Below are 69,110 nucleotides of genomic sequence, written 5' to 3'. Positions count from 1 at the left end.
ACAAACTGAATAAAAATTAACATAGCTGCATATACACTTGATGGTGGATGCCATCAAGTGTAACAGCTTAAGTGTATGAGACTCCCAGAAAGAAAGGAGTTAAAGAAAGGGGAAGAAAATAAAAACTGAAAAAATAATGACTGAAATCTCCCATTTGATGAAAAACATTAATATACAGAACCAAGAAGTTCAACAGCCTACAAATATGACAAACAGAAAAGGATCCATACCGCGACACACCATAGTCAAACTGCTGAAAGCCATAGACAAAAAAATCTTAAAAGCAGAAAAACAATCCATCGTGTACAAGGGAACAACAATTCACTTAATGGCTGACACCTCAGCAGACTCGATGGAAAGCCAGAATGCAATAGATGACATTTTCAAAGCGTTGAGAGAAAAAAACTGTCAACCAGTAATGCCATTTCCAGGAAAACTAGACTTGAAAATTGTCGTAGACTCTGGGTCTAAAGTTCTCTCTGGTCCAGCAAGAGAGCAGACGCAGGATTAAAATGCGAGAGAGGCTAATGTCTGGGAGAGGACGAGATCCCCGAGTAAGGGTCCTTGCTCTGTTTTTATTAAGATCAGAAGGCTTACAAGCGTGATGGGAGTGCACAGAGAGACAATGAAACCATGTACATTAATTAACTCATAGACATGAAGGAAAAGGGGGGTTTCAAAGATATGCGGTGTTAGGGGTTTGGGTCAATACAAAACAAAGTCCTGGTGCCAGGAAAATGGTTGTTTACAGCAGGCATGAGGCTCCATTTCTGTTTATCTTAGCTAGCTTAGGGCACAAGACAGAGCATGCTACCTCAGGGCCAACAAGGCACTTTTATTTTGCTAATTAGCTCCACTCTGGGCAACCTTGCCAGCTGTGGTCTATAGCCCTGTTTACCTGTTTACCTATTGTCGTTCTTCCTTCCTGTGCAAGCAGCTTTCTGCTATTATACTAAATTGGGGGGCGTTTCTGCCCTGAATACCTAATCTTGTTTACCTCATTTTTGATGCTTTCATCCTGTGGCTTTCTATTTCTTTACGCCTTGTTAACCCATCGGTGCAAGATCAGCGAATTCCTAAGCTTATTTCCCACAGAAAATAAAATTAAAATAAAGACATTCTTGCGCGTATTTACCTCTTAGTTTCTTCAAACATGGGTGTATTTTAAAGAACTTCAGGGCTAGAGTAAGAATAATGAAAAAGAATGTTCCAGAAAAATAAGCAAGACCACATAGAGATCTGGAGGGCACTTTGACCAAAGAATTTCTTTCTTTTTACAATATATTGTGTTCACATTGTAGATACTTCCTCACTGTGACATTTTATTTTATTTTATTTTTTAGTTTATTTACTTATTTTGAGGGAGAGAGAGAGCACTGTAAGGGTTAAATTGTAGTGTAGGGCTAACCTGTAGCCCTGAGAAATAACAGCTTTGTTTTGACACTGTAGGCTGAGATAACAGCCTTGTTTTAAATTAGGCTTCATCAATCAAGGGAACAAAAGTTCAAGGACAAAGTGGCACCAGAGGCAGGGTCAAGGAGGTCAACTGGTTGTGGCTTAACGGCAGAACTGTTTCCACCCCCATCTGGGAACTATTTCTTTGTTCTGTTCCCAGGTGATGATAAGACGATGTGGTCAGCTATAAAAACTCTGTACCCCGGCTGTTCGAGGCCGCGCTCAGATCAAGAGTGTCGGTCCCAATCGGTCAGCCTTGCCTCTAGTTGCAATAAACTTTGCTGTGACTGTCACTGGTGCCCATAGCATTCTGTTTCAGGAGTCGTGTGGGTGCAACAAGCACGAGTAGGGGAAGGACAGAGAGAGAAGGAGAGAGAATCCCAAGGAGGCCCAGAATCACCAGTGTGCAGCCCAATGCAGGGCTCAAACCCACAAACCATGAGATCACCACCTGAGCTGAAACCAAGAATCGGATGCTTAACCAACTGAGCCACCAAGGCGCCCCTACATTGTGACATTTAAGACTCATTGAGTTCCTTGGGCACTCCCAAGGTTGTGGGGGTGGTAAAGGGAATGTAACTCTATGGATTGTGAGTGTATTTATTTTCAAGTTAGAAAAAAATAAAAACAATCTCAGATAAAGAGTGAGAGAATTTGTTCCTAGTGGACCTGAAATACAAGAAATACTAATGGAAAACTTTTAGGCTAAAAGGAAATAACTCAAAACCATATAAAGAAATGAAGAACAAAGGAAATTATAATACAAAAAGGGGTTTAGAGGCTCCACTTTAAACAATGGATAATTATCTAGACATAAAAAATCAGTAAGGAAACATTGGACTTGAATTTTACTTTAGACAAAATGGACCTAACAGACATATACAAAACATTTTACCCAACAGCAGCAAAACACACATTCTTCTCAAGCACACATGGAACATTCTCCAGGATAGAGCATATGTTGGATACAAAACAAATCTTAACAAATTTAAGAAGACTGAAATTATATCAAGTATCTTTTCCAACCACGGTGGTATGAAACTAGAAATCAATAACAGGAAGATAATTGGAAATTAAGCAACACACTCCTGAACAACCAATGGGTCAAAGAATAAATCAAAAAATATCTTGAGGATCGTGTGGCTGGCTCAGTCAGTGGAGCATGTCATTTGATCTTGGGGTTGTAAGTTCAAGCCCCATGTTGGGTGTAGAGATTACTTTAAAATATATTTTTTTAGAGAGAGAGCACACATGAAAGGTGGAAAGGGGCAGAGTCAGGAGGAGAATCTCAAGCAGGCACCACGCTCAGTGCAGAGCCTGATGCAGGGCTCGAACTCACAAACTGTGAGATCATGACCTGAGCCGAAATCGAGAGTTGGATGCTCAACCAGCTGAGCCACCCAGGCACCCCTAAAAATAAAATATTCTTTAAAAATATCTTGAGATAAACAAAACTGGAAATAGTATTAAAAACCTTATTATATGCAACAAAAGCAGTTGTAAGAAGGAAGCTTTTAGCAATAAACACCTACGTTAAGAAAAAAGATCGCAAATAAACAACCTAACTGTATCTCTAGGAATTATAAAAATAAGTCCAAAGTTAGTAGAAGGAAGGAAATAATAAAGATTAGAACAGCGGTGCCTGGGTGGCTCAGTCGGCTGAGCGTCTGACTTCAGTTCAGGTCATGATCTCTCAGTTTGTGAGTTCAAGCCCTGCGTTGGGCTCTGTGTTGACAGCTCAGAGCCTGGAGCCTGTTTTGGATTCTGTGTCTCCCTCTCTCTCTGCCCCTCCCCTGCTCATGCTCTGTCTCTCCCTCTCTCTCAAAAATAAATAAACATAAAAAAATTTTTTAAAAGATTAGAACAGAAATAAATATGGGGCACTTGGGTGGTTCAGTCAGTTAACCATTCGACTCTTACTCTCGGCTCAGGTCATGATCTCATGGTTTGGGAGTTCGAGCCATGTATTGGGCTCCGTGCTGGAGGCACAGAGCCTGCTTGGAATTCTCTCTCCCTCCATTTATTTCTTCCCCTTCCCTGTGCTCTCTCTCTCCCTCTCTCTCTCAAAATAAATAAACTTCAAAATATATATTTAAAAAGAAGAAATAAATGAAATAAAGACTAGAAAAACTACAGAAAAGATCAACAAAACTAAGAGCTGTTTTTTGAAGAGATAAACAAAATTGACAAACATTTAGCTAAGACTCAGAAAAAAAAGAAGACTCAAAAGCAGAAATGAAAGAGGGGACATTATAACTGATATTACAGAAATACAAAGGATCATTAAGAGACCACTATAAACAATTATATACCAACAAATTGGATAACCTAGAACAAAGGGACAAATTCCTAAACATGCACAACCTACCAAGACTGAATCAGGAAGAAATAGAAAGTCTGAACAGATCAATAAGTAAAGAGATTAAATCTGTAATCAAAAACCTCCCAACACAGAAAAGCCCTGAACCAGATAGTTTCACTAGTGAATTTACCAAACACTTAAAGAAGAATTAACGTCAATCCTACTTAAACTCTTCCAAAAATTTAATAAGAAGGAACAATGTTTTAGGATGTCAGCATTTCCCTGATACCAAAGCCAGGTAAGAACACTATAAAAAAAAAAAAAGAAAATTACAGGCCAATATCTCTAATGAACATAGATGCAAAAATCCTCGACAAAATGCTAACAAACTAAATTCAACAGCACATTAAATGGATCATTCACCATGATCAAGTGGGATTTATCCCTGGGATGCAAGGATAGTTCAACATCTGCAAATCAATCAGTGTGATACACCATACCCACAGAATGAAAGATTAAAATCATATGATAATCTCAATAGATGCATAAAAATCATTTGACAAAATTCAACATCCTTTCATGATGAAAAAAAATCTCAATAAAATATGTGTAGAAGGAATGTACCTCAACATAATAAAGGTGATCTATGACAAGCCCACAGCTAGTATCATGCTTAATGGTGAAAGGTTGAAAGCTTTTCTCTAAGATCAGAAACAAACAACAAGATGAAGATGCCCACTCTTACCATTTCTTTCAACATAATACTGAAAGTCCAGAGCAATTAGGCAAGAAAAAGAAACAAAAGGCATCCAAATCATAAAGGAAGCAGTAAAATTATCCCCTAAAGACTCCCCCAAAAAACTGTTAGAACTAATAAATGAATTCAGTAATACTGCAAGATACAAAATCAACACTAAAAAATTTGTTGCATTTCTACACACTAACAATACACCATCCAAAAAAGAAATTAAATAAATAATCCCCACTTACAATCACATCAAAACAACAAAATACTTAGGATTAAATTTAATAAAGGAGGTGAAAGATGTACAGTAAAAACTATAGAACATTAATGAAAGAAGTTGAAGACAACACAAATAAATGGAAAGATAACCCATGTTCGTGGATTAGAAGAATTAATATTGTTAAAATGTCCATACCACCCAAAGCAATGTACAGATTTAAAGCAATCACTATCAAAATTCCAATGGCATTTTTTCACATAATTAGAAAAAACACTCTTAGGGGAGCCTGGGTGACTCAGTCAGTTGGGTGTCCAACTTAGGCTCGGGTCATGATCTAACAGTCTGTGAGTTCAAGCCCTGCATTGGGTTCTGTGCTGACAGCTCAGAGCCTGGAGCCTGCTTTGGATTCTGTGTCTCCCTCTCTCTCCATCCCTCCCCTGCTTTCACTCTCTCTTTCTCAAAAATAAAAATAAACATTAAAAAAGTAATTTTTAGAAAAAGAAAAAACACTTTTTTTAAAAGAAAAAACACTCTTAAAATTCATATGAAACCAAAAAAGACCCCAAATAGACAAAGCAATCTGGAGCAAGAAGAACAAAACTGGAGGCATCATACTTCCTGATTTCAAATTATATTACAAAGCTATAACAATGAAAATAGTATGTAGTTCTGACATAAAAATAAACATATAGACCAATGGAACAGAATAGAGTCCAGAAATAAATTCACACATATATGGTCAATTGATCTTTGACAAGGGTACCAAGAATATACAACAGAGAAAGAATGGTCTCTTCACTAAATGATGTTGGGAACTGGAGATCTACAATCAGAAGAATGAATTGGACCCTTATCTTACACCATACACAAAAATCAACTCAAAATGGATTAAAGGCTTAATCATAAGACCTGAAATCATAAAACTCTGAGAAGGAAACATAGGGGCAATGTTCCTTGACATTGATCTTGGAAACAATTTTTTTAATACGACACTAAAAGCACAGGCAACAAAAGCAGAAATAGACAAGTGGGACTACATCAAACTAAAGCACTTCTGCACAGCAAAGGAAACAATCACTGAAATGAAAAGGCAACCTACAGAATGGTAGAAAATGATTGCAAACCATATATCTGATAAAGGGCTAATATCCAAAATATGTAAGGAACTCTTACAAGTCAGTAACTAACAAATAAATAAACCAACGTTAAAATTGGCAAAGGACCTGAATAGACATTTCTCCAAAGAAGACATACATACGGCCAATAGGTACGTGAAAAGGTGCTCAACATCACTAACCATCAGGGAAATGCAAATAAAAATCATAATTAGATATCACCTCACACCTGTTAGGATGGTTATTATTTGGGGAGAATGTAAATTGATGCAGCCAATACAGGGAAAAGTATGAGGTTCCTCAAAAAATTAAAACTAGCACTACAATGTGATCTATGAATCTCACTTCTGGTTATTTATCCAAAGGAATTGAAATCAGGATTCCAAAGAGATATCTGCACTCCCCTGTTCACTCCAGCAGCATTATTCGCAATAGCCAAGATACATAAATAACCTAAATGTCCATCAACAGATGAATGGATAAAGAAAATATGGCATATACATACGAAGGGATATTATTCAGCCTAAAAAAGATGGAAATCCTGCCACGTGCAACAACATGGGTGAGCCTGTGGGACATTATGCTAAGGGAATGAAATAAGCCACAATACAGAAAGACTAATACTGTATGATTTCATATGTTTAAACTAGTCAAACTCATAGAAGCAGAAAATAGAATGGTGGTTGCCAAGGCCTGGTGGAAGGGGGAAATGGGGAAAAGATGGTTAAAGGATACAAAGTTTTAGTTACAAAATAAATTTATAACATAAATTCTAGAGATCTATACAGCATAGTACCTATAGTTAACAATAATATATTATATACTTAAAATTTGTTCAGAGGGTAGATCTTATGTTAAGTGTTCTCAACACAAACACTAATAATAATAACAATAATAATAACAATAATGGCAGGAGGAAACTTTATGGCGTAGATTGCAGTGATGTTTCATGAATGTATACTTATCCCCAAACTCATCGAGTTGTATACATTAAATATGTACAGCTTTTTATATGTAAGTCATACCTCTATAAGTGAAAAAGACAACAATGAAGAATTATTACACAGCAATAGATAACTAAAACAGTAGCAAAGCTATAAAGAAAAGAAAAAAGAACAGTAACATAAAACACAGGGTGGTGGTTACCTCTAGGAAGGAAGTAGAGTCATGATTTGGAAAAGGTACAGGGCTTTCTGGAGTTATGGTAGTGTTTTATATCTTGCCTTGAGCAATGGTTACACTAATGTTATAGTAATGTATTAAACTGTACATTTATATTGTGTGTCCTTGGCTATATGTGTGTTATATTTCACAATAAAAGGCTTAAGAGGGGTGCCTGGGTGGCTCAGTAGTTTCAGCATCCAACACTTGAACTGTGATCCTCTCTCCTTCTCTCTCTGCCTCTCTCTTTCTCAAAATAAATAAATAAACAAACTTCTAAAAAAAATTTTAAAGGCTTAAGAAAGATTCAACCAAGCCGGTGTGTATATCTCTAGTTCATTATTTTCACTGCTATATAATACTCCGATAAATGATAGCACAAGAATATAAACAGATAACACAACCTGATAACACAATTAGACCTGGAATAGCTGAATATCAGACATTGCCTCCCCTCCCCTGCCCAGCCCCCGTTCTCAAACAGATGCAGTCTAAAGTTTTTACTTTCACCAGGAGGTCATGGAAGGGAGGGTAAAGCCAGGAAGGAAAGAAACACATAGCTTTGTCTCAGGAAGCAAGATGGAGGGAGGGTCTCCCCAGTATTCTCCCAACCCAATATCCCCAGACCAAGTAGATAAAACAAGGCCCAACTGAGTGGGAGATTCCTATAGCTACTGTCCCTCTCCTGGAAGTCCCAGCCCTTGGACCCAGAATCTTCATCAATGCTTATGCCAGGGCAACACCTGCCAGTAGATGGCACCAAACTCTAGCCAGGGTCAGGACAGATTTGGATGGTCTAATAGGCTTGCCCCATTCATTTCATTAATCCCACAATGACAAAATTTCACATTTTATATGATTAAATTTCTTGTAAGCTATCTATCACATTATGGCAGGGGTTGATATTACTCCAATTTATCCATTCTACTGTTGATGGGCACTTGGGTAGTTTCCAGTCCTTGGCTATTATAAACAAAGATGCTATTTAATTATTTAATTACATCGCCTTTAATTTCTTTCAGCAATGTTTTGTTGTTTTCGGCACACAAGTTTGTACTCCTTGGATAAATTTATTCCTAAGTACTTTGCTCTATTTGGTGCTATTTTAAATGTTTTAAAATATTTTTTTGAAGAAAGAGGGTGCGAGCAGGAGAGAGGCAGAGAGAGAGGGAGACGCAGAATCTGAAGTAGGCTCCAGGCTCCGTGCCGTCAGTGCAGAGCCCAACTCGGGGCTTGAACTCATGAACCATGAGATCATGACCTGAGCCAAAGTCAGATGCTCAACTGACTGAGCCACCCAGATGACCCTATTTGGTGCTATTTTAAATAGAATTGTTCCTTAATTTTGTTTCAAATTGTTCACTGCTTGTGTATAAAAACACAACTAATTTTTGCATGTTGATCTTATATCTGCAACTGTGCTGAATTCATTTGTTACCTTTAACGGTTTTTTTTGTGGATTCCTTAGAAATTTCTATATATGGGGTGCCTGGGTGGCTCAATCGGTTAAGTAACCGGCTTCAGCTCAGTCAAGTTCTCATGGTCCATGAGTTTGAGCCCCATGTCGGGCTCTGTGCTGTCAGTTCAGAGCCTGGAGCCTGCATCAGATTCTGTGTCTCCCTCTCTCTCTCTGCCCCTCCCCCACTCACGCTCTGTCTCTCTCTGTCTCTCAAAAAATGAATAAACATTAAAAAATTATAAGAAATTTCTACATATAACATTACGTCATCTGCAAATAGAGATAGCTTCACCTCTTTCTGTCCAATATAGATGTCTTTTAATTCTTTTTGCTGCCTAATTGGATTGTCTTTTTTTATTATTAACTTGTTTTATTTTTTGTTTTTTAAGTTTACATCCAAATTAACTAGCATATAGTGCAACAATGATTTCAGGAGTAGATTCCTTAGTGCCCCTTACCCATTTAGCCCATTCCCCCTCCCACAACCCCTCCAGTAACCCTCAGTTTGTTCTCCATATTTATGAGTCTCTTCTGTTTTGTCCCCCTCCCTGTTTTTATTTTATTTTTGTTTCCCTTATGTTCATCTCTTTTGTCTCTTAAAGTCCTCATATGAGTGAAGTCATATGATTTTTGTCTTTCTCTGACTAATTTCACTTAGCATAATACCCTCCAGTTCCATCCACGTAGTTGGAAATGGCAAGATTTCATTCTTTTTGATTGCCGAGTAATACTCCATTGTATATATATACCACTTCTTCTTTATCCATTCATCCATTGATGGACATTTGGGCTCTTTCCATACTTTGGCTATTGTCGATAGTGCTGCTATAAACATGGGGGTGCCTGTGTCCCCTCAAAACAGCACACCTGTATCCCTTGGATAAATGCTTAGCAGTGCCATTGCTGGGTCGTAGGGTAGTTCTATTTTTAGTTTTTTGAGGAACCTCCATACTGTTTTCCAGAATGGCTGCACCAGCTTGCATTCCCACCAGCAATGCAAAAGAAATCCTCTTTCTCCGCATCCTCGCCAACATCTGTTGTTGCCTGAGTTGATAATGTTAGCCATTCTGACAGGTGTCGGGTGGTATCTCCTGGTGGTTTTGATGTGTATCTCCCTGATGATGAGTGATGTTGAGCATTTTTTCATGTGTTGGTTGGCCATCTGGATGTCTTCTTTGGAGAAGTGTCTATTCATGTCTTTTGCCCATTTCTTCACTGGATTATTTGTTTTTTGGGTGTTGAGTTTGGTAAGTTTTTTATAGATTTTGGATACTAACCCTTTACCTGATATGTCGTTTGCAAATATCTTCTCCCATTCCATAGGTTGCCTTTTAGTTTTTCTGATTGTTTCCTTCACTGTGCAGAAGCTTTTTATTTTAATGAGGTCCCAGTAGTTCATTTTTGCTTTTGTTTCCCTTGCCTCCGGAGACGTGTTGAGTAAGATCAACACGTGAGTAAGACGTTGAGTAAGACGTGCTGCGGCCAAGATCAAAGAGGTTTTTGCCTGCTTTCTGCTCGAGGATTTTGATGGCTTCCTGTCTTACATTGAGGTCTTTCATCCATTTTGAGTTTATTTTTGTGTATAGGGTATGAAAGTGGTCCAGGTTCATTCTTCTGCATGTTGCTGCCCAGTTTTCCCAGCACCACTTGCTCAAGAGACTGTCTTTATTCCATTGGATATTCTTCCTGCTTTGTCAAAGATTAGTTGGCCATATATTTGTGGGTCCATTTCTGGGTTCTCTATTCTGTTCCATTGATCTGAGTGTCTGTTTTTGTGCCAGTACCATACTGTCTTGATGATTACAGCTTTGTAGTACGTCTTGAAGTCCGGGACTGTGATGCCTCCAGCTTTGGTTTTCTTTTTCAAGATTGCTTTGGCTATCTGGGGTCTTTTCTGGTTCCATACAAATTTTAGGATTATTTGTTCTAGCTCTGTGAAGAACGCTGGTGTTATTTTGATAGGGATTGCATTGAGTATGTAGATTGCTTTGCGTAGTATCGACATTTTAACAATATTTGTTCTTCCTATACAGGAGCATGGAATCTTTTTACATTTCTTTGTGTCTTCTTCAATTTCTTTCATAAGCTTTCTATAGTTTTCAGCATATAGATTTTTCACCTCTTTGGTTAGATATATTCCTAGGTATTTTATGGTTTTAATTGGATGTCTTTTATTTCTTTTTCTTGTCTCATTGCTGTGGCTAGAACTTTCAGTACAATGCCAAAAAGAAGTGGTAAGGGGCACCTGGGTGGCTCAGTCGGTTAATAACACGTCCAACTCTTGATTTTAACTCAGCTCATGATCTCACAATTCATGAGTTCAAGCCCCATGTCAGGCTCTGTGCTGATGGTGCAGAGCCTGCTCAGGGGTGTCTCTCTCTCTCCCTCTCTCTCTGTCCCATGCTCTCTCTCTCTCTCTCTCAAAATAAACAAACTTTAAAAAAAAAAAAGAAGTGGTAAAAGTGGACATCTTTATCTTATTCTTGATCTAGGGAGAAAGTCATTGAATATTATGTTAGTCATGGGTTTTTCATGAATGCCCTTGATCATGTTGAGAAAGTTCCCTTCCATTCCTAGCTTTCTAAGCATTCTATCATGAAGGGGTGTTGGATTTTGTCAAATGCTTTCTCTGTGAAGGATTTTTGGACCCATATTCATAAGGGGTAGTGGTCTAGTTTTCTTATATCTTTGTCTTGCTCTGGTATCAAGGTAATGCTCATGGAATGAAGGGAAGGGAAGGCCCCACACAATGGATTGGGAAGTATTTCCTCCTCTTCATTATTTTAATGAGTTTAAGAAGGATTGCTGCTAATTCTTTAAATGAAGCTATCTGGTCCAGGACTTTTCTTTTAGGAGTTTTTTTTTTCTTAAGTTTATTTATTTTGAGAAAGAGAGTGCACACACATGGAAGAGAGTGAGTGGAGGAGGGGGAGAGAGAGAGAGGGAGAGAGATAGAGTCCCAAGCAGGCTCCACTGCCAGCATGGAACCCGACTCGGGGCTCAATCTCACAAACCACAAGATCATGACCTGAGCCAAAACCAAGAAGCTTAACAGACTGAGCCACCCAGGCACCCCAGGAGGTTTTTGATTACTGATTTCCTTGGTCCATATGGGTTGCTTTAACAAAATGCATGGATGGGTGACTGATTAACAACAGAAATTTGTTTCTCATTTGTTCTGGAGGCTAGAAATCTGAGATCACAGTGCCAGCATGGTCAGGTGAGAGCTCTCTTACTGGCTGCAGACTTCTTGTGATGTCCTTACATGGTGGAAGGGGCAAGCAAGTCCTCTGGGGCCTCTTTTATAAAGATGGGTCCCATCTCAATCATCTCCCAAATGCCCTATCTCCTCATACCATCCTTTGGGGGTTAGGATGTCAACATATGAATTTAGGGGGAACACATTCAGATCACAGCAATGATTCAGTCTCTTTACACATGATAGGCCTGTTGAAATTTTCTATTTCTTTTTTTTTTATTTTTTGTAATGTTTATTTCTGAGAGAGGGACAGAGCACGACTGGGGGAGGGGCAGAGAGAGAGTGAGACATAAAATCTGAAGCAGGCTCCAGGCTCCAGGCTCCAGGCTCCGAGCTGTCAGCACAGAGCCCGATGCAGGGCTCGAACTCACAAACTACAAGATCATGACCTGAGCCGAAGTCGGACACTCAACTGACTGAGCCACCCAGGCGCCCGCCCCCCCCCCCATTTTTCTAATGTTTTGAAAATTTCTATTTCTTCTTGAATCAGTTTTGGTAGTTTGTGTTTCTAGGAATTTGTCTATTTCATCTAAGTTACCTAATTTGTTGGCATATAATTAATTATTCATAGTATTCTCTTAGGATCCTTTTTAATGGGGGAATTCAAGCTAACTTTATTAATAATCACATTGTTCATATCTTACCAATAAACATACTTCTAAAAAAAATTTACCGTTTATTTTTGAGAGAAAGAGACAGAGCATGAGTGGGAGAGGAGCAGAGAGAGAGGGAGACACAGAATCTGAAGTAGGCTCCAGGCTCTTAGCTGTCAGCAGAGTCTGATGCGGGGCTCAAACTCACAAGCAGTGAGATCATGACCTGAGCTGAAGTCAGACAACCAACCGACTGAGCCACCCAGGGGCCCCCTTTTTTTTTAATTTTTTTTTTTTTTACCAATAGACATATTTTAATGATGACAATTTAATACCACCCCAGATATAAATAAAAATACATACTCTCAAGGGGCACCTGGGTGGCTCAGTCGGTTGAGTGTCTGACTCTTGGTTTCAGTTCAGGTCATGGTCTCATGGCTTGTGAGTTGAAGCCCCACGTTGGGCTCTGTGCTGACAGTACAAAGCCTGCTTGGGATTCTCTCTCTTTCTCTCTCTCTCAAAATGGATAAATAAACTTTGTTAAAAAGTTTTTTTAAAAAATACATATTCTTGGGGCACCTGGGTGGCTCAGTCGGTTAAGCATCCGACTTCAGCTCAGGTCATGATCTCGCGGTCCGTGAGTTCGAGCCCCGCGTTGGGCTCTGTGCTGACAGCTCAGAGACTGGAGCCTGCTTCCAATTCTGTGTCTCCCTCTCTCTCTGCCCCTCCCCCGCTCATTCTCTCTCTCTCTCTCTCTCTCTCTCTCTCTCTCTCTCTCTCTCTCCCTGTCAAAAATAAACATTAAAAAAATTAAAATTAAAAAAAAATTTTTTTATTTTTATTTAAAAAAAAATTTTTTTTTCTACGTTTATTTATTTTTGGGACAGAGAGAGACAGAGCATGAATGGGGGAGGGGCAGAGAGAGAGGGAGACACAGAATCGGAAACAGGCTCCAGGCTCTGAGCCGTCAGCCCAGAGCCTGACGCGGGGCTCGAACTCACGGACCGCGAGATCGTGACCTGGCTGAAGTCGGACGCTTAACCGACTGCGCCACCCAGGCGCCCCCCCAAAAAATTTTAAATACATATTCTCAAAGGACAGAAAAGGCTTGAGATAGAGATCAAGATATCAGTCATAAATGATTTGCATTTGGGGAGAGCAATAATAAATGTTCTCAGCTTTTCTTGTTTATTATTCTTTAATTTCTCTGAAGTTTACCCAATGTGGGGCTTGAACTCATAACTCTGAGAACAAGAGTCACGTGCACTTCTGACTGAGCCAGCCTGGCACCTCACTCATGGCCTTTCTTTATCAAGTGTAAGAGGGCTGGGGTCTGCAGTGATGTCTTCTCAGTTCTCCAATATCTGCATCCCACTCAGGTGGCTCCACGCAGTCCAGAATGAAGGCCATCTCCTTTGGGACAGAGCAGCATGTGGACTTCCATCTCCCATCATTGGGTCCCAATGTCCTAGGGACCATGTCTCAAATTAAGTCACCATGAACTATTTGACTAGAACAAGTAATGGGATAAAGCTGAAGTGTAAGCCTTCCAATTGGATTTCAGGTGAAGTAACAGCAAATTGGAAAGAGATGCAAAGATGTTTCAAGAGTCTTGGAAATTCGCAGTCATCTAAGAATACACTTCACTCAATTTCAGAAAAAAATCCCAGACTCCCCTAACTCCTGGTCCAGGCATTGATATTCTCCTATGATATTTCCTTTGCTGAAAAAGGAACATTGGAGCTTAGGAGGGAACACTTTGATAAGATTTCAAGTATTTTCCTAGCTTTTCATTTTCTCTTTTATATATACTCCAATTAAATTTTATTTTGTTTAAAGGCAATTTTTAATGTTTATTTACTTATTCTGAGGGGGACGAGCACAAGCGGGGGAGGGCCAAAGAGACATAATCCCAAGCAGATTCCATTGCTGTCAGCACAGACCCCGATGTGGGGCTCGATCCCACGAACCATGAGATCACGACCTGAGCCAAAATCAAGTTAGACACTTAACCGACTGAGCCACCCAGGAGCCCCATCCAATTAAATTTTAAACAGTAGCTGGGGGGCACCTGGGTGGCTCAGTCGGTTAAGCATCCAACTTTGGCTCAGGTCATGATCTCGTGGTTTGTGAGATTGAGCCCCACATCGGGCTGTGTGCTGACAGCTCAGAGCCTGGAGCCTGCTTTGGATTCTGTGTCTCCCTCTCTCTCTCTGCCCCTCCTTCACTTGTGTGCTCTCTTGCTCTCTCGCTCTCTCTCTCAAAAATAAACATTAAGAAAAATTCATAAAAAATAAAAATAAATAAACAGCGTTGGTCATCCAGAAGCACAGACTGTCATAGTTTTCATGTCCCCTATAGTGCCTTGCTAAATATACATTTGTTGACTGAATCTTTTAAAAATGATTATTTTTGAGAGAGAGAGAGAGAGAGAGAGAGAGAGAAAGAGCATGGGGAAAGGGCAGAGAGAGGGAGACAGAGGGTCTGAAGCAGGCTCTGCACTGACAGCAGCAAGCCTGATGCGGGGCTTCAACTCATGAATCTTTAGACCACACCCTGAGCCCAAGTCAGACACTTAATTGACTGAGCCACCCAGGGGCCCCTAGTTGAATCTTTAAACCCACAAGTAAAAATTTACTGCTGTAAAATGTAAAGTCACTGGTAAAAATCGATCTTTCAATCAACATAGATCATGGAGGGGCACCTGGGTGGCTCAATTGGTTAAGCATCTGACTCTTGATTTCAGCCTAGGCCATGATCTCGTGGTTCGTGAGTTCGGGCCCCACATCAGGCTTTGCTCTGGCATCGTGGAAACCTGATTGGGATTCTCTCTCTCTCTCTCTCTCTCTCTCTCTCTCTCTGCTCCTGCCTTGCTTGCTTTCTCTCCCTATCTCTCAAAAAAAAAGAAAAACCTAGATCATGGATGATGAGGTTTGGGGTGATGGCTGGGGTTCGTGAGGTTCAGGACCAATGGCCAAGAAAGAATTCTTGAGACATCTTTGATGCAAAAATGGTGATTTTATTAAAATATGGGGACAGGAGCCATGGGCAGGAAGAGCTGCCCTGGGACCCTGAGGAGAGACTGATTATATCCTTGGGAGTCAGAGGAGGTAAAGTCAAGAGAAAGTTTCCCAAGAGATTTTCACATGCTAAAGAAGGATACCAGAGGCCTAGCTATTGTCAAACTAGGTTGATTTTCCCTCCAGCAAAGCATTATCATTAAGACAGTAGTTGCAAATGACATATCTGGCAAAGGGCTAGTATCCAAAATCTATAAAGAACTCACTAAACTCCACACCCAAAAAACAAATAATCCAGTGAAGAAATGGGCAGAAGACATGAATAGACACTTCTCTAAAGAAGACATCCAGATGGCCAACAGGCACATGAAAAGATGCTCAACGTCACCCCTCACCAGGGTAATACAAATCAAAACCACACTCAGATACCACCTCACGCGGGTCAGAGTGGCTAAAATGAACAAATCAGGAGACTATAGATGCTGGTGAGGATGTGGAGAAACGGGAACCCTCTTGCACTGTTGGTGGGAATGCAAACTGGTGCAGCCGCTCTGGAAAACAGTGTGGAGATTCCTCAGAAAATTAAAAATAGATCTACCCTATGACCCAGCAATAGCACTGCTAGGAATGTACCCAAGGGGTACAGGAATACTGATGCATAGGGGCACTCGTACCCCAATGGTTATAGCAGCACTCTCAACAACAGCCAAATTATGGAAAGAGCCTAAATGTCCATCAACTGACGAATGGATAAAGAAGTTGTGGTTTATATACACAATGGAATACTACTTGGCAATGAGAAAGAATGAAATATGGCCATTTGTAGCAACTTGGATGGAACTGGAGAGTGTGATGCTAAGTGAAATAAGCCAGAGAAAGACAAATACCAATGTTTTCACTCTTATGTGGATCCTGAGAAACTTAACAGAAGACCATGGGGGAGGGGAAGGGAAAAAAAAGTTAGAGAGGGAAGGAGGCAAACCATAAGAGATTCTTAAAAACCGAGAATAAACTGAGGGTTGATGGGGGTGGGGGGGAGGTGAGGGTGGGTGATGGGTATTGAGGAGGGCACCTGTTGGGATGAGCAACGGGCATTGTATAGAAACCAACCTGACAATACATTTCGTATTTTAAAAAAAGACAGTAGGAAGTTCTGAAGGAAAGGTTTACTTTGCCTGCCTCAAGTATTTGCCAATGGGCTGCAGGTTATAAGGAAATTTAATTTTATCTGCCAATTCCTTCTGTCTTTGCTTCCCACATCAATGGAAACATCATTCCTAAATGGCACCATAATAGATACAAAAGAATTAGGGTTTTTAATAAGAGTTTATTGTTGGGGCGCCTGGGTGGCTCAGTCAGTTAAGCGGCTGACTTCGGCTCAGGTCATGATCTCGCGGTCCGTGAGTTGGAGCCCCGCGTCGGGCTCTGTGCAGCTCAGAGCCTGGAGCCTGTTTCAGATTCTGTGTCTCCCTCTCTCTGACCCTCCCCCGTTCATGCTCTGTCTCTCTGTCTCAAAAATAAATAAACGTTAAAAAAAAAGTTTAAAAAAAAAAGTTTATTGTTAAGTAATCTCTACACCCAATGTGGGGCTCAAACCTACCACTCCCAAGATTAAGAGTCACGTGCTCTACCAGCTGAGCCAGCCAGGTGCCCCAAGAATTAGGGTGTAAATTTATTTATTTATTTTGAAAGAAAAAGAGAGAGAACAGAAGCAGGTGAGGGGCAGAGAGGCGAGACCGAATCCCAAGCAAGTTCCATGCCATCAGTGCAGAGCCTGAGGGGCTTGAACGCACAAACTCTGAGATCATGACCTGAGCCAAGGTCAAGAGTCAGACACTTAACTGACTAACCACCCGGGAGCCCCAAGAATTAGTTTTAAAGGAGCACTTTGAACAACCTTCACTTAAATTCACCATGGATTCTGATCTCAGTCCACTGCACTTAGAGCTATTTGGATTTACTTGCTTTGACACCCAAGGCTGATTACTAGTGAGGAAAACCGTAGGGCAATTTGTTTTCTTCCTCCATAAGAACTTCCAATAAATGAAAGAAAGAGGAAAAGGGGAAAAAAGAAAAGAAAAGAAAGGGAGTGGAACCCTGATGATGTCTATTTAATAAATATAATATTTACTACTTAAAGTACTTAAAAGACAGAGCTCCAGGGGTGCCTGAGTGGCTCAGTCGGTTAAGCGTCCGACTTCAGGTCATGATCTCCTGGTTCACGGGTTCAAGCCCCACATCGGGCTCTGTGCTGACAGCTCAGAGCCCGGAGCCTGGTTCGTGGATTCTGCCTTCCTCCCTCTCTGCCCCTCCCCTGCTCGTACTCTGTCTCTGTCTCTCTCTCAAAAATAAATAAAACATTAAAAATAACAAACAAGAGCCCCAGAGATGCACAGTAACTTAAAAAAAAATCATAATGCTCAGCTACTTACTATTCAGCTGTTACATCAAAGAATAATTAGCCTACTACAGGAAAATATATCCTCGGGTGATATACCTTGTGGAACAAACTAACAGTGGCTTCAGAAGAGGAGGAAAGAAAGGAATATTGGGGAATGCAGAGAAACCATGAGGCGGCCACACGGCCATGCTGAGAAGCTCTTGTGGCCCTATGGGATTTCCTCCTTCTCTTCTCCATCCATTGTTGTGGCAAAGGAGGCAAACTACAGCCAGCTCTCAGCAGCTACTCTAATGGAAGGCAAAGCTTTGAGGTTCTCATGTTATGGATGTGGAGACTGGGGCTCGGAAAGGTGAAGTCATGGACCCACCATCACACAGCCGCTGGGCCCAGGGCGGCCTCCTCTAGCACACCGTCCCCTCCTCCGCTGCTCTCCGAGGCTCAGCAGAGAACGTGGGAGAACCCATGAGCTCCGTTTGGATTACTAGTATCCTGCTGCGGGGCCTAGTCCTCAGCCAAGGAAGCCAGCTCAGCCCGGTCACCTTCGTGCAGTATCAATGGTCAGCTGTCAATGGAAGGCTTCCTGCTCCTGCTGCGGGCCGGGCCGCATGCTCTCCTGCTATGAAACGGGGCTGGGCTACCCGTGCGTTATGGGCTAAAATGTGTCCTCCCGCCACAAGAAGAAATGTGGCAATCCTAACCCCTAGGACCTCAGAATGTGACCTTACTCGGAGACGTGGTCTTTACAGCCGGGACAGTTATCAGGAAGTCACGAGGGCAGGCCCCAACCCAAGAGGACCGTGTCCTTATAAAAAGGGGACGTTTGGAAACGGACACGCACAGACACGCACATGGGGAGACCATGCCAAGCAGATGGGCCTCGAACCAGTCCTTCCCTCACAGCCTCTAGGAGGGACTGAGCCTCCCAACACGTGGATCTTGGGCTTCTGGCTTCCAGAGCCGGGAGAAAATACGTTTCTGTTGTTGGGGCTGCCCAGCCTGCCGTTCCTTGTCCCGGCAGCCCCAGCAGATACACCCCAGGAGCATCAAATCAGTCACTTAGACAATTCATTGGCAGTCACGTGAGTGTGCCCTTTTCTCAGCCACTAGCACAGACAAAACCTCAGTGCTAATACCAGGCGGACTTTGCAGTAACATACATTTTCTGTGTATCAACTTACTACGTGCAAAGTATAGGCATTCAGAAGACACATTAAATACAAAAGGAAAACTTCAGGGGCACCTGGGTGGCTCAGTCGGTTGAGCGTCCGACTTCGGCTCAGGTCATGATCTCGCGGTGAGTTCGAGCCCTGCGCCGGGCTCTGTGCTGACAGCTCAGAGCCTGGAGCCTGCTTCCCGTTCTGTGTCTCCCTCTCTGTCTGCCCCTCCCCCACTCATGCTCGCGCGCTGTCTCTCTCTCTCTCTCTCTCTCTCTGTCAAAAACAAACAAACATTAAAAAAAATTTTTTTTAAAAAGGAAAACTTCATTACCGGTCATCCTACCACCCACACCCATCCAAACGGTAACCGGGTGTGCACCAGCTGCGGTTACTTTTTTATTGGGGTCACACTCTGTACAGAATCTCGTCTACTGGCTTTTTCACATCGACGTGCTACAGAGTGTTCCACGTGGCCAGATGTTCACAACACAGTCCCCAAGCACAGCTACAAAGGATGGCACGGCGAGCGCCCCTGCGATGCCAGAGTCGCTGTGTGCACCCGGCTGTCGCTTCCGCTTCCGGTGGAGCGGGCTGAGGCTGCTTCCTAAGTGCTGGTTCCAGCCTGCCAAACCAGGCCCCGGCAGGGGGCCGGCCATGCACTTTGCCCGCAGGACACCCAAGGTCTTCATGTGTTGCCAGTTTGACATCACTTTTTGTCAAGTTTGTGTGTTTTAGTTACTAGTGAAGGAGAAACGCTTTCTTACTGTGCTCATTTTATTGGTCACCTGGATGTCTCTTCAGCACTGACCAGCACGTAGCCACACAGTCAAGTGTGAGCAACAAGGAAGGACTCGGGTTTTGGCGGGATGCGCTTCTAGCTCGGTCTTTGTCTCCCGAACCCAGGGTTGTGAGGGTCAAGGGGCACGGTAATTAGGTAGGCAGGCCGCTTCCCTCACAGGAGGGATCTAACCACTTATTCTAGAAGCCCAATCTCAGGAAAGCCAGAGAAGAAAGCAGAAGCCCCTCACTCCTGAGTGAATGGTGTGCTTTCAATCCTTGGGGTCTAACGTACAGTGGCCATACGGGCGCACGGCCATGCGGGTGACGCTGCCAGAACCCGAGGCAAGGTCCCGGGACGCGAACATCTGCCTTTCACTACTGCCGGGTCTCATCCTCTTCCTCTCAACTCCCTTTCAAAAGACAGGGCCGGTCACAGAGGGGCTCCCCATGCCTGTGTTCGCTACCCCGACAAAGCAGGAAGCCCGTCCCTACCCAGATGGTAGCTGGGGCCCAGGGCGAGGGCCGCTCCCTCGGCTCTGTCCCGCAGCCTCCCCCTCCTCTCCCCGCCTGTGTCTGCCGGCCCTGGCGCAGTGTCCAGCTGGACACACGATGTCGTAAAGAGCGACATTCCCACCTGCAAGGACCTGCCCCACACCCAACCAGTCACGTGCCTCTGCAGCCACCATCACCCCGGGGAACAGAGCCCCCCCAACGGAGCCACCAGCGCTGAAGACATCTGGCTTCAACTCCATTTGTCCTAGTCTGTGCGCTGTAGAAGACAGCCCTGTGCTGGGCTCAATGGTGGCCCAAAAGATGGATGCATGTCATAATCCCCAGAATTTGTGATTACGACCTTATCTGGAAAAAAAGAGTCTCTGTGGATGTAATGAAGATAACGACCTCGAAGTGAGCTCATCGTGGATATGATGTAGGTGGGCCCTACGTCCAGTGACGGGTGTCCTTGTAAGAGACAGAAAAGATGACACGGTCAGAAAAAAGAAGAGGCCATGTAACCACGGAGGCAAGCACCAGAAGCTGGGAGATAGGCCTGAAACTGATTTGCCCACCCCTGCTGTCACTGTCACCCAGATTTCAGACTTCTGACTTCCACAACCACAAAAGAATGAATTCCTGTTGTTTTAAGCCACCACATTGGTCTCTTGTCACAGGGGCCACGGGAATTTAATACCCACCCCCCACAAACTAAAAGTGCTCTTACAGAAAAATCACAGGACCAGGACTGAATGCAGCAGGTGAGAGTCGGGGGGGGGGGGGGCCTGTCCGGGCCTTTAACATTTTCCCAAAGTATAATCACGTGCAATTAGACACTTGGGCTTCGGGCAATGGAAAAGGCACCCCTGCTCCCGCAAGCGCCACCCAAGCCCTGGGCCAGGCTTGTCTTCAGCAACAGCCCGCTCCCAGCCAGGGGAGAACAGAGGAGGGCCCGAGGAGCGTAGGACATTCTCCCTCCACTTCCAACATTCTTTCCTGACAACTGCAGGGTTAACGCCCGTGGCTTTGACATCCAAGGAAACATCCAGCATCTTACAAAGCAACGATAAGGAGTGCTCCAGCGTTCACGATCTGCCAATCACACTGCCTAGTGGCCTCCCTTCACAAGCACCACTGCTCACACAGGGCAGCGACGCGCCCGGGGAGGGCAAGAGCACGCTGCGGTGCAAGGAAAGGGAAAGGAAAAGTGTACACGTGGGAAGCGGCTCCCCGTCAGACCGGGAGCTGCTCACAACGGCAAACCCAAAGCGGTGCAGGACAGGTGGAGAGATGTGAGTATGAAAGATAACAAAGTTCAGACCCACGACACGCTGGTACAAAGTCAGGGTAGGAGAGGATCATCGCAATGTCTACCACACTCGAGAGCTGATCCCGCTTATGACCGGTAGAAAAGTGGGCAACAAGTACAAACGAGCCATTACCACCAGAAGACCTGGAGACGATCCTTCAAGCTCCACAAAGATGCTCAAACCCGCCCTTAACAGACAACCCCACGCCTGACAGATGGGCAAGGCTACGAGGAAGTGGGGGCAGCACCCTGACACCACCCACCCCGTGTGCACGTGCTCAATGCCACTGCCTCTAACAATCTGCCCCAGAGATACGCGTAACTGATGCACACGGCTGTTCGCTGTAGCATTCTCGGTGACAATAAAAGAGCGGCCACAACCCAAATGTTCGTCAGCAGCGGACTGCTTGGATCGCGCACGGTGCAGCCTCCAAACGGAATGGCACACAGCCCGCGAGAGCGCTGGCGCCACGGTGTGCTGGAGCTGGGGGGGGGGGCTGGCGCGGGGAAGGGCTTCTGCCCATCTCGGCTTAAGAAGTTCTCTCTGAGAGCCCTGGCCTTGATTCTCAACTTCCCCAGAGGAGGTGGAAAAAGACAGAGCCCCTAGAGGCAGGCAGTTCAAGCAGACAGAACAAACAAAAACAGCAGAGCATCGGGCCTAACTGGGGTCGCAGGTACCCTAACTGAGGCAAGCCAGCAGATGGGGGAGCTGAAGCGTGAGGTCCTCGAGCTAGCCCTTGGTGCTCAAAGAGGCGGCCCGCTCCGTGTCAGCCAGCCCGTAACCGAGGACCGGGCGCGCAGGACAGCACGCACCGTGCGGCCCCGTGCCACTCGTCAGCAGGCGGCCCTACTCAATGCACTCCATGACATGTATCTGCAGGGTGTCCATATCGGGAGCCTGATACTGGCACTTGGGGCAACAGAAGTCAGGCGGCTCCTCGGGGGGGCTTCTCCTCTGGTTGGGCAGGGCCAGGTGGAAGGAGGGGTGAGCTGGAGAAAGAGGGGAAGCCACAGAAAGTACGGAGGCCTGTCAGAACTGTTGGGTGTGGCTCCTGGAGTCACCACCACCGGCCCCTCCCCGTTAGGCCCCCCCAGGGGGCAGTGCGCTCCACAGAGTAAGTCCGGGGAGGCGGTAAGGGGCTTTTGCTGGCACCCTCCCTCTCCACCCACCCTCCAGCGGCTCACTCACCTGGGGCAGGGGCTACGGGGGCCTGGGAGGCCTCCACGTGCCGCTTCCTCATATCTTCAATCCTTTGAAAAGAAAAACGGCCAGATCAACGAGGGCAAGTAAAGCTCCAGGGCCTACGTAGGAGGCTGAAGGGAGGGTGGGGCAGGAGGAGGGGGCGGGAAGAGGGGACGGACGGAAGGCGAGGGGCCGACAAGCCACGAGCCCTGCCTCACCGCTCACTGCGAGAGAAGGGCACAGGGTCCCAGTCCTGGGGCGGGGGGGGGGCCCACCTGGCGGACTCCTGGCAGCTGGCCTTCAGGCGGCTGTAGTCCCGCTGCAGCTGGGCCAGCTGCTCCTGCAGAATCTCCTTCTTCTCGGCCAGCTTCTCCCGGGCCTGCCTCTCAGCCTGGAAGTCGGCCTTGTAGATGTCCGCCTGGCAAAGCCAAGAGAGGGGCACGCCTGCCATCCGTCGGCCATTCACCGGACACTCCGTGCTGGGGGACCAGGCAGAGCTGGCTCCTGCCCTCCCACAGCCCACAGCACAAGGGAAAGTCACCCACACGTGCACCGACAGGTCGAGGAATGGCACGAGGGGCGCGAAGGGCTTCCCAGAAGCCACGGCAAAAGGACGCGAGGTCCCGGAGCCAGCAGGCCACAGAGGAGCGCGCTCACCTGGGCTTTTAGCACCGGAACGGTCTCCATCACTATCTTGTGCTGCTCGGCCTCTTCCTTCAGCTTGTCAATCACTTCCTGCTTGGCCACCAGGGCCTCCTCGGCCTGTTGCAGCTGCTGCTTCAGGTCCTCCAGCTGCAGTCCCTAGAAATGGGCAAGGGGGGGGCTGCCGGAGCCCGAGCTGGCCCAGGGCAGGGGCCGGCGGCCGCTCCAGGTGACAAGAACCACGAGGAACGAGAGACCGAGGCCGGCCAGCGCCAGAGTGATGCCGACCACAAGATGTCGGTGCATGCAGGGCCCAGGAAAGGCAAGAGGCTGGAGGGGGAACTGTGAGGTCAGCCGGTGCGACGTGCCTTTCCCAGAATCCCCAATTGCACAGCCCTCCTCCAACCCTTCAAGGGGCACCGCCAGACCCCCTCCTGAGGCCATCCTCCACACCGAGCGGGTCTCCTGCACGAACGCTCCACGACATGCCACCACTAAGCTGAGAGCCATCAGTCTTCCACCCTGCCCCCTGGTCGAAGGTCTGCTGGTCCCTCACAGAGGTCCCCCGCCCCCGCACGCACACACATACGTTACAAACACACACATGTACGTACACGCGGACAGCCACACACACCACGAAGCCTTCCTTCTGAAGACCAAGGGGCCACAGCTTTGTAACCAACTGTTCTTCACAGGGTCGGTTTCAGGCTTGACCCTTATAAGTCTCCCCTGCGTACGTTCACATCTGACAACATCCTTCGCAAAATGTGCTCGCTAGAAACTGCGCCCAGTACAGATCTGATGAGAACAAACCAGAAGAGGGCTCCCAGCCACCTTCAACAGGGGGATGGAAACATTCCCAGGGCTTACCTTGGCTCTCAGAAATCTGAGCCAGGAGCCGATCTGGTGATGGCTGGCAGGAACGACTGGCCATGGAGACAGGCAAGTTCCCAGCCCACAGAGAGAGCATCCAGAGGCCCAGCCCAGTCACCCATAGGCAGCAAACGGCACGGCACACAGATCGCCGTCTCCCCACGTCCTGCCCTGGGCTGTCACACCGCGAGCTTGACAAAGCTCTAGGACAAGTCTGGTATCCCTCCTGAAAGCCAATTCTGTCAACTCTTCAGATAGGGCCTTGAGTTCCAACGTCCCTAAATTTGGGGAACTAGGCTCTGAGTCTAGGCCACAGGGAGAGGAAGCAAGGCGGAGTCCTAGACAGTCCCAGGGACGTCTCCCCCCGTACTCACTCGGTTCCGCTCGCTGCTCACCACGCTGCTCTTGATGTGGCTGTCGTACTCCTGGAAGAGCTGGTGATAGGCCACCTGTAGCTGCGCCAGCTTCCGCCTAAGGAAAAGGAGCTTTTGCTGGAGAAACACCTCGTCCTGGCTCAGCCACAGGCTTCTGTGCCTCCCACTCCACCCTTGTCCTTCTTGTCACATCCACACACCAGAAAGGGGGTGGCCAGGGTGCCTCCGGGCCTAGAAGGCCGTCAGCTCTGAGGCAGGCTTCACTAAATGCTCAGCATCCTTTTTTCTTAAAGCTAACATTTTTAAAAATAAGAGAAGGAACGTCTGCAACACTGTGGAACCACCTGCGCTCTTCGAAAGAGTCAGCGTCCCAAAAAACACAGAAAGGCAGGAGGACCGGCCTGGGTGCAAGGAGACTCAGAGGCACGCCAAGAAAGCCTCCCGGGGTCCCGGGCCCGATGCTGCCGACACGTGGGCCAAACGGCGCCGTGTGCACGTGGGCCACGGAGCAGACGTCGTGGGACCGAGGGTGGGCCGGCTGGGTGTGACGGCGCTAGGGGACGGGCCCTCGAAGGGCTCCTCGCCGGGGAGAGAGCCGCTGACGGCCTTCCGGCCCCTGTCGGCCCAGGGGGTGGGGCGCCACTCACTTCTCCTCCGAGGCGGCCTGGCGCTCCATGCGCAGCGCGGCCTCCACGCTCTGGCTCTGCATGCGCAGCTGGTCCACCTGCACGCTGTGCTGCTGCTGCAGGGCCTCCCGCTCGCTCTCCAGCTGCCGGGCCTGCTCGCTGGCAGCCCGGGCCCTGGCACAGGGGAAGGGGGAGGTCACGGCGGGGCCCCGGCCGGGCCGAGAAGCCCTGCGGCCCGCGGGTGCGGGCGCACTCACAACGTCCCATCGATGCAGAACCGGTTCTGGGCGAGAAAAGGGGGAGGCTGTCCATGTCAGCGTGGAAGCACCGTCATCAGAGACGGGGCAACCGCACAGGGCCGGCTTAGGGGAGTGGCTCTCTCCCTCCCACTCAGTGTTCTAGAAGCGATGAGGCAGCTGACCCGCCGCAACGGCTCAGCCGGAGCCCCCGGCGCACACACCTGGAGTGGAGCCGCGCCCCTGCCCGGCTTGCCTCTTCTCACCTGGACCCCATGCCCCCGTCCTCGCAGCCACATCACCCCACAGCCCCCAGTCTCCCATTTCCACACTGCTCCCTAGATGTGCAGGCCCAGGCTCCAGCCATGTCATCCTGCTGGCCCAAGGCCTCACGTGGTCCTGTCTGTGGAGGCGACAGTGGCTCCTTCTGGGTGGGAGAGGCCACCGGGGACGGTCACTGCTACCACTGTCCAAATGCACGGAGCACACTGCCCTCTGTGATCTGTCCTGCCCAGGGCACAGAAGTGTATGAAGTCTGCAGCTCTTAAAATGGCCACGTGGGAAACCCTAGGTGCGAGCGAGGCCGTGTCCACGCTGTCCAGTTCAGCATTTGAGTGCCAGACCACATCAGGAGGGACACAAAAGGATGTTGCTCAACAGCCCAGAATTGCTGAAGTAAACATTCGTGCGGGGTCGTTAACCGACCAAAGTTGCCTCTAGCTGTTTCTTTTATGTACACAGAAAAAGACAGGCAGAAAAGACACCAAATTGTCCTACAGGTGATACACGTGATTTTAGAAAGCTAGACGTACAGAAGAGTCCACCGGGGAAAATACCAGAACATGACGAGCCAGAGGCCACCAAGCTCGGCCTTCTGATGCCTTTCCTCACTCACGGTCGGCTTTCTGGATGGAAGCACATTCACGTGGTCTCTCACCTCGCTCTGATACTGGAAAACTCGGGTCCGCTCCCCTCAGCGCCTTCAGGAAGGCGTCTTTGCCACTGCCCAGTGCACCCCAATCACCTCCTGCACCGGGAGAGCTGGACCCGCTGTCAGGGGGACCCATCTTTCTTTCTGGACGGCAGCACCTGGGTGGCATGAGAGTGCGGTGGGGGGGGGGGGGGACATCTGTGCCCTCTGACCCAATGACCCCACTACAGGAAGCCCTCTGCAGAAAAGAGCAACCGGCAGGCCACTCACATTAGCAGAGCCACTTGCCAAGTCAGCCCTCTGGTGGCACCCGGGCAATGGGCTGGTGCGGGTCCCTGAAACGACATGACACTTTGCCTACTGACAAGGGTGGTCCCTGCGCCTGGACTGTTTGCACGACTGGCTGGTTTATTCATAGCACCTGCTTTGCAAGGGGGCAGGGAGTTTGCTGTGTGCCCGGCAGAGGGGGCCCATGTGACCACCGTCCAATAAGACCCCTGCTGCTGAGTCTTGAGTGGGTTCCCTTGGTCTCCAGGGATGTATCTGTCACTGCTGGAGAAGGGAGAGCACTCAGCCGGCCCCCCACGGAAGGGGGGGAGGGAGCCCAAGGCGTGGAGTCCTTCACCCCGACCTGTGTCTTCTGTCCTCACGGGTCCTGCTGTGTGCCCTCTCCCTGTAATAACCTCAGCTGTGAGAGCACGGAGTACTTCTAGAGGATAACTGTGGATCACGGGTGTGCTCCTAGGGTCTCCCCAAAATGCTCCCTAAGGAAATGATCCAAGCTCCAGCAAAAGGTCAGGGAGCCCAGAAGCACCGCTGGGCTCCAGATTCTCCAAGCCCCTGTGTGCTCACACTCCACATTTTCCAGTCGATTCTCTCCCAGAGGAACCCCCCCAGAGGTCCCGAAGGTGCCTCACTCTTCTCAGGCACCGCGACAGCAGCCCCTGGCGGGCTCTCCCTTCCCACTCACCTGCCCTCCAAAGCCTGCCGCTCTTTGATGGCGGCCTCCAAGCGACTCTGGCTCTCTTGGAGCTCCCCCAACAAGGACGTCACCTGGGCTTTCACTGATGCCTTGTCCTCAGCCAACTGCTGTGTGAAAAAAAGCCACTTCCCATTAGTGATGCTTTCTTGCCAGCTGCCCACTCCCAGCGCCCCTGAGCCCCAGGGCAGCCTGCAGGCACTGAGACATCACCTAAGGGCTTCTCTCCTGCCCCCAGTGCCACCACTCATCTGGCCTCTCACCTCCAGAAGCTTCCCAACCCCAACAAGGCAAGTCTCCTGGGACCCCACACCCCCAAGCCCCTCCTCATCCCCATGGATGGTAGCATGGAGCTGCCTCGAGTTTCATGAGGCTGGCGAGCAGGCTGCGAGGACGGAGCCGAGTGGGAATCTCTCAGCCTCTGAGACTTGCCGCCAACGGAGGGGAGACCTAAAGACAGTGTCAAAATACACGCTCCACCCACAGGCTGAGGCTGCCAGAAGGAGCGCTGAGACGGACTGATGTGTTTCCAGAAGACCTACGCCAGTGACAAAACTCAAGAGCCGTTCATACGCCCTGAGGCCCATCCTCCTTCATCCAACTGTCCACACCAGGTCCCCTGCAACCTCAAGCCACTCAAGCCCAGGGTTGGCCTCGGTCCTCTGCATCCCGAACCCTCCATAGCGAATAACACTCCTGTCCTCTGTACCCCCACCCTGGGCTCCTGTGCGGGCACCACACCAATGCTCCTTCCCTTCTCTGCAGGGACTGCGGCCCAAACCCCCGGCTTTCTGCATATACATACCTGGGGCTGGTCTGCAGGCCTGCTGTCCCCCTGCAGGCTAACAGGACAGACTCCTCCCACGAGCCCGGCCCGGCTGTCCAACCACCTGCCCCACGGGTCCATATCTGTGCCCATCAGCAGACCCCATCGGCTAGCGCCCACCCCACTCAAGGCCCTCGCCGGGGGCTGCGATGGCGTCCACCTGGCCTCCTCCTCCGCTCCCGCACCTGTAGGAGTCAGTCTCCTGGGTCTTCTCTAAAGAATCACAAAGCAGGGGGCTTACAACAGCAGGAATTTACTGCCTCCCAGTTCTGGAGGCCAGAAGTCCAAGAGCAAGGAGCAGGCAGGGTTGCTGCCTTTTGGGGGCTCTGCAGGAAAATCTGCACCGGGCCTCCGTCCTGGCCTCAGAGGCCACCAGCGCTCCTTGGCCCGTAGATGCTTTGCCCCGATCTCTACTTCTGTCATCTCGTGGCCATCTTCCCTGTGTGTGTTTGGACAGACCCATCCTGATCCAGCATGACCACATCCTAACTACTATTTCTCTTTTTTATGAAAACTTTCTTTAACTTTTATTTTTGAGAGACAGAGTGAGTCAGAGCGTGAGCAGGGGAGGGGCAGAGAGAGAGACCCAGAATCTGAAGCAGGCTCCAGGCTCTGAGGTGTCAGCACAGAGCCCGACACGGGGCTCGAACTCACGGACCACAAGATCGTGACCTGAGCTGAAGTTGGATGCTCATCTGACTGAGCCATCCAGGCGCCCCCCCCCCTTTTTTTTTAATTTATTTATTTTGAGAGAGAGAGAGAACATGTATGTGTAAGCAGGGGAGGGGCAGTTAAAGGGAAAGAGAGACTCCCAAGCTGGTTCCTTGCTGTCAGCACAGAGCCCGATGTGGGGCTCGAGCCCACAAACGGTGAGATCACGACCTAAGCTGAAATCAGTCGGACACTTGACAGCCTGAGCCACCCAGGCACCTCTAACTTTACTACTTCTGCAAAGACCCTATTTTCAAATAATATCGCATTCTGACGTAAAGAGTGTAGGATGTGGACATTTGTTTTGGGGGGACACAATTCAACCCATAACAGTCCCCCCTATACTCTACAATCTACATGAAACCAAATAATGTCTCACACTAGCACAGAAGCCCCCACAGTCCCTGTCACACTCGGGTCAAAGCCCAAATCCTTCCATTGGCCCCACAAAGCCCACAAAACCAGCCCCTACCATGACTCTCCCAACCACTCCTCAGCCACTTCCACACAGCCTCAGTCATGTTTGCCTCTCGGATGGTCCCTGAAAATGACAGGCATGCCCCTGCCTCAGGACCTTTGCACATGCTCCCCCCCCCACCCGCCACAAAACATGCTCTCCCCAGATACCCATGCGGCCCAGCCCCTCACTGTGTTCTGGTCCTTACTAGAAGACACCTCAGTGAAGGTCTCCCCACTGAACAGTGCAAATTCCCCACACCACCTGGCCTGTCACATCGGCATCTCCACTTGGGTATCTAGTAGTGTTCTCGAGATGAACCTCTCTTAATCTGCACTCCTGATGGCCCCCAAAAACCAGTTCCCCCCCACAGCCCTCCTTATTGTCGGCAGATGGCAAATCCATCCTCCAGCTACCAGCACAGAAACCTTGGAGTCCCTCTGGACTCCTGTGTCTCACGGCTCACGTCCAATGCATCAGGAAACCCTGTCAAAATATATCCCGGATCTATTTGATGATACTGAGCGATTAATGTTGACTGTTCCGGGCAGGACAGCGGTATTGTGGTTATGTCTTCTCTAAGCCCTCTCTCACAGACGCACACTGAAATATTCACGGATGAAAGCACACAGCGTCTAGAACTTGCTTCAAACTAACGGGGGAGCCACTAGGTATGTACCCGATAATGGAAACACATGTCCACCCCCAAATGTTCATGGCAGCATTACTGGGGGCGCCTGACTGGCTCAGTGGGAGGTCATGAGTTGAAGCCCCACGTTGGATACAGAGATTAAGGAGATAAAACTTAAAATAAAAAATAAATACACAGCAGCATTACTCACCAGCTAAAGAGTGGAAATGAGCCAAATGTCCGTGAACTGATGAATGGGAAAACAAACTGTGGTATCTGCGTACACCGGGATATCACCCGGCATGAAAGGAACAGCACGCACACACTCACGCTGCAACGTGGATGAGCCTCAAAAACACCATGCAGAGTGGAGGAAGCCAGAGGTGAGGGGCACACGCTGGATGGTCCCACTGGCATGCGAGGTCCGGCACAAGCACACCCACAGACAGAAAGCAGACTAGGGAGTGCCAGGGGCTGGGGAGAGGGTGGGGAGTGACTGCTAACGGGGGTGGGGTTTCTTCTGGAGGGGAGCGCGAGGCTGGGGAGGAGGAAAATGTTTTGGAACTAGTGGCAATGGTTCTACAAGTCTACAAATACGCCCAAAATACCACTGGATTCTATACTTCAAAAGGGTGACTTTTATGGCGTGTGAATTTTATCTCAGCAAAACCGTTAAAAAATTCCAACGTATTGTTCTACTGACTTCTCCAGTGACGGGCACTCGGGCTGTGCCCAGGTTTTTGCTCTGCTCAATGGACAAGAGCTTCTCTGAGATGCCCACCTTGGGTGAGGCTGCTCAGTCAGGGGCGACCTGAATTTTCAACTTGGAGAGAAAATGCTTTTCAGAGCTGACAGGCTTGTCAGCGGAGAAACAGGGCTACCGCAGGGGTCCTGGCCCCTGCCGGGAAACCAGCACCCTGTCACGGGAGCCGGGGCCGGCCGGTGGGGGCTCCCGGGGCTGCACGGACAGAGGCCCTGAAGGCACTTAGTAAAGAGCAGTGAGTCCATCTGTCCGAGGCTGTAATGGGCTGAATGGCAGCCCCCAAAAGATAGGTCCACGTCCTAACCCGCAGAACCTATGAATGGGACCTGATTCACAGATGCAATCAAGTTAAGATGAAGCCGTACTGGAGGAGGTGGGGGAGGGAGACCCGATGACTGTTGAGAACTACAAAAGATGTCAGCACAAAACGACTTTGACTCCATCCGAAGCCCTGCACTCAGAGCCGATCTAAGAAAGCTCAGCGCTGCCAAAATTGCCTGTTCTAGCCATCACCAGACCTAGGCCCCCACCTCCGCTCACTTAGAGCATTTACTAAGAGGCCTCCTAATGTGAAGCCTTCCTCTGTCCCTTTGGAACATCTGCGCACCTCCCACAACCCAGGACACTTTCTCAAGGGCTTGAGAACCATTCCCAGGCTCTGTGCGGGACAGAATGCTAACTTCCGTAACTGCCAGCTAGCCTCATGTATCTACACCGATGGCCCCTTTGTGAGTTTTCACTTGAGCCCCGGATCACTGCCCCTCCGTCCCCATCACTCTTTATGTCGCCAGTCACCTCTGCAAATCACAGTGGAGCTCAGCTCATCCCCTGCTGTCAGTAATTACCAAATAAAACCCGTTCTCACCACTGCAACTACCGTCCAGCTGTACTTCTCTCTGACCCTGGTGTCTTCATAAGAGGGGAAGGAGAGACACACGGACATGGGGAGAAGGCGAGGTGACCACGGAGACAGAAGTGGAGCGCTGTGTCCACAGGCCACGGGAGGCCAACCATCACAGCCATAAGCCAAGGTGGGGAAAGCAGCCTGGCCCAGGTTCTCCCTTGCGGCCTCCGGGAGGCACCCGTCCCGCCCAGACCTTGCTCTTGCACTTCTGGCCTCCAGGACCGGGAGGCAGTACATTTGTTTCTTAGAGCCACCCAGTCTGTGGCCCTTTGTTATGGCGGCTCCAGGAACCCGGCACACTTCCCTGAGGGCCCTGCCAGGCCGTCTGCGCCGACAGCGTGATTCCTGGTGGGGCCCCGGCTTCACATCTGGGGGGCAGAGACTGAGGATCTGAGGTCAGCCACGCGGGAGCCCCGGGCCCACAGGACCGACCCCCCACTGAAGACCCCGGACGCCGGTGCTCAGGGAAGCTTCCCCGGCGGCGGCATCCTGTGCGCGTCGTCATGGGTCACCGCGGGTCGGACCGCACTGCCCCACGACCCCCCTGGCCAGGGACCCGGAAGCCCGCCCCCGGTCTGTCCCGGACCCCACCGTACGCCCCTTTGGTCCTTGCTGACTCCTCCCTGTATCCTCTCACTGTAAGCAGCCATCGTCACGGCCGTAACCACGAGTAGGACGGCTCTGCTGAGTTCCGTGGCCCTCCTAGTGCAGCACCGAGCCCGAGGGTGCTCTCGGGGACCCCTGACCCCAGCTGCCCTCTGGAAATGCTGGCGTCCCTGCGGTTTGCAGAATGCAGGCGGCTGGTGTCACAGGTGGCCGGCAGCCCCGGCCGGCCGGCTCCAGGGAAGGACCCACCCTGCCCCTCTGACTACCTTCTGGCATCTCTTCAGATGTTCCACCTCCTGCAGGGCCTGCTCCCTCTGCCTCCTCAGGTCGAGTTTCTCCAGGCTCAGTCTCTCCACCAGTTTCCTGGCTTCCTGGAATTTCTGCATGAGGAACTCCTTCTCTTTCCTCTGGCTGCCTTGGAAACGCTGCAGCTCCTCACAGCGCTCCCGAAGCATCTGGTTGCTCTGCCGGATGGCATCTGGCGGCAGAGGAGAGAGCAGAGAGGTGAGACCCGGTGGGCGCCCCACCAGCCCCTACCTGGGCCCATCACGGCACCCTCCCCACATGCGGCCTCTTACACAGACATGGCTTTGAGATGGTTCCTTTTATTTTACGTAACACTTTCAGCATCAATTACGCCGACGGCCAGCACCTAAATTTCTCCAAACAAATCAGCTTCACTCAAAAGTGTGTGCCAAATGGCACTCTCTTTGTAAGTGACTCGAACGCATTCTGGTCATCTGTACTGTGGCCGGGTCAGAGGCACGCCTGCCTGCCCTGGGGCGCTCAGTCACAGTCTTCGGCGGAGGGAAATCCTACCCTGCCTGCAGACTCCGGGAAGGCCACCAGGGGAAACTCCCTGTGCCATCACTGGCTGCGGCCTGGGAGCACCAGGTTTGCAGGTGGCCTCCCTGAGCTTTACCGTCCTCGTGTGCCTGTTCAACGGGGATAATCGCACCCACCTCATAGGACGCGGAGGGTTAAATGAAAAAGCAAAGTGCCCAGGGCACAATAAACACACAGGAGACAGCCAGTACCCCTCTCACCAGGCCAAAGGATGAGCGTGTGCAAAGGCCAGACAGTCAGCAGAGGCTGAGGAAAGGAGAGCCACACACCCAAGGACACCCCAGGCAGCAGAGGACCATCGAGCGTTGACAAAACCGATCAGTGACACATGAAGGTTCTAGCAACTACAGAACCATATAAGATAGGAACAGGCAATAGCTTCACGTCACCCTCTGGTCAAAACCCTTGACCTGACGGAACATTCTTTCACTCAAACTACAGTGGCTTTGGAGCCCGGCTCCAGAGTCACCTTCTGCACTCTCCCGTCCCCGTGTGACTTCTCCCCCGCAGGGCTTCCAGCTTCACTCGCCCGACTCCACCTGTTGTAATCCTGCTCGGTTCCCCACCTAAGGCTCAACTCATATGTGACTTCTTTTTCTACTGAGGTAAAACTCACGTAACATCAAATTAATCATTTTAACTATTTTAAAGTATACAGTAATTGAGTGGCTTTCACGTATTCACAAAGCTATGCACCCATCACCTCTAGCTACCTCTAGAACATTTCCACCACCACCCCCAAAAAGCCCATACCCACTGGCAGTCACTTCCCCTGGCCCCCAGCCTCTGGCATCCACTTATCTGTTCCTCTCTCTGGATTCACCCCTCTTGCACATGTCACATAAATGCACTCCTACACTAGCTTAATGCAATTTCTTCCATGACATTTTCCCCCACACACATACTCATTCCAAGAGAAGTCTGTGTCCTCTCCCTGCCCCCTCCTCCTTAGACACAATCATGGGCATTGTTGGGGAGCAGACACCTTCAGGGCCCTGGCGGTTTGACCCAGGACCTGACACAGAGCACCCATTTAACAGGAATGTGCACAGCCGATGCTGTGTGGAGCCAACACACTGAACAACCGTGGGTCAGATGCACAGAAGCAATCCATGCAGCTTCAAGGTCTCTACCTGCTACTAAAGCCTGAGCTCCCTGGGTGGGGAGCTGGTGGTGCCATAATCCCTCTACACCCAGCCTGACAAACTGTCACCCCAAGTTCATGTTGCCAGAGCACCCTGCTGGGGACCAGCAGAGGCCACACATGTAGCTGTGGAAGGTGAGCTGTCTCCCTGCCCCCAACCTGGCCACCAGCTCCATGTGACCCCAACATAGCAAGGCATTTGACAACATTAAGAACACTGTTTGTTGTGATAACTGGAGGAGTGCTATTGGCATCTAGGGGTAGATGCTAGGGATGCTACTCGATACTATGCAGTGACCAGGACAGCCCCTAGACGTCTAAGCGTGATTACAAGGCAGGGAGCAAGGGTAGGGTACTGTCACACGCCAGGCAGAAATGTGCCCCTTCCCAAGGGTGGCCACCCTGCCTGAGAGGCAAGGTGCAGGCCCCTGGGACCTGGAGAAGCTGCCGCAGAATACCAGTGAGGACGCTGCAGATGAGCAGATGAGCGGGTGGGGGCGGTGACGAAGACAGACAGGAACTGGTTCCAGGTTCCAGGAGCCACCGCCGGGCCTGTGGTTACGCCCCGCACAAGCTGAACCAGAAATCCCCTTTCCCAAAGCAGCCCGCAGGCCCTTCCCAGGGCAGGCCACGCCCCCTTCCCAAAGCAGCCCTCAGGCCTTTCCCAAGGCAGGCTGCGCCCCCTCCCAAAGCTGCCCGCAGGCCCTTCCCGGAACAGGCCACGCCCCCTTCCTGGGAGCCTCCCGGCTATTCCCAGGATAGCCAGTGCTTCATGATGGATCAGGAGGAGGCAGAAAAGTCTGGCCCCGTTGGCCCAAATGGGGCAACTCAGAACAGTGGCTCCGGTTCCAGAGCTCCCGGTAGGGTCGGCCTGCACTGCTGTCCAGCTTCTCCCCGTGCCCACCCCTGCTCCTTCCCTGTCCTTCCCTTCCCTTCCCCAAGAGTGGTCCTGTGTAGGCGCACTCTAAATAAACCTCCTACACATTAATCTATACCTCAGAGTCCATTTCCAGGGAATTCCCTCCTCAAACAAAAAGGGAGGGTGGCTGAGTTTGAATCACTAGCTGGCTCTCAGGTGTACTCCCACCCCAGACCCAGTAAAAGCAGAGGCACCAGTGAGGAGTAAGCCTCCCCCACCAACAGGGCTGGGACCTCTGACGTTTTACTCTGCACACCTGCTATCTTCCTCACCTCGGAGCTCTTGATTCTCCTCCACACAGCGTTGGAAGGTCTCAGGAGTGCCCTGCTCAGAAGGTAGGTGGGGCATAGCTGGCTTCCCCAGAGAAGACTCTTCACCCAGCACGTCCTGGTCCCCTGCCGGGCCGCCGCTGGGCTGCACCATCTCACACAGCTGACTCTTCCAGGGGGGCCTGCTCATCCAACAAGTCAGAGTCTGGAAGAGCAAGGCAGCAGAGGTGTCACATGAGACCCTCGCCGAATTCTCTTACCTTGAAGGACAGGGAGTGCAGTCTGTGCAGGAGTTCCAAGGCCACACTTTAAGCAGAATGCCAGGCACTGTGTCAAGTGTAATAGGATGCTAAAATGGGCTTTTCAGTCTAAACGGGGGATATACTTTCATTCCAAAGGGAGGTTCAGGCCCATATGTGGAATTAGAAAGGCTATGTGTATGGCTCAGCACTTGTTATAAACTCTGTCTGGCACCTATCTCCAGGCTGTAAACTGAAATTAAGAATTTAGGGGTGCCTGGGTGGCTCAGTTGAGCGTCAGACTCTTGATTTCACCTCGGGTCATGATCTCGAGGTTCAATAGTTTGAGCCTCATGTCAGGCTCCATGTTTACAGCATGGAGCCTGCCTAGGAGTCTCTCCCCCTCTCTCTCTCTGCCCCCTCCTGCGCACACACGTTCTCTGTCTCTCTCTCTCAAAATAAATAAACTTAAAAAAAAATTCCCCAGAGAGTGGAAATTAGGGAGAGAATTATTTTTGTAGGGAGGTATCAGTGTGCTGTGAATCCTACCTGCTACATACACCTCCGAGCAGGAGTGAAGGGTTTTGGCCCCTTACCTAGTGTAGTGGGTTGAATGATGGCCCCCAGCAAGATATGTCCATGTTCTGACCTTATTTGCAAAAGGGGCTTTTTGCAGGTGTAAGTAACTGAAGGATCTTGAGATGAGATCATCCTGGATTAGAGTGGCCTTAAGTCCAATGACAAATCTCCTTATAAGAGACAGAAAAGGAGAGACACAGACACAGAGAAGACAACGTCACAACAAAGGCAGAGAGTTATGTGGCCAAGAGCCAAGGCATGCCTGGAAGAGGCAAGACGGGTCGTCCCCTAGAGCCTGCGGGGGGAGCGTGGTCCTGCAGACTCCTTAATTCCAGAGTTCTGGCCTCCAGAGCTGGGAGAGGATAAATGTGTTACCTAGCCACTCGGCTTGTGGTCATCTCTCACAGCAGCTCTAGGAAATTAGTCTGCCGAGTAAGGGGAGCTTCAAGGACACTGCTCAGAACCACATGAGTGTTCCCTGGAGCTGAGGGCTAGAATGGGACATCCAGTGTCTGCTGCGCACTGAGGGATCTGAAAGTGGGAGCTGGACTCGCAGCCTAAGAGAGCAGGCTGAGCTGCGCGCACTCCCCCGTGGACTAGTCGGCAATGTGGGGCAGCACTAGCCTGGAGCCCTTATAAATTCCACCCAAGAAGACTGACTACCTGGAGGAGGAAGCCAATCCCAACACAAGCTTCCAGGAGCAGGCCTGCGCTCAGAGAGGACAGCTTTAACGCTGAATAAACTATTACGCTGATAATGCTCCCCTGAACGCCCCACTGAACCATCCATCCACAGGATGTGATGAGCCACCAGTCCTTCCCTCAGCTTCCAGAAAAGCGCACTCTCCTGGTTCTCCTACCTCACTGGCTGCTCCTGCTCAGGCTCTTTCACTGGATCCTCCTCACCAAGCCACCCTATCATGTTGTGGTGCCCCAGAGCTCTGTTCCGGGGTCTCTTCTCTAACATCGGTCACCCCAATACAGAGTTCATTCAGCCTCTCAGTTTTAACCCCCATCCTCTTGCTGACGACGCCCAAACCCAGCATCTCCACTTGGATATCTAGTAGTGTTCTCAAAACTAACCTTAAAATTGCACTCCTGACAGCCCCCAAAAGCCAGTCCCCCCCCACAGCCCTCCTTATTGTCAGTGGATGGCAAATCCATCCTCCAGCTACCAGGACAGAAACCTTGGAGTCCCTCTGGACTCCTGTGTCTCTCGGCTCACGTCTAACGCATCAGGAAATCCTGTCAAAACGTATCCCAGAATCTATTTGATGACAGTGAGCAATTAATACTATTTTAGGTGTGATAGTGCTATTTTGTTCATGTTTTTTTAATCCTTTCTTAGAGATGCATACTGAAATACGTAGAAGTGAAATTATACAGTGTCTGGAATTTGCTACTAGGTACCTATCTCCCCGGCAGAAACAAAAACACATGTACACACGCAAATGCTCACAGCAGCATTACTCACAATGGCCAAAGAGTGAAAATGACCCAAAAGTCCATCAACTGATGAGTAAAAGTCCAGCACATTCTCATGCCAAAAAATGGACCAGTCTTACACACATAACACTAAAAGAAGCAACTCACAAGAGACAACATATTGTGTGATTACATTTATGGGAAATGTCCAGAACACGCAAACCCATAGAGACAGAATGATTGGTGGATGCTTAAGAGCTGAGAGATAGGGGGTAATGAAGGTGATAGCTAACGAGGTGCGGGGTTTTTTTTGGAGTCATGAAAATGTTCCGGAATGAGATAGTGGTGATGCTTACAAGGTGCAGGGTTTTTTTGGAGTCATGAAAATATTCTGGAATGAGACAGTGGTGATGGTTGCACAACTCTGGATATACTACAAACCAGGGAGCTGTACACTTTAAATGGGTGAATTGGGTGGTATGAGAATTATGTCCCAAAGCCACTATTGAAAATAATAATAACAAGAGATGTGTGTGAGAAGCATAAATTAAACAAAAGTAGCCCTGGGGCGCCTGGGTGGCTCAGTCGGATGAGCATCCAACTTCAGCTCAGGTCAAGATCTCGTGGTTTGTGAGTTCGAGCCCCGCGTCGGGCTCTGTGCTGACAGCTCAGAGCCTGGAGCCTGCTTCGGATTCTGTGTCTCATTCTTTCTCTGCCCCTCCCCCACTTGTGCCCTGTCTCTCTCAAAAATAAATAAATGTAAAAACAATTTTTAAACAAAAGTAGCCATGAGTTGACAACTGTCAAAGCTGGGAGATGAGTACATGGGGTTTACTATTCTTTCTACTTTTGTACATCTTTGGACTTTTTCATAATAAAATGTTCAAAGCACCACCATCTCTCATCTGGATTACTGCGATAACCTCCTAAAAGGTCACCCTGCTCCTAACTCTTGTCCCCTATAATTTGTTCTCCCCACAGGGGCAGACTGGCCTAACAGGTAATTCTGATCACGTCCCTCCTCTACTCTGTTCCCTACCAGTTCCTCATTGCCCTCCGTGTAAAAGCCAAGGTCCCTAAAACGGCCTGCAAAGCCCTCAACTGTCTGGTCCCTCATTGCTTCTTCTCCAGGTATTCTCCCCTCACACACTCTACTCCAGCTACAGTGGCCTCCTTGCCATTCCTTGAACACGCCAGGATGGCTCATCCATCCCCAAGTCACAGAAACGGTTTGAGGTCGGGTAGACATTAATCGTTTTGCAAAGCGAGGCACATGAAGTAAGACACGTAGCTGCCAAACTATATTTGAAGCCTTTTTAAAGAACTTAACCTCCAATGCAGTCAAGTTTAATGAACAGAAAATGTCTCGGAACTAGAAGAGTCATCCACAAAGCAGGGGTGTGGTCAGACTCCGCAGCGGTGGCGGAGGACGGAAACAGTCCCGCTCGCCAGCAAGGTAACCCGGCCCCTGCATCTGCCGGCCGCGGCCGGTGCGCTACAAGCAGGCAGCAGAAATGGGCCAGGCCCAAAAGGAAAGGGAAGCCTGGATGTCCGGGGGAGTCTCGGAGACAGCGGAACGCTCACCGAAAGTACCCTGTCTTCGAGAAGACGACCACACCTGTCAGCAGAGTCGGTCCGAAGAGAAGCGCAGGAACAGCGAGCCGCGAGCACTCCTCGGGCTCCGGCGCTCCGAGAAAGTCCGGGTTCTGCGGTCACCTTTTCCTTCTCCCGCTGCCGAAATTCACACTTCCGGCTTCCGGTGTCGTAGCTGTGAGATCCGGAAGTAAAACACGCAAGCCCCGCCCCCACCCAGGAGCCGGCAGAGATGTGGCAGAGGCTGCTCCCGAGGGGAACCCGAGCCCGTCAGCCTTCGCTGGCCCACAGGACGTTCCCAGTGATATGCAGCACCTGGTGCTTTTCGGAGCATCGCGACCCACTCTCACCCTCGTCTCTCGGGCGGAGGTCTCCAGCCTCCAGGCGGTGGGCCGCCCCGCCCCCGCCAGGGGAGGAGCTAATAGGGAGCCTCCTGGCTGCAGAAGGCCCCGCCCTGGAACAGGGTCAAGGAGGTGTGGTCACACTGCCGGCGGAAGTAGACCCCTCCGCGAGGGTGCAGGGCCGCCCGAGACGGGCGAAAAAACTGGATTGTAGGACCGGGCCGAGCTAGCGATGGGTACGCGGGCGGACAGCGCAGAGCTGCGCGCGGACCCGCGAGGCAACGAGGACGCGGCGCAGCGGCGGCAGGGACAGAAGGCGCCACACGGCCGGGAGGCGCGAGCAGGTGCCCAAGGGGCGGGGCGGGCCAAGGGTGGGAGCTTAGCGGGGGCGGGGGCCCCCAGCGTGGGATGCGCGCGCACCTCCCCGCGCCCGATTTCCGCCCCGCCCATGTGGGGGAGGGGCACGCTGAGGCCCCGCCCACGCGCGTCGCCTGAGGCCGGTCAGCTCAGATTAGGCGCCCGCCCCCGCTGGTTAAATGAGCCGGCGGGGCACAGCCCCCGGAAACGGCCTGGGATTCAGGGGCTAGGAGCGCGGCGTTCATCGGCTGTGAGACGCAGGTAACGTAGGGGCCAGGCGCCGCGCCAGCGGAGGAGCATGCTGTGCCGCGCGGCCCTTTGATTTGCCATGCTTGGGAGCGGGGCCGAATGGAGAGGGTTTAATTGGTCCCAGTGTCCCCTGCATCTCTCCGTTGAACCCCTGAGGAGATAGAGACCCTGAAAGGGGCGGCGACTTGCCGGCGTCTCCCAGCTTGGCCGGAGGAGTGCTGGAACTGCACCGTCGTCTGCGTGGTCTAACATGCTCCCGCTCATTGTGGAGTTTCCGCTGGAGTCTGGGGTGAATTGGTCCCAGGCAGGCTACGTAGCGCTCCAGCAGTTTTCTATAGTCCCGCAGAATTGAGGCTCTTGCTGGCATCCACCAGTGCTTTGAGTGTGGTAAAGTATGTATATTTTGTAGAGTATGCCATGAAAAAAAGTTGCCTGGATAGTATGGTGGGAGCCCAGAGCCTGCAGTTTCTAACCCCCCAGAGCCTGCAGTTTCTAACCCCCAGCCGTCCTGTTCCCCAGCCATTCAGTGAGTGGTTTCAATAATCAGGCATCGCTGGGTGAGATCCCAAAGGGACCCCTCCAGAAGCGGACCAAACTTCTCAATGCTCTTCTGTTCTGTGCCTTGTCAACGAGCCTTTCTTTAACCAGAGAGCATCATGGCAGAGCAGGTGGCCCTGAGCCGGACCCAGGTGTGCGGGATCCTGCGGGAAGAGCTGTACCAGGGCAATGCCTTCCATCGATCTGACACACATATCTTCATCATCATGGGTGCATCGGTGAGTCTCCCCGCGGGCCCCACATCTTAAACAGGCTTCGAGTGTGACATTGCCTCAGGTCCCTTCCTGCTGGGTCCCTGGGCTTTCCCAACTCATTGTCGTGGGGCCCCAGGGGCTCCGCTCCACTAGGCCCTCCCTCTTGCTCCTGCCCGTATGCCACTATCTTCCCAGTACCACCCAGTATAAGTGCACTGCCAGGTGGTCATGAAATCCGTGTGCAGCCATTGACTATAGACCCATGTCCTGGAGCGGGGGGTCCTTAGAGACTTCTTCCTTCACGGGGAAAACCGAGCTGCCGACAGGGGAAGCTGTTCACTTTGGATCCTTTTCCAACCTCTTTGTGACTTGACAAATGTCACACAGTTAGTCCCAAAGGCAGGATCTGAGGCCCGAGCTCCACCTTGTCCCTCTCTACCACAAGTTTCCCCAGAGGGGGAAACACTCGACCTTCCTTTGAATACCATGTCATTACCCAAACTTCCACGGCCTGCTGAGGAGCTATGACCTGTCCCACCCCAGCCCATTGTATCAGCTGTGGAACTGCCATTTTGGTCCAGAAGGTCAAAGTCAGAGGTATAGCACATGAACTGGACATGGTGGAGGGTGGAGACAGGAGGGGGTTGGGGGTGCCTAGTGGGGCTGTGACCCCCAGCTAAAGCATCCCGCCGGTGTGCCCTGTGGAAACCAGATCTGCCAGGTGGCAAGGTGAGCTGCCAGGGTTTCATCTCCAAGTAAAAGTGATCTCTCTTCACTTTCCTCCTGGGCAGAACGACAACCTGCTAACCATCCCGTGACAATTTCTGCCAGTAACTTGTACAATCTCAAGCAGGAATTCTAACAAAGTAGCTGACTCTTGACAGGGTACACGTGGTCTCTCTGTGCCTTCCATGTCAAGGTCCCCTTAGCTCTGGAAGAGAACTTTGTTCTTTGTTCATGTATCATATGCAGAGCCTCTCCTTGCCAGCTTTTGTGATTCTGATCAGAACTCAGAAAGGGAGGGCAGGACACAGTGCTGCTGGGGGGAGCACTCTGTCAGAAGGTGGGGGGAGGGCAGGCCACCCCAAGCACTGTCCTCTGAGTCCATAACCCCAAGAGTAGGGGGAACCCGGGGACATGGGGCAGCAGGGAGCAGCCTTGGTCTCTACCCCGGCCCTCCTTCGAGGGAGCACGTTCTGCTTCGAGGAGCCATACCTGTATTGGCCACAGACCTTCCCACCTAGGACTCTGACCATTAGGCTGTTCGTTCAAGAAACAAGTTGGAGCAGAAAGCTACTCAGGATCGTTCCTCTTCCTTCCCCCGTCCATATAGCAGCCTGTCATAGGGCGCTCCACCAGCGGACCCCAGGCCACAATAAATGGCTTAGAACTCCAGGCCCTCAACTCTTAGATGCTTTATTGAGAGCATCCAAGCTTGCTGTGTGACTGGCAAGTGTCTTTCCTCTCTGAACCTCAGTGTTTCCACATAGCAAATGAGGCCTTTTGAAACAGATGTCAAGAGACTTGGAGCTGAGCTAATTCCCTGATTGCTCACTGCCTTCGCCTATGGCCAGCTTGGGGTTGAGCAACTTTTTTTGCAATTGATAGGGTTCCCCTTTGCTCTCCTCTGCCCTGAGAGCAACATTCAGAGGCTTCCAGAGCAGAAATGGGAAGTGCCACTACAGCAGGGTGGGGTGGGGGGGGACCCCTTGTCCTGAGTTGTTTCTCCTGTCCTCCTGCTCAAGGGGGCTGGGGCTAGGCGGGTGGGCGTCCCGTGAGCAAGCAGCATCTAGAACAGCTCCCGCTGTCTGATGCCTGCCCCCCCCCCCTTTGTAGGAGATAGAGCGGCACTGGAGACGCACTGTGCCACAGCCTGATTCTGGGAACCAGCAAGTTCCCTACTTGTTCATCCATTAAATCGTAGTCAGTGGCTTCTCTGCGGTGTAGTGAACACGGGCTCTGCTTTCTTTGTGTGATCTGTGTGCTGGGCCGAAGGGACCCAAGGAGAGTTGGTAGCCGAATAAGAACTCGTAGTGGTGCACGTGACAGAAAACGGAAACAGGCCCTTGTGTCCCCAGCCACCTCCGGCACACAGTTCCCATGAGGAGGGCCTTCCGAGTGAGGTTTGCAGAGCCAGGGTTGGGGAGCACGCGTGCAAAGAGAGGAGCAGGTGCAGAGCCGCCAGTGGCCAGCAGATGCCCCAGGGCAGGCTGGGCCCACAAGGCCACCCTCTGCCCCTTCCTCCTTCCTCCCCTGTTTACCCACCCCTCGCTCTCACGCCTAGCTTCCTTGCTGGGAGCATCCTGATGCTGGTTTACGGAGCTACCCAATAGGCTTTGGGCTGCTCTCTGTTCCTCTAGTGTGGCCGTCACCCCCTTGCTCAGGACTCCTGTGCCCAGCCGGGGAAGGAGTGGAGGTACTTACTGTACCCGTCGGGAATGAAAGAAACAAGTTTCTCTTTACAGACCAGTGTCGGAGGGGAACCTTGGGCCTGGCAGGTCACCTCCTCTCCCAGCTGATAAGACCACGGATAGGCCAGCAGACTCTCCCCCATAGAGGATGGAGAAAGGAATGGAGGAGCGGGAGAGAGAATAGGACAGGGAGTGTGCCTGGGCAGAACTGGCTCGCTGCAGGGTTCTCGGCAAGCCCCTCGCCTCCCTGGACCTCAAATCTCCCCACCTGGACCGCAAGGGCCATGGACTTGATGGGTGTTCGAGCCTCATGCCCGTATGACCTCGAAGCACTAGCGCGTCTCTCCTTTGGGGGCATTTCTGGGCTGCCTTTCCCCCTTGGGTCGATAAGATTCTTGCTGTGTCATGATGACCTTGGCACTTCCCCAGAGGCCTGATGATTCACGAGCCCCAGGGTGTTAAGAGGGAGGCCCTTTTGTTGGTTTTGCAGCTGAGCCTACCTCGGCAGCCCCCAGGTTCTCCCCGGCTGTCAGGAGCTGACTGGGCCCCAGCCAGGGCCCAGCCTCCACCCCAGGAGTCCAGGCAGATCCTTGACCCAGGTGACCCTCGGGGGACCTGGGTGGCCCACCCCTGCCAGGCCTCCAGCTGGCAGCCAGCCTGTGAAGCTCTCTGCTGTACCCTCCGCCGTAAAATCCTCACACAGAGATGTCGGCAGTGGCTCGGGTTTATAACGCTAGAAGCTGAGGTCAAGCCTAGGGGGCAACACGCAGGTGGTGGCCCCCACTGCACTCCAGCGGGGACAGATGTTGGTACCTGGAGATCTTAACGAGGGCCGCTTCTCCTGCTAGGTCACCACAGGTGTCAGGGCAGCTCTTTCCCCACTGTGGTTCTCAGGCAAAATGGGGGGGTTGGGAAAGAGGAGACTTCCAACCGCATTTCACCTGGAGTCCCTGTGCTCCATCCCCCCCCCACCCCCCCTCCCTCCCGGCTCATGGCATGCTTTGATTTGGTCGATGCCTTCCCACGTTCCTTCTTGCAAAGGAGGCTGGTCTAAGCTGGGGGGGAGGGCGGGCCACTTCCCTGGAGCAGCCGCCAGGACCCCCTACCACTGTCCTGGGTCCCACCTCACCTCTCCCGTGGTTGACGTGGAGCCCAGCAGGCCTCTGGTCACAGGGACTGAGCTGAACAAGGCAAGCAGGTTCCGTTGCTGGTTAATCCCAAGGGGAGCAGCAAGAACAAACAGCTTAGGGTGTTGGGCATCGTGACTCAGCAGACAGGAGGCTAGTCCCCTGCCACCAATCCATTGCCCACAACCTGTCCCGATTCCTGTCAGCCTACTGGAATTTGATCGTCAGCAAACATCACCTGCCACAAGGAAGGTCGGGAGGTGTTTGCAGGCCGTGGTTCTGATTGTTTCTCCCGCGGGCTGGTCCCCAGCAAACCGGTCCTCTCTGGAGCACGCAGGGCTGAAGTGACCTGAGCAGTGTCTCCCCCCAGCCCCACTGATGGGTCGGTCACTGTGAGGAGTGCCGTAACGAGGGCTGGTGGGCACTGAGGGACATGGACAGGGAGCTTACTTCCCAGGCTGCGGGTTGGAGTGGGACCTTGAAAGACCAGCGACAGAAGCCATCTGAAGGTGGCAGTTACAACAGGGACCCACACCAGATTCCTTGGGGGATCGATTGTGAACAGGAGACGTGGGCACAGGCACCAACACAGGGAACCCTGGTTTGGGAACTACTGACTTTGGGAGTTTGGGGTCCCATTGGAGCCTGGAAATGACACAGGGAGATGACAGAAACTTGCCTGCGTGGGGACATCGGGTCACCCAAGGAGCAAAGAACAGGAGGAAACTGGAGCAAACAAGGCACCCTCGAGCCTGCACCCGCCCCCACCCAGAGTCGGGATCTCCCACCCAGGAGCCCGCTGGGTGCCTTCCTAACTGCTTGTCTCTTGCAGGGGGGAGCATTTAACCAGGCCAGAATTGCTTTGGTTCTGGTCACGTGGCTTCCATTTTGCAGCTGTTCATAGAAATGAGTTTATCCAGTAGTTACATTGCTTCTAAAAGGTAATTTCACATTGAATATTTAGGTCCTCATCCCTGGAGTTAGTTTCTCGGCCTGCGGCAAGTCCAGTACACCCCAGCCTGGCTTCCTCTCTCCCCGATGATTGGCAATGCTTGGCGGAGCGCGGGTTCCCGCCCAGGGCCCATCCCACGCTCTAATTGTAGGGCACACAGATGAAAGGGCTCTCTGCTTCTCTGTTCTTCCGGAGCCCATGACCGTTCTTGCCCCTTCCTCTTCCACCTGGAGCAGAGAATTCCTTTGTTAGCTTACAAAATTCAACCTTGGTGGAGCGGGGAGAGAAGGAACTCGGTGATTCTTTCTGGGGTAGGGGGGGTCCTCTTGAATATCTGGGATGCGCCACGCTGTGGCTCGAAGCTGCCTTGTGTTCAACACCCTTTCGTTTTGGAAAATCTCGCACATCCACAAAGTAGACAGAATGACGCAGCGAATGGCCGCTGTCCATTGGCCGGCTCCCGTGACTTTCTGCCCTTGTTTCGCCCATTCCCCAGCCTCTGCTCGACTATTGCATTGAGGTTTGGTTCGGTTCGGTTCGGTTTTCAGGGTTTGTTTCTTAGACGAAATCTAAATGTTGACTGAGCATCTGGGTTGTCCCGAGCGCGGGGCCACCGCGAGTTAACGCTGCCGTGAACGTCCGCGTACAGTTTGCGCCGCCTCCTCTCCGGCGCTCGGCGCTGCCGGTCGTTCGGATTGCAGCCGTTCCAACAGACGTGAAGCAGCATCTGGTGGTTTAACGCGCGTTTTTCTGCCCCCTGATGACCTCGCACACTTGCTCACGTGTCTATTAGCCATTCGTTTCTCTTCCTGGCCAAGTATCCAGTCGATCTCTAATTGTGTTGGTTTCTTATCTTCCCGTAGGAGTAAGTTACATATTCTGGGTCGTAGGCAGAGCTTGCCTCCGGACGGGCTTCCCTCTTGCCGGCGTTTCGGTAGGGCGCCCTGGTAAAGCGCCCTAGTGCACGGGTCAGGGTTTGGTACTGTCGGGGCCGAAAGGTTTGTGGCCGCGATCCGATTTCCTGTGTGACCATCACCCACTCAGGTCCCTGTCCATTTGGATGGATTGGATTTTTCTAGAAATTTGTCCATTTCGTCAAAGTTGTCAGACATGGCGTGAGGTTGTTCATAAAATGCCCTTTTGTGTTTTCCTGACTGTGCTTTTGTCCTGTTGCACTCCTAATTCTTGGTGCGTTTTAGAAAAACAGTCTCGCCAGAGGGTTGTCTGTCTTCATTAGTCTTTTTAAAAACCAACTTTTGGCTCTGTTGATATATTTTTTCAGTTTGTTTCCCATTTTATGAATTTTTAGTTTTCATTGTTTTCTGCCCTGTAATTTGTTTGGCTTTAAAATCCTCTCGGGCCGCACGGGTGGCTCAGTTGGTTGAGCATCCAACTTTCAGCTCAGGTCATGATCTCACGGTTCGTGAGTTCGAGCCCCACGTTGGGTTTGCTGCTGTCAGTCCAGAGCCCACTTCCGACCCTCTGTCCCCATCTCTCTGTACCCCTCCCCCATTCACACTCTGTCTCAAAAATAAACAAATATTTAAAAATAAAAGTTCTACTGTCTTGTGTCTGATTTCTTAAGTCTGACACTTAGCTCTTTAGTCCCAAGCTAATGTCAGCATTTCAGGCCATGCCTCCTAGGTTTTCATATATGCTACTTCTGTTGCCGTTGGGTTCTAGAGTTTTCAGGTTTCCTCATTTAGCCTGTGGGCTGTTTAGAAGTGGGCTATTTGAAGGGTGCCCGAGGGGCTCAGTCTTTTGAGTGTCTGACTTCGGCTCAGGTCATGATCTCCATGGTTGGTAGGATCGAGCCCCGTGTCAGGCTCCATGCTGACTGTGCGGAGCCTGCTTGGGATTCTCTCCTTCTCTCTGTTCCTCCTCGACTCGTGCTTTCTCTGTCTCTCAAAATAAATAAATAAACTTTAAAAAAAAATGGGCCTTCTGAAACTTTTTTTATTTTCGTTTTAGAGAGAACAGGCGTGCACACGTGAGTGAGCAAGGGAGGGGCAGAGGGGGAGAAAGAGAATCTTAAGCAGACTGGGTGCCTGGGTGGCTCAGTCAGTTGAGCATCCGACTTCAGCTCAGGTCATGATCTCGCAGTCTGTGAGTTCGAGCCCCGCGTCAGGCTCTGTGCTGACAGCTCGGAGCCTGGAGCCTGCTTCCCATTCTGTGTCTCCCTCTCTCTCTGCCCCTCCCCTGCTCATACTCTATCTCTCTGTTTCTGTCAAAAATAAATAAACATTAAAAAATTAAAAAAAAAAAAAAAAGCAGGCAGCATGCCCAGCATGGAGCTTGACACAGGGCTCGATCACAAGACCGTGAGATCACGACCTGAGCCGAAATCAAGAGTTGGACACTCAGCCGGCTGAGCCTCCCAGGCACCCCGGAAGTGGGCTCTTTGGCCTGGGTTTTACTGCACTTGCACCTGAGACTGGAGACCATGGTTTGTGTGGTCACAGGGCAAGCAGGTCGGTGGACGCTCCTCCTGGGATGAGGTCCATTCGCCCCAGGGCAGGGTGGCTACTGTGATACAGGGGTGCTGTCGGCCCAGGGGCAGGGTAAAGGGCTAGCGCAGGCTCTAGTTCCAGCTCCTCTCGCTACTTACAGGGGCGAGACAGGTATACGTGTAGCTGAGCGGTGACCCTGGGCGAGTGCCCCGGTCTCCAAGCCGAGACCGTCTAGGCACTGCCCCCAGCTTCTCCTAACCGTGCCTGTTCCCTCTGCCGCAGGGCGACCTGGCCAAGAAGAAGATCTACCCCACCGTCTGGTAAGCATGTCCCGTACCGTCCCACTGCCCCCAGCCCTCCCGACCCTCCCCGCCCTGGCCACAGCCGTGCTGTGCCCTCAGGTGGTTGTTCCGCGACGGTCTTCTGCCCGAAGACACCTTCATCGTGGGCTACGCCCGCTCCCGTCTCACAGTGGCCGACATCCGCAAGCAGAGCGAGCCCTTCTTCAAAGTGAGTGGCATCTGGGGTCTCCGTGAGGGACATGCCCCCTTCCCATCCCATCACAAGATGCCCTTTCTTCCACGTACTCCTGCTCTCTGGGACAGGACCCTTTGTCCCCTGCCGTGGCCAAGGCCAAGGCCTTGTTAGGAAGATGGCTTGGAGGCGCTCATGCCCTCGCAGTTGTCATCCTTGCCTCCCCCCAGGCACGCACACTGCCCTGGCACACTGGTGCACAAAACCCTGCCGGCCCGAGAGCCCCATCTCCCAGTCCCCCTCTGACCCAGACATAGCAGGTCCCCCCTGCTGCGCCCCCCTCCCCCCAGGGCCAGGAGCCGAGAAAGTCTCTTCACCGCAGAAATCTTACAGGTCTGCCTTTCCCAGCACACCGCCGTTTGGTGTGGTGACTTGGGAGAGAGATCTCTCTCCGGTGTGTTTCTCCCAGGTCACAGTTTCCTGGACTCTAACTTGTGTCTTAGGGCACAAGGCCCCCAGGGGTGACCGCTGGGCCCCAAATCTTGCAGTGTTCATGCTGCCTCAGCCTCCCCCCGTGGGCATGCAAAGCTGACAGGATGGGGGTGTACCCAGCGTGGAGCTAGGATGACTGACCGCTGAGGGAGCCCGCCCCGGCCGTGGGAGGACAGAGGGAGGGCTGGCAAGGGGCAACGTCCCTGGCTCTGTCTTTCTCAGGCCACACCGGAGGAGAAGGCCAAGCTGGAGGAGTTCTTCGCCCGCAACTCGTATGTGGCTGGCCAGTACGACGACGTGGCGTCCTACAGGCGCCTCAACAGCCACGTGAATGGCCTTCACCAGGGGCCGCAGACCAACCGCCTCTTTTACCTGGCCTTGCCGCCCACGGTCTATGAGGCGGTCACCAAGCACATCCATGAGACCTGCATGAGCCAGACGTAAGGCTTGTCTTTTGCCCTCCCTGCCTGCCAGGTGTGCCCTGTGCTGGTCTGGCCTGCCCTGGCGGTTGTCCAGAGCCCCTGGGCCAAACTAGTCTCCGGAGTCGGAAAAAGATGGTGACCCTTGTTCTGCGCGTGAATTAGCTCCCCCCAGAAGGCAAAAGGGTATAAATACGGGTGCTTTGTAATAGCATTTACTGAAAATGCTACCCCACTTGTTTACCCTGGAGATCCTCGTGCCCCTCGTGGTCCATCTTGCTAGAAATCCGTTTCCTTGGCAGCTATCCCTGCCAGGACCACAAGGTGGCAGTGTTGCTCCACAAAACTCCTGCTGCTGGTTCCTTGTTCTCTGGGGTTTTTTAGTGTTTTCTAAGGTCACCTTCGTGGCCACAAGGTGGCAGCATAGCTCCACGAGCATGTTGCTTCCTACAGAACACCAGTCCTGGCAGTGCGTCCTTCCCAAAGCCAGTCGTCTGTTTCACTTTGCCTTGGTTTTGAATGCAAAATGCCACGTTAACTGTCCGTGGGAAATAGCAAAGAAAGGGACCTTTATTCATTTTAAAATCCATGGAGACAGCTGTGCCCCTGACATCCGCTCCCCGCCCCATCCCCCAACTAGCTCCCAGGCCACTCCTGAAGATCCAGTGTGGGGCTGGAGGGGAGCGGGATCCGCTGGACGGAGCACTCTTGCTAGTCAGCAGCGGGTCGCGCCGGAAGGCTTCCGAGGAAATTTTGAGTGTGGCATTGAGGGCCGCAGACGACGACTGTCCTTGGGTCTGGGGGCTGTGTGCCAAGGTGGGGCAGGAGGCCTTGCCTAGCAGAGTTTCACTGGTCATCTGAGAATGCACAGGGGAGGGAAGGCTCTGCCTCTCCTTGAGGAAGGGACCCTGGGGGGGTGACAGGATTCTGGCCCCTGCTCCCCCAGGACGGGTATGGGGTGATGTGGCTCTGGGTTCCCACAGAGGCTGGAACCGTATCATTGTGGAGAAGCCTTTCGGGAGGGACCTGCAGAGCTCTGACCGGCTATCCAACCACATTTCGTCCTTATTCCGTGAGGACCAGATCTACCGCATCGACCACTACCTGGGCAAGGAGATGGTGCAGAACCTGATGGTGCTGAGGTCCGGCCAGGGCTGGGCAGAAGCCATGCAACTGGGGAGGGGGGGAGGGGGGAGGGGGGAGGGGGGGTGGCCGGGGCGGGGCCGGGCATAGGGAGCGGCGGGGCCGTCCCAGCCTGATGTTGCCCTGGCGATGCGGTGCCACCCTCCACCGTGCGCCTCCTGCAGATTCGCCAACAGGATCTTTGGTCCCATCTGGAACCGGGACAACATCGCCTGTGTCATCCTCACTTTCAAGGAGCCCTTTGGCACCGAGGGCCGTGGAGGCTACTTTGATGAATTTGGGATCATCCGGTGAGAGCCTGTCACCCTCCCTGTCCTGGGGGCTTCTCCTCCCCCCTCCAGGTTCACATTCGTGGGTGGGTGTGTGAGTGGTCAGTGGTGACCGTGAAGCGATGGTTCGCTGTCTCTTTCCTTGACTTGAGGTGACGTCCAGGGGTAGCCATGGGCTTGGAGCAAATGTCATAGCTTGTTGCTAGCAAGCCATGTCTGAGGTGCCATGTGCCCGGGCGTGGCCGACGGGGAGGGGCTGGGGTGAGCCCACGCCTCCCCCTTCCTCCCAGCCTGGAAGCCCCTGACGTGCGTTGCGCGCACTCTTCCCTCTGCAGGGACGTGATGCAGAACCACCTCCTGCAGATGCTGTGTCTAGTGGCCATGGAGAAGCCCGCCTCCACTGACTCGGACGATGTCCGCGACGAGAAGGTGGGTGCAGGCGCACCCTCCTGGTCCCTGCTGCTGGCCCAAGAGCAAGAAGCCAAGGATGTCACGTCCCAGGACCGATAGGACCCGTGGGCAATTCGGCGCTTAGCCTCTCCCTCAGAAAAGAGGAGAGCGGGTCCAGGTGGCCCCAGAGAGGCCTTGGGTGGGAGGCCACGGCCACGCCCCTCGGCAGGGTGTGCGCAGCTGGCCGGGCACCAGCCCCTGTCCGGGCACTAGCCCCTGTCCGCACAGACCAGGCAGCCCTGCGGGAAGCCCACCCACGGTCACATGGCCGCCTCAGGCCGCTCCCGTCTGTCCCCTGCGTGGCTGCTCCGCCCCGGTACCCAAGGAGCTCCCCACACACAACCCCCCCCCCCGCTCTCTTCCAGGTCAAGGTGTTAAAGTGCATCTCTGAGGTGCAGTCAGAGAACGTGGTCCTGGGCCAGTACGTGGGCAACCCCAGCGGAGAGGGCGAGGCCACCAAAGGGTACCTGGATGACCCCACGGTGCCCCGCGGCTCCGTTACTGCCACCTTTGCGGCCGTTGTCCTCTACGTGGAGAACGAGAGGTGGGAAGGTAGGTGGCATCTCCGGGCCTGGCGGGCGGGCCGGCGTCTACCCAGGGAGCCCTCGTTCCCGGGGTGTGACCCGCTTGGGCGCGGCAGCCAATACACGTGGGACTCCGGGCCCGAGGGGCGCTGGGCGGGAGAGGCCGCCTCGCCTCACACGTGCGCACTCGCCTTCACCCCCACATCACGCTCGTTCACACAGCCCCCGCCTCACCCCCTCTCTCGCCCCCTCACGCGCGCTCAGCCTGGGCCGCTGGGGCAGGGGGACCTGAAGTCAGCTCCGCCCCAACCAGGGGTGCCCTTCGTCCTGCGCTGCGGCAAAGCCTTGAACGAGCGCAAGGCCGAGGTGCGTCTGCAGTTCCGCGACGTGTCCGGAGACATCTTCCAGCAGCAGTGCAAACGCAACGAGCTCGTGATCCGCGTGCAGCCCAACGAGGCCGTGTACACCAAGATGATGACCAAGAAGCCTGGCATGTTCTTCAACCCTGAGGAGTCCGAGCTGGACCTGACCTACGGCAACAGATACAAGGTAGCCACGCGCCCTGGGGCGGGGGGGCAGGGGGGGCGGCTGGGGGGGTGCGCGTGCATGGGCGGCCTGAGTACGACCCCCTCCCTGTAGAACGTGAAGCTCCCCGACGCCTATGAGCGCCTTATCCTGGACGTCTTCTGTGGGAACCAGATGCACTTCGTGCGCAGGTGAGGGGCGGCCCCGGGGCCCACAGGGCAACCCGCTCCCCCACTACCCCGGGAACGACGCCAGAGCCCCCCTGTGTCCCCTCAGTGACGAGCTCCGGGAGGCCTGGCGGATCTTCACGCCGCTGCTGCACGAGATCGAGCGCGAAAAGCCCCAGCCCATCCCCTATGTTTATGGCAGGTGAGGCGCTGGGGCATGGAGGGGGGAGGATGGGCTGGGGGCAAGGGACATGGGGGCCAAGGGCTCCCTCACATCTCCCCTCTGCCTGTCGCTCTCTCAGCCGAGGCCCCGCGGAGGCAGACGAGCTGATGAAGAGAGTGGGCTTCCAGTACGAGGGCACCTACAAGTGGGTGAACCCCCACAAGCTCTGAGCCCCAGGTCCCTGCCCCACCCACCGTGGCCCTGTCTGTCCTGTTCCACCCTCTCGCCCGCCACCCCGAGCCCACGTCGGGAGGGCTTCAGGACCATAAGTCTCACATTCCTGGCCCCTGGCCACCCTGCCCGCTCTGTGCCGCCTGCCACCCTGGGCCTAGCTACATTCCGCAAGCACCACGCACTCAAGACTCGCGCCATGACCATCCCTAGCTGCCACCAGCCTTTCCTGAGCCACCTCTGTCTGCAGGAGTGAGCCCCAACAGGAGGAAGTGGCGTGGCTTCTCTGCCGGTCTGGGGCTGCTCCTACCAGGACAGGAGGGAGAGATGGCAGGGAGGGGCGGCAGGCAGGCCACTCCACACTCCGCCGGCTCTGAGCGAGCTCCTCAGAACAGGGGCGGGGCGGGGCAGGGGGCGAGCGCTTTCTCACAGGTCTCCGTCTCGGTGCCGCTTGACATTCCTGGTCACCTGCTGGGAGGGACCTCCGTGCCGCCCCGCCGTCCCCTGTGTCATGGGCCCCCTGAATGTCCCTCCGCCCCACCGGCTCCCCCCGCCCCTCCAACTCCGCACTCCACGGCCCACGCACCTACAGGGGGCCCCCTCGCCACTGGAAAAACAGAAACAGCAAGGGGCACTCACCGTCTCAGCCCCCTGCCATTAAATCCACAGACAGACCCGTCTGCTCCCTGGTTGTTTCCTTCCTGCCACTCGCAACCATGGAGGAGGCCACCTGCGCCTGATGCTGGCCCGTTTGGTGGAGGGCCCGGGGCCGCCCCATTTTTGTCACCCACTTCCCTCCGCAGTGTGGGCTCGGGACCTAGGCCGTCAGCCCTGACCCCGGGTGTAGCTGTGGCCAAGCCCTGCGTCCCAGCTGCCTCCTGAGCCCCCTGTCCCATCTGTGCTCTTCACTCTGCACCGAACGCTTCCATGCACTCGCTGCCCACGTGGGCATCCGCCCTGACGACGTCCCCGCCCCGGCCGGCTCGCTTAGCAGAGTGGCTGGGGGCCGTGTACACACGCCGCCGGTGCATGCTGGCGAGTGGGATCTGGGCACGAGAGGCAGAGGGGGTGCTGGGGGAGGGCGCCTGTAGCAAGGCACCACGCCCGATGGGGTGGGGGGAGCATAAGACAATAGACTTTTATCCTGTCACAGTCCTGACGCCAGAAGTCTGAAACCCACGTGTTGGCAGGGCTGCGCTCCCTCCGAAGACTCTAGGGGACGACCTTGCCTCTTCCGCGTGCAGGTGGTGGCCAACATCCTTGGCCTTCCGTGGCTTGTACACACATTACCCCTGTGTCTGTCTGTGTCTCCACATGCCGCCTGGTGTCTGTGCATGTACGGCTCCTGCTTTCCCTCCCGAGGACACCAGTCTTGTTGCATGCATTCAGGGTGCGCTCGGCTCCAGCACGGCGTCAGCCTGGCTTCCCTTGGTTATCTCTGTAAACGCTCTGTTTCCAAACAAGGCCATGTGCCAAGGATCCAGGTGGACACAGATCAGGGGGACCGCTGTTCATCCCAGTACACTCCCAACAAAAGCAGCAGCCCCCAGTCTTTTCTGCCACCTCCCCCAGCTCCGCTCGGCTGAGCCACAGGGACACGGCAGGAAGCGACACTGCAGTCCCTGCACTCGTGGCCTGGGTTCCACTAGATGCAACCAACCAGAAACAGAAGGACACCACGATCAGGTGCTGGTACATTTTGCGGAGGGAACAAGGGGCCCAGAAAGACACCAGGGGAGGAAGGTTCCACTCCCAGGGAGGTGAACACGTACCCCGGGGCCTTGCGGCTGGCCTGCTCCCTGTTCCGGGAGGGAGAAGGCCCTCAGGCTGTTGAGGGCATTCAGCTGTGACCCCTCCCTCCAGCTTAACCCGTGCCCCACTTGGGAGGCAATCAGTTGCCCAGAGCTTTTCGCTCCAACCGTCTAGGCCCGTTCTGCCTGCCACCGAGGAGAAGCAGCCAGCCTTAGCTCCTGCATAGCCCCCTCGCCCGGAGCTGGGATGGTAGTAGCTGGGAGCCTGGGTAGGGAGAGGCCAGTGGAGTGCAGTGTGGCAGGCAGATTGCTGACTGCAGGGGGACAAACCAAGGCTCCCACCCACGACTCTGCAACAGCAGTACGGAGATGAAGAAACTCCAATGGTGGGCTGATCTGTTCCCCCCACATATGCTAGGGTAGCAGGTCACCCCTGGACACATGACCTGCACCCTAGGGTGCCGTCTCCACCCTCCCACCCCCTCCTGAAGCCAGGGAAAGTGGCACACCTCCGATTAAGGAAGGGGGGAGGTCACCGAGTTCACTGGAATAGGGATAGGATACAGACAGATCACAGATCCTTGAGTGCCAGCTGGGTGGGAACTGGACCTCAAAACCTGTCCTGCCCCAGGTCCATGCAGAGAAGCTGAAAACTCCATGTGGACAGGATTGTAGGCCAGGCTTCAGCCAGAGGGCAGTGGCGTTCACCCTTATTTCTAGTGCCTGTGGCCTCCTGGAGAGGGGGCAGTGGCAAAGGCTTCCCCAGGAGTCAGTGGGGGCCAGCCTGGGAACTCACAGGCTCTCCTGTAACACTTTGGCTCCCACGTGGCTACAGAGAGTCTTTGTCCTTGGCTGTGGTGCAGCCACAGTGATGGGAGGATGAGCTGAAATGACAGGAGAGGGCCGGGCCCCGGGATGGTGGCCCGGAATGGGGCAGAATGGGTCCCTCCCTGAAGATACGGCCGTGCCTTCCCCCTGCTTCCCCCCAGGGGGTGCTGCCCTGCCTACTCCAGGGGAAGAGCCATCTAAGTCTGCTGCTGCTGCCCTGGCCCATCCTGCAAACCTCAAATCCTCAAAATACGGATATGAGGATAATTTCAAGCCCTTGGTGATGGGGAGGAGTCAAGTAACTGAGGGTGCGGGAGTCCTTCCTGACCCCTCAGGGATCTTCAAGTTCAGAGTCCTTCGCAGTGCCACACAGGCATTCATACACTGAGGAACCCAGCAGAGCTGGATTCTGTCGACAGTCCTCCTGGGTCCCCAGGTCCCCTGGGGACCGTGCTGGCATGGCATGACCAGGGAGGGTGCTCCTGGGGGGATCCACACAGGGGCAGCAGCAGGAGGCCAAAGTAGAAGAGGGACACAGCTCCAGGGCCAACAGCACATGATGACCATGTGTGAGCACGGAGGGAGGAGTGTTGGGGCATCCCAATCTCATCGTGTTCTGAGTGTCTCTCCTGCGACAGGCACATGGGCCCAGGTGACGACAGTCAGCTGACATTTCAGATGTAGGTGCTACGCTGGGGCAGACATAAGGGCCCTGCTGGTGACATTCAACTGTCACCTGACCTCTGGGTGCCTCTGTGGAACAAAGCGGTGAGGGCCCTGATGAGGACAGTCGGCTGTCCTCTCAGCCCTAGGAGCCTGCAGTGGGGACGAGGCATGAGATCCCGGGTAAGGACATTAAGCTGTCACTTTCACTCTGGGTAGCAACATTGGTGCTGGGGTATAAGTGCTTTCAACTGGCGCTGAATGTCTACACTGGGACAGGATGGGAGCACCTGTGTGAGGCCGACCAACAGTCCTGAGCTCTGGGGCCCTAAGTCCTGCGTCCGAGTTCCAACATTCAACTACCATTTAAGTTGATCGTACTCTAGGGCAAGGCTTGGAGGTCAGGTGTGGAGAGCCCCCTTTCAGCTCTTCGTGCCTATGCTCGGGTGAGGGGCAGGTGTGGGCACTGAGCGGTTACCTCAGGTCTGGGTCCCTACCCTGAGGCAGAACGTGAGAACCCGACACGATCCACAAGTAGCACGTCCGAAATGAGAGCTACACAGGCAGGGATGTGAACCCCGCCGGAAGGCACGCCAGTGCCTCCTCAGTGCTGTGGCCCCAGGTGACAACAGCATTCGAACGAAAGCCCATGTCTGTATCCTGTGCTGGAAAGGAGAATGAGGGACCGTTGAGGTCATTCAAGTGTCACTTTAGCTGTGGGTTATTAAACACAGAGGTCTGAAGGACTGGGCGGGGGAAGCCAATTGTCCCTTCAGCTCTGGAGTCCCGCACTGTGGCAGAGGTGAGGGCATTCGACTGCCACCTGAGATCCGGTTGCCCAATCTAGAGGCCACAAGGCCCGGGTGAGGGGGTCTACTGTGGGGTAGAAACCCGCAGGTTGGGAGGCGGACCGTTGACTGACAGCTCCGTGGCCAGTTTCTACACTGCAAGAAGCAGAGATCAGTTGAGGATATCAGCCGGCACGTCCACTCCAGATTGCCTACGCTGAGGCAGAGGCAAGGGGACCCAAGGAACAACAGTCAACTGGCGCCTCAGCTGTGGGAACTATGCTGGGGCACAGGTAAGAGGGCCCACAGGAATCATTTTCTGCTCCTTCACGCTGGCTGCCTGTGCTGGGGCGGCAACATGAGGGCCTAACCCCTCCGTATGTCCGGATTGAAAAACAGTCCCCAAGAAAACAAGGGAGTTGTGCAAGGCTGTCCCACAAGGCCCCAAAGACCTGAAACTGAATGCCAGGCTTCTGGCCCATGACTTATGTGGTGCCCGTGGGGATGGTGGGTGTGCCTCAGGACCCTCAGGGGGACTCATTAAAGCAAGCGTTCCAAAATGCGTGCTCTGAGCAAGATGTAAACAGTGGCCTCTCTGAACTACCAGTCTGGCAGATGCCCCTCGTCTGGCTGGCAGCCCAGGAGCTCCGTCCTGGGCACCACGGCTACAAGCATTGCAGGAAAGAGCACTGAGGAAAGCACTGGTGTTTGACAGATGGTCAGCATTATGTCTGATACCAAATTCCGTGGGGGAAAAAAAAAAAAACCTGTGCCTGCAGCAGCCAGGGCCTAAAACCGATTACTTTGATCTTGTGTGTTGCGTACACCAGTGTAGACGGTACTGGGTTGTAACCAGAGCTGTCACTGCCTAGCTTTACAGGCTTTGTCTGTATTTTGGATTCTTTCCTCATGAAGGCTTTGTCGTGGGGTCATTGGGTCAGGGGGCACAGGTGCCCCCCCCCCCCCCCCACCGCACTCTCATGCCACCCAGGTGCTGTCGTCCAGAAAGAAAGATGGGTCCCCCGGACAGCGGGTCCAGCTCTCCCGGTGCAGGAGGTGATTGGGGTGCACTGGGCGGTGGCAAAGACGCCTTCCTGAAGGCGCTGAGGGGAGCGGACCCGAGTTTTCCAGTATCAGAGCGAGGTGAGAGACCACGTGAACGTGCTTCCATCTAGAAAGCCAACCGTGAGGAAAGGTATCGCAAGGCTGAGCTTGGTGGCCTCTGGCTCGTCACGTTCCGGTATTTTCCCCGGTGGACTGTTCTATACCTCCTGGTTTCTAAAAGAGACACATACCAATTTTGAAAGAATTTCTAATTAAGACCCCAGATACATCCGCTTCATTCGAGGCTTCAGAAATCCGACTGCAGGGCAGGAGTGCAACCCCAGCCCTCGAAGCCTAGGAAGGCCGGCTCGTACCGCCTTAGAGGAGTCTGGGGGCAGGTTTGTACCGCGAAGCACGCGTGGATCAGGAGCGCGACCACACGGCTCCTCCCATTTAGAGGCCTGGGGACCCCGCCGGAGCGCCTTCCGAGGCCGGGCCGGTGCGGGCCCCTCCCACCCGGCGGCCAGAGCGGGTGGTGGAGGCGGGCCTGTGGGCGGGGATGCGTTGAGCCCGGGGGCGGGGACTCCACCGCCTCCTCTCCTCTGCCAGCCCCGCGGCGGGGGCGGTACCGGCGGGCTGTGGCCCCGCCCCCGGGCCGCCATTGCCGGGCCTGTCGGACCGAGCTGCGCATCTCCCTCGTCTCCCCTCGCGAGCGGAGCCGGGCGACCGGCCTGACAAGGCTGCCCACAACCCAGCTTGCATCGCGCCACGGGCCAGGCAAGTCTCCACCAGCTAACCGGCGTCGTCCGTCCCCAGCCTGGGAAGGGCGACCTGAGCACGGGGCCTCCCATGGGAGGAGGCCTCCGTCCGGGCGAACCAGCTTTACTTCCCGGCTCCAGGGGCTCCCGTGGGCACGGCTGTGAGCCGACGGGTTCCTGAGGACCTTCTTGTCCCGACAGGGCCTTTCTGCGCGTGCCCGAGGAGCCTGGCCAGGTGGTTGGACGAACAAGCCGGTGCACCGGTCGCGTCCACCCAGCAGCGAGGCAAGCACAGGCTCACGCTTGTGTTTTGTTGCCCCCAGAGTGCAGGGTCCCCAAACACTGCACCTGCCGACGACCCCAACCCCGCGGGAGAAGTGGACATGAGGTTGGCAGGTGGGTGGCGTCCAGAGTGATTGCAAAGGAGTTGGAAAGGGGATCGCCCTGGCGACCCAGGTGTCCAGAGATCGGTGTCTGGAGGTGCCCTGATGGACCACTGAGTGTGGTTTTGGAAACGGAGAACCCTGCACAAAGTGTCATTCTATGACCTTGAGCAAATCTTTTCACCTCCCAGAACTTCAAGAACTGTGAAAGGAGGATTAAGATAGTCGATTTGTCCCAACTCGGATAACCGGCCGCTGTGGCCGCTGTCTGAGAAAATGAGTTGTGCGAGAGGCTTCGCAGAGCATGGCGGCTAGCTCGAGGGGGCGGGGTGTGCTACCGGGGAGGCGTGGTTTCAGAGGAACTCAAGAATTGCCACTTCAGACCTCCTAGGGTTGCAGCGTTGTAAATCTATCCTCGTGACAACTGGCCCGTGACGGACTGGATGGGAAGTTACGGCCTCAAGATCAGTCAGGGCTGCAGCAAGAAAGGAGGCGGTTAATTCAGGGCCAGGACTTGATGAGGGCACGTATAGGAGAGTAGACTGTATGTAGGGAAACGGGCACATGGAGCTTTTCAGTGGAAAATAGATGAAGATCATTTGAGCAACGAGGCTGACGACCGTCCAGATGGGGTTAGAATGTGCTGTCTGAGAACCCAGTGGACAAGTATTTCCAGCATGGGGACCCACAAGCGACTCAGGGAGCTAACACCAGGAAGGTCATAGGTGGCCTTGACAACAAGCTGCCTTGATGGGGTGATGTAGACAAGGCCAGGCTGGAGTAGGTGGGGACACAGTGTAAGGTGACATGCAGAAAGAGGCAGTGCAGATGCCTTTGGACATGCTAACTGGGAAGATGAAGGGAAGGGAGAGAGAGGCCATGCTAACTGGGAAGATGAAGGGAGGGGAAGATGAAGGGAGGGGAGAGAGAATCACAGGATGGGGCTGTGATTCTGAAGGAGCCCCTTCGCTTCGGTGACTTCTTACAACGGGAGATGTTGAAGGTACAGGAGAGAGAGCAAGATAGAGCGAATGGGGACTATGACAAGAAATCTGCGCAAGTAGGAGACCTCAGGGTCCAGCTCCCAGCAGGTGAAGGAACAGGTCTTCAAATTGAGTAGGGACCCCCTCCTCCATCATAACAGGAGAAACAGGACACGATGGATGGCACAAGAATACACTGGTAACCTCAGAGGCCAAAAGTTACAGGGCTCCACAGAGAACCCAGCTCCCAGCCTGGGGCTCCGTTTCCTCCATCTACCTGCCACGATCTCAAGTTCCTGTCCCAGGCCTGCCGGGTGGCAACAGGTCCCCACCTTCTTCTTCCCAAGGGGGCATGGAAATCCAGTCCTGAGAGGCCCTAGGGTCATTCGGGAGCTCACTGGCAACTGAGGTGGCCTTCCTGTGTCTGTCCTGCCTCCAGGCCCCCTCCGCATTGTGGCCCTGATTGTCACCGTGGGCCTCACCTGGATCGTGGTCAGCATTCTCCTAGGTGGGCCTGGCAGTGGCTTTCCTCGTATCCAGCAACTCTTCTCCAGTGAGTGTGGGACTCTTGATTGTCTGTGGAGGTCGCCAGGGTGGCCACCCTGGCTCTGGGTGAGGTGGGTATGGCCTGGGTTTTCTGTCTCCCTGGTGGGCCACCTCTAGCTAACCCCAGTCGGCCTCCTGACATCCAACACATTCTTCCCTCTACCACCCAGTTGTTTCATTTGGGAACTCCAATCCATGTATTTAGAATTCTGTGCCCAGTTGGAGTCACTAGTGTCTGAGAGAGGGGCAGGGAGGCTTCCGCTGAACACTGGGGACGACACCCTGGCTGCTCCCTGCAGGCTATATGCTGGGCTCTGAGATGGTGACGGGACTCTACGCCTTGTTATTGGTGACGATTCGCCCAAGTACCATTTACAATTGCAATTTACTTTCTTCCCGGAGCAGGGGGCTTGAATCTGGCTTAGCCCCTGGCCCCTGAGCCTGATCAATCCTCCACCTTGACTTCACGGTGTCAGGCCAGGAGGCTCTGCTACAGGGCCCTGGAGGCCTCCACCCTGACACCAACAACTCTCTGTATCCACAGGCCCAGAGAACTCAGCAACTGCAGGTAAGCCTCCCGTCACCTCCCTGCTCCTTTCCTGTGCCCAGCCCTCATACTACTTCTCTGATACTGCTACCTGCCTTAAGGCCTGCAGGCTCTCTGTTCTCCCTTCATGCCTCCCCAAACTGGCCATCACAGCCCACTGGAGCTGCTTGCATGCTGTGAACCTAGAAATCCAGTTACTGGTAAGATAAGCATAGGATAGATGTCCCCACTGCAAGAGGGAGGAACTGGAAGGGATAAACCAGTCACCAGTCCCAGTAGGGCAAATGCCATTAGGATTCAAGGCCTCAGAAGAATCCTCTAGGGCCCAATGCTCTGTGCTCTGGATGTAACTGAACGGGGGTGAGGGGCACCCTCTGGAGTGGAGGGTGCGGTCCTACCCTCTGGGCCTGGCCCATCTCTGGCCTCGGTAGCCACCGCTCTGCCCTCAGAGCCATGCTTCTTCCTTCTGCCCCCTTTCTGTCCCTTTCAGCCCAGAACAGCACTCTTTCTGCTGGTATAAAATTCTCAAAAAACATTGTTGGTCTCTTGTGCGATTTACGAGACTCTAAGCGAGGAGATGAGAGGGCCCTCCAGATCTCTCGTGGATAAGGCCGTTTCTGTTCCTGGCTTCTACTGACATGCTTGCACGGGTCCACAAGTCGCACCCTCTGGCTCCGTAGTAAATGCTCATCCAAGCACAGAGCCTGCTCTCGCACGTTTTGCTGTGAGCACCAAGGAGAAACCAGGCCAAGCCCTCAATACTGTGTTTGGAAACCTCCTCAACTAAGTATCCCAGTTCAGTGTTTATGAGTTCTTTGCCACTTTATGAACCTTACCTCCAGGATCCAATACCATGTTCCCGGTTTCCATCGGAGACCTCACCAGAAGCGCCTTTTTAATTTTTGTTAATGTTTCTTTTTGAGAGGGAGATAGAGACACACACAGGGAGATGGGCAGAGCGCAAGTGGGGGAGGAGCAGAGAGAGAGGGAGACGCAGAAAACAAAGCAGGCTCCAGGCTCTGAGCTGTCAGCACAGAGCCTAACACGGTGGCGCTCGAACTCACGAGCCATGAGATCATGACCTGAGCCAAACTCAGACACTTCACTGATTGAGCCACCCGGGTGCCCCACAGGAGCGCCTTTAACCTTCATGTTGCCGACGACAACATGGTCATGATGATGTATGTGTTCTCCCCGCTCTCAAAGCAGCTCCGCCCTCTTCCATCCATATTTCTACCAACAGTCCCATAAGGCAATCGAGGCCTTTTCTAGCTGCACCCCAAAATTCTACAGCCTCCCTTCATTGCCCCGTTCCAAAGCCCTTTCCACCTTTTGGGGGACTTGTTGGAGCAGCGCCCACCTCCTGCTGTCAGATGTTTCCTGGCTGTAACAAAGGAGCACGCACCACGTACACTGAGATGTTTCTTCTCCTCAGACGCGGCTTCTCCCCCAGTTCAGGAAGCCGGAAGGCTGAAGTCTGCAGGCTCCAGGGGAGGCTCCCTCCTGCCTCTTCCAGCCTGTGGGGGCCGCAGGTGCACCTTGAGCGGTGGGCACGTCCCTCCGGGCTCTGCCTCCGTCTGCACAGGGCCTCCTTTTCCGTCTCTGTCTTGTCTGTCCCTTAAAAGGACACTTGTCATTGAATTTAGGGCCACCCTACTCCAGGATGACCTCATTTTAACAAATTACATCTTCAATGAGCCTATTTTCAAATCGGCTGGTATTCGAAGGTGCTGGGAGGTAGGACTTGAACGTGTCATTTGCAGGGCACAGTTGAACCTGTAACAGAGGCCAGCGCCCTCCTCCCGTCCTCCCACCTCTGCCGTGGGGTTCAGGCACTCTTTTTTTTTGTCACCACTTTCCTGCAGTCGCCCTCCCAGCTGCCCCTTCCTTCCCCACCTGTGCTCTCTCCATGGCGGGGCCAAGCGAAGGCCAGCCCTCCTATCTCTTTTCTCCCACCAGTGGCAGAAAAGCCTCCCCGAGGTCCCTGTCACCTTGCGCTGAGGCCGGCGCCAGCAGGATGCAGAGTGTCCGTGGAAGTGTCCCTGGCCTTGGCCTAAGCCATGTCTCCCCCCCCACCCACCCCATTGGTCCCCTGCTCTGTGGCCACTCATTCCTACCTGTGGGCTGGTCCTGACCTCCCCCTCTCAGATCTCAGGTGACCCCAGGGCCAGGCCCGTGGGTCACCCCTGCTGTACCTGCCCAGAGCCACGAGCCAGGAAGTACAAATGCGGCCTGCCCCAGCCATGTCCTGAGGAGCACCTGGCCTTCCGCATGGTCAGCGGGCCGCCAATGTCATCGGACCAAAGATCTGCCTCGAAGATAAGATGTGAGCTCCTTGCGGTGAGGGGGGTGGGAGCCTGAAAGCTAGCTCTATGAGGGACATTTGAGGACTCTGCTCCCCTCCTCCCCCTGCCAGGCTCATGAGCAGTGTCAAGGACAACGTGGGCCGTGGACTGAACATCGCCCTGGTGAACGGTGAGTCCCTGTGATGTGAGGTCAGAGTTCAGACCAGAGAAGCAGATCCATGCCATGATGTGCCACCCTCCTTCCCCACACCCTCCCCATGAGGAGGCATCTGAGTGTTCGCCTTGGCCCTCTCCTCCCTCCGCCCCACTTCTGGAAATCCACAGAGAGGCCCGGAAGAGGGTCCGTGCACACTGAAGTTTCCACAGAAGAAGTGACCCAATAAACAAAACCAGTAAAGAACCAGAAGTTTCCAGGAAGTTGGAGGGTGCTTCCTAGGGAGCCCCTGGATGGGCCGCAGCTTTCTGAACAAGGGGCATGGTGGGCATGAATGGGCAGGATGTTTGCAAAGCTTCCAGAAGGGCTGCGCCCAGTGGCCGCTGCCGTGTCCTTAGCCCAATCTAGGGTGGCCGGGATGGTATGGTGGCCTTGCCCTGGTGGCTCGCCCAGCAGGACTCTTCCCTCCCTGTCAACCCAGGGGTCAGCGGTGAGCTCATCGAAGCCCGGGCCTTTGACATGTGGGCAGGAGGTGAGTGGCAGTCATGGCCTCCTGCTCGTCGTGCGGCAGAATGACTGGGCGTCTCTCCCCTGAAGCACCGTTCTCTGTCTATTCGCCGTGGCTTCTTGAGCGCTTCCTTGGGTTTGGAAAGGGCAGGGAGAGGAACAGGTGTACGGTCATGGGCATGGCCCTGGCTTCTTGTACCAGTTTGTCCCTTTCACTTGGGGACCTTGGTGGGTGTGTCCCTGGCCTGATCCCTGCTTTAGTTTCCTTGTTTGGAGACCAAGGGTTGGTGAGGGAGGGTTACTCAGTGGTGCCCGATGCTTTGTGTTTCATGTGACCTGACACCCCAGATGTCAACGATCTGCTGAAGTTTATTCGGCCACTGCATGAAGGTACCCTGGTGTTTGTGGCATCGTACGACGACCCAGCCACCAAGTAAGTGATTGCCGAGGCCGGCCTCAGCCTCGCCCTTCCACAGCGACTGCTTATATGTCTTCCTTCTGTGCGGCAGGATGAACGAGGAGACCAGGAAGCTTTTCAGTGATCTGGGCAGCAAGAATGTGAAGGACCTGGCCTTCCGGGACAGCTGGGTGTTTGTGGGGGCCAAGGGCGTGCAGAACAAGAGCCCATTTGAGCAGGTACAGGTGGAGAGCCTCGCACCGCAGAATAGTGTGCCTGCCCCTTCCGTTCACCCCGCAGGCTTCCCTGGATTCTGCCCCAGCACCCCTAGCCAAGGTGCCCCAGACCCCTCACCGGGTGCACAGGGAGGGGCAGTATAACTTTGACCTTCCCTGTCCTGTATGGATTTCACCCTACAGGGTCCTTAAATGCAAAGCTTTCGTAATGGCAAGGCTCACAACTAAGAGACCTTTCTCGCAAACATCTTCAAGATGCTCAGTCCTCTCCCGTGCTTCTGCAACCCCGATCCCCGATTCACACTGCACTGGCCTTCTCCCCCCAGCCCCTGCTGTCCTCTGACTGACCCCCCAGACCCACACATGTCAAGCCCCACGTGCGGGGCTGGGAGGCCTCAGGTGCCATCCTCCTCTGTGGTGAAACCACGGGGCTCCCCGCCCTGTCCCCCACAGCAGGACAAGGCAAATAGGCTGCTCCAGTGCTTTCTGGAAGGCTCTGGGTGCCTCAAAAGAGCAATTCAGCACTCCGAGCACAAATGCTCCCTCTGGCCTTTTTCTTCCTGAAATTTCCAGCAGCCCCTGTGGGCCAGGTGAGAGTGGGAATATTCACGTGTGCCACACACACGTACGTGCAGAGAAGCTGGCTTCTTCTACTCCACCCATTCGGTAGATGAGAAAATCGAGGTGTATTGGGACAGAGGGGGTTGTGCCCCGAGAGTGCACAGTCGGTGACAGCAGCACACAGGGACTGCAAGCCCTGTCTGTCCCTTGTGCCTTAGGGCTGAGGCCTTGACCCCCTGCTCCCCAAACCCCACAGCACGTGAAGAACAGTAAGCACACCAATAAGTACGAAGGCTGGCCCGAGGCCCTGGAGATGGAAGGCTGCATCCCCAGGAGGACGACGGCTAGCTAGCCGGCCGAGCACAGGGACCGGGCTGAGGGGGGCTGCGTGTGCCTGGCCAGGAGAAGGCGGTGGCGGCGCCGGCGTGAGGCTGAGGCCTGACCCCACGCCCAGCCGGGAGTGCTGTCTTGCCCCAACACCTCGGGGCTCCGAAGCGGTGACGGGACCAGGTGTGACCGGTGGTGGGGGTCTCTTTGTAAAGCTGCTTCCCTGGGTCAGCCCCGCCTGATTCCCAAGCACCCGTGGTCACAAGGGCCCCGGGTGCTCGCCCCTTGCTGCGCCAAGTCTGGTAGCAGCTCCGCAGTGGGTCGGGGCATCTTCCAGAACCTCTCCATCCCAGAGCCACTCGCTGCTCTTGGGGCTGATCCTGTTTCCAGGGTGATTCCTTCAGATGAGCCACGCCCGGCTGCCTCCTGCGTCGCGCTCTTCGGGAAGGGGCCTCGTCGGAGCCGAGCCAGCTGGGGCACCAAAGTCGCCTGATCACCGGCCCTGTCGTGGCAGATGGCGGCTCCCATGCTTTGTCGGGGGCCCACCTTCCAGATGACCTCTCAATAAATTAGTGGCCCCAGTGGAATAAAATGCATTAAGTGGGGAGTCGGGCAGCGTTGTCCTTGCGGGGAGGGACACGTCCCCGAAGCTTAGCCAACCTGCTCCCACAGCCTTAGCAGACACACTTTGTCTCCAGGGTTCCTGCTGCTGACAGTCTCTGCGGTGGCTGAGATGTGACACAGGCAGAAAGCAGAGCAGCTCCCCAGCTGGCATTCCTGTACCCTTGCCCAGGAGAGAGGGCTCTACCCTCTGGGGGAGCAGGAAACCCACCAACTCCCTCGAACACCTCAAAGGCGGGCAGAGACAGGGATGGGGATTAAAATCAGCCCAGGTGCCTCCCCACTCCCCTCAGACTCCCTCAAGAGCTAGGGTGTCTACCTGCAGCCCTTGGCTTTGGATGCCTTTGAGATCAAGGCTTTGAAGCCCAAGTCATGTGACCTATTTGGCATCTATTTCCCTTCGTTAAGTGAAAACCAACAAGAAACTCTAAGGAGTTTTCCTGGAATGCTACATCCCGTGGGCAGAGAAGTGGTCAGGGAAAGGGGGAAAGGCACTTGGAACTTCCTCAGTTTGGGGAATCCAGGAGCCAGCCGGGCAGCCTCGAGGGGGCCGTAGCAGTGGCGATGGACTTAATGAGTCCTACTCTGGAAACAGGCTTCCCGGGCCTCCACCTTCTAACAGGTCAGTGCTACCGGAGTGTGAACAAAGTGGCAAGAAAGGGAAGTATTTATGGAGCAGGCAGAAGAGGAGAGGCTGTCTCAAAGATCAGGGAGGTGGCGACAACAAGAGCCCGGGCGCTTGGCCGGGAGATGGTGATCAGAGAAGTCAACAGCCAGCCTGACCCCGAGCCAAGTGCTTTAGAGACTTGCTTTTTTAGAGCAGTTAGAGATGCACAGCAAAGATGAGCAGAAAGTGCAGAGAGTTCGCACAGGTAGGTCCCCAACCTACACTGACACCTCATCACCTGAACCCCAGAGTTGACGTTAGGGTTCCTTGTTGGTTTTGAACAGTCTGTGCGTTTGACAAATGTGTAATGATGTGTGTCCACCACTGTGGTATCAGACGTGGATCCACTTTTAAATCTTTTATTATAGACCGTTTCAAATGTCCCCCAAGGGAGGGAAGACACTATAATGAGGTCCGACGTACCTGTGGGGTTGCCCCAGTGTTTCACCTGCACCCCCACAGCCCATATCCCCTTAGTTCCTCCATTGGCATTCCCATTATACACCTACTACCTGCGTGGGCCTCATGCCAACCCTAGCAAGAAAGGACTGTCATTCTCCCCATTCACAGAAGAGCTAAAAGTCCCCGCTGAGCCCAGGAGGTTGGAAGCCAGGTAAGTGGGGCTCCTCAAGGTTGGTAGCTTGCCCCGAATGAAACTGAATGTCACTGAAGGTCCACACTGCAAGCCTGGGAGGCCTCTCAAGCCACTGCTGTGATTGCCTGACCTTCCCCAAACAGTCGCCAAGGCCCTGCCCTGGACCGTGTTACATTCTGGGGACACAGGAGCGAGCCCCAGCGATGGCCCCTAACTCCTCGGGGCAGGGGTGGGGGCCGTGTCTTCACTAGGAGTCTCCACAGTCACAGAGACAGAAACACTAAGCCCAGCTTTATCCCCCACTTGGTCCAACACAGGCTACGAAGCCAATGGCGGTGTGAGGTAGAGCCTGCCCAACTTTCCAAAGTAGAGGTAAACCTTTCTATATCCTTCAGCCCTCCTCCACCGGGGTGGTGCCGCTGCCCCGAAATCCCACTCCCACCTACCAGAGTTAGGTCACCCTTTGTTTTAAAAGCCAGAATCCCGAGTCAAACGGACATAAGCAAAAATAAGCAATGACAAAAGAGGGGGACTAGTGTTCCCACATCAGACCCCAACGCCCACAGTAATTCTAGCCCCAGTAATGTCATTAGCACATGGGGTGATTCCCATGCAAACCTTGTGTACCAAATGTGGAGGAGGGATTGAGGTGCTGATGCTGGGTAGACAAAAATGACCGCTGTCGCTACACTTTGCTGTAAATAGCAAGTGCATGCCATACTTGTACAGAACACGTCTTCCACGCATACTTATCACAGTGTCCCCGGACAAACCTGCCTGGAGAGGAGGAAAGTGGGAGTAAGCACACCTCTTAGGGCCACCATCGTGACTCTATAACATAGTACAGTGGCAGGTCTCCCATCCGAACTGCTGTCACTGTCGTTTGCTCTGTATGTTCTCTCAGTCTAGATGACATTCTCTTGCCTTTAATTTAGCCATCCCTTTTTCCTGTAGAGGCCGCCAAGTTCCCTCATGCCAGACCCTCCACCAGCCCACTCTGGCTTTTCAGGGAGTGCTGAAGCGACTGACAATAACGGGGAGCAGCCTTCTGACTACATTTGTTCCCCTTGACCCCTGGCCCCAATTCCCATTTAGTTGAATGATTAAAACATAGGTTTCCTCCAGGGAGGACAAGTCTTTTAGGTTTTCCTTCCCCTGCCTTTCTGGCTGACCCATTCCTCCTCTCCCTATGGCCAGTAATACCCAGTCCCCGACGGCCCCACCCCCACTGCCCTTTTGCAAACTGCACCCTGCTTCCATCAGGACTCCCTCAACCTCATTTGAGAGGGACAGTACGGAGATGTTCTTAGACAAAGTGCACACACACACACACACACACACACACACACACACACGGCTTATGCCTTACTGGTCCTCTGAGGCTAAACAACAGCCTAGAGCTAGGGCCTCTGAATGTTTCTGATCACTGACATAAATCAAACCATCTTAAGCATACACCCCAACCATGTGTTTAACTGTTTACATATCGTACACACGTACCAATCTGAACTTTATAAAACACACACAAATACAAATTTTAAAGTAAAATGTATTTAAGTAAGTTTAAACTTAATATATTTTTACTTTTTAAATTAACAGATTTTTATTAAAGTTATTCTGTACTTGAAAAATTAAAATACAGAGGCGCCTGGGTGGCTCAGTCGGTTAAGCGTCCGACTTCGGCTCAGGTCATGATCTCGCAGTCCGTGAGTTCGAGCCCCGCGTCGG

The 69,110-nt window shown here is 53.0% G+C and overlaps 3 protein-coding genes across 9 annotated transcripts; 2 read left to right on the top strand and 1 right to left on the bottom strand.

The window, feature by feature from the left end:
• Positions 1 to 19,261: 19,261 nt before the first annotated feature.
• IKBKG (inhibitor of nuclear factor kappa B kinase regulatory subunit gamma) lies at positions 19,262 to 39,444 on the bottom strand. Of its 4 annotated transcripts, none has more exons than XM_043570423.1 (11): positions 39,250 to 39,444; positions 36,224 to 36,376; positions 35,392 to 35,593; positions 32,477 to 32,688; positions 27,304 to 27,422; positions 25,188 to 25,340; positions 24,541 to 24,637; positions 23,309 to 23,452; positions 22,927 to 23,069; positions 22,658 to 22,719; positions 19,262 to 22,458 (listed from the first exon to the last, which is right to left on the bottom strand). In XM_043570423.1, exons 3-11 carry the CDS (start codon positions 35,576 to 35,578, stop codon positions 22,316 to 22,318), a joined length of 1,260 nt encoding a protein of 419 aa, XP_043426358.1. In that variant the 5' UTR covers positions 35,579 to 35,593; positions 36,224 to 36,376; positions 39,250 to 39,444; the 3' UTR covers positions 19,262 to 22,315. The 4 variants fall into 4 exon arrangements, with proteins under 4 accessions (XP_043426358.1, XP_043426359.1, XP_043426357.1 ...); XM_043570424.1 differs by lacking the exon at positions 36,224 to 36,376 and having other exon boundaries at positions 19,262 to 20,627; positions 22,282 to 22,458; XM_043570422.1 differs by lacking the exon at positions 36,224 to 36,376.
• Positions 39,445 to 39,457: 13 nt separating this feature from the next.
• Positions 39,458 to 53,394, top strand: G6PD (glucose-6-phosphate dehydrogenase). Of its 4 annotated transcripts, none has more exons than XM_043570419.1 (13): positions 39,458 to 39,909; positions 40,820 to 40,947; positions 48,146 to 48,183; positions 48,265 to 48,373; positions 49,052 to 49,269; positions 50,232 to 50,390; positions 50,556 to 50,681; positions 50,996 to 51,089; positions 51,476 to 51,662; positions 51,948 to 52,183; positions 52,274 to 52,350; positions 52,436 to 52,528; positions 52,629 to 53,394. In XM_043570419.1, the coding sequence occupies exons 1-13, from the start codon at positions 39,798 to 39,800 to the stop codon at positions 52,717 to 52,719; spliced, it is 1,668 nt and encodes a 555-aa protein (XP_043426354.1). In that variant the 5' UTR covers positions 39,458 to 39,797; the 3' UTR covers positions 52,720 to 53,394. The 4 variants fall into 4 exon arrangements, with proteins under 4 accessions (XP_043426354.1, XP_043426353.1, XP_043426355.1 ...); XM_043570418.1 differs by having other exon boundaries at positions 39,678 to 39,909; positions 50,951 to 51,089; XM_043570420.1 differs by lacking the exon at positions 39,458 to 39,909 and adding an exon at positions 40,052 to 40,183 and having other exon boundaries at positions 50,951 to 51,089.
• Positions 53,395 to 58,460: 5,066 nt separating this feature from the next.
• Positions 58,461 to 66,106, top strand: FAM3A (FAM3 metabolism regulating signaling molecule A). Its single transcript, XM_043570427.1, is given in 11 exon segments — positions 58,461 to 58,571; positions 58,754 to 58,948; positions 60,358 to 60,471; positions 61,009 to 61,032; positions 63,215 to 63,292; positions 63,295 to 63,337; positions 63,428 to 63,486; positions 63,953 to 64,003; positions 64,327 to 64,411; positions 64,488 to 64,614; positions 65,429 to 66,106. Coding segments are annotated over 10 exon segments (690 nt in total). The 5' UTR covers positions 58,461 to 58,571; positions 58,754 to 58,935; the 3' UTR covers positions 65,525 to 66,106.
• The last annotated feature ends 3,004 nt before the right edge of the window (positions 66,107 to 69,110 follow it).

Source organism: Prionailurus bengalensis, chromosome X, assembly GCF_016509475.1.
Source record: "Prionailurus bengalensis isolate Pbe53 chromosome X, Fcat_Pben_1.1_paternal_pri, whole genome shotgun sequence".
Classification (NCBI taxonomy): Eukaryota; Metazoa; Chordata; class Mammalia; order Carnivora; family Felidae; genus Prionailurus; species Prionailurus bengalensis.
This window is presented reverse-complemented; position numbering and strand designations above follow the sequence as displayed.

Bases quoted from the DNA above. Each gene is read 5' to 3' on its own strand.
- IKBKG (XM_043570423.1), bottom strand. From the start codon at position 35,578: ATGAGCAGGCCCCCCTGGAAGAGTCAGCTGTGTGAGATGGTGCAGCCC. The intron at 23,070-23,308 runs GTGAGCGCGCTC...TGGCTTTGCCAG, and splicing joins TTCCGGTGCTAAAAGCCCAG to GCGGACATCTACAAGGCCGA. The intron at 22,459-22,657 runs GTGAGTGAGCCG...CTCTTTCTCCAG, and splicing joins CCCCGTAGCCCCTGCCCCAG to CTCACCCCTCCTTCCACCTG.
- G6PD (XM_043570418.1), top strand. From the start codon at position 39,798: ATGGGTACGCGGGCGGACAGCGCAGAGCTGCGCGCGGACCCGCGAGGC. The intron at 40,948-48,145 runs GTGAGTCTCCCC...CCTCTGCCGCAG, and splicing joins TCATCATCATGGGTGCATCG to GGCGACCTGGCCAAGAAGAA. The intron at 50,391-50,555 runs GTCCGGCCAGGG...CGCCTCCTGCAG, and splicing joins CAGAACCTGATGGTGCTGAG to ATTCGCCAACAGGATCTTTG.